This window comes from Alligator mississippiensis, chromosome 7 (assembly GCF_030867095.1).
Source record: "Alligator mississippiensis isolate rAllMis1 chromosome 7, rAllMis1, whole genome shotgun sequence".
Lineage (NCBI taxonomy): Eukaryota > Metazoa > Chordata > Crocodylia > Alligatoridae > Alligator > Alligator mississippiensis.
Genome location: NC_081830.1, coordinates 79705944 through 79778032, shown reverse-complemented (window position 1 = coordinate 79778032; position 72089 = coordinate 79705944).

Here is a 72089-nt window from a genome sequence, read left to right as displayed (position 1 = left end):
AAGGACAACAGGGACTAATTAGCCAAAATCATTAACCTCGATCATTAACCCTTAATCATTACATTACTTTGCTTAAGCCTATCCCTTTATCACCGTGGCACTGATGATGAAGCAGCAGCTAATATTCAAAGAGTGTACGCATGGAGTTTTGCAAGATGACATTATATCAAGGCTCCTTAGAATTTAAAAGGATCTTGATAGATTGGAGAACTGGGCACTAGATGACAGATTGAAATTCAATAAAGATAAATGTAAGGCGCTACACCTAGATCAAAAAACCTGCACAGAATTGGGTCATAAATGGCTAGGCAGTAGCATTACTGAGAAGGGTCTTGAGAGGTTTTTGTGAACTGCAGGTTGAACGTGAGTCAGTAAAGCGGTTGCAAAAACAAATTATTTTTGGGCTCTATTAATAGAAGTGATGAATGTAAAACATGGGAAGCAATAGTACCATTTTACTCAGCCTGGTCAGGCCTCAGATGGACTCTTGTGTGCAGTTCTGGACACTACATTTTAAAAAACGCTATACAGACAGAGACAACCCGGAGCCGAGAAAGAAAAATGATGATGAGGTTGGAGTGCAGGTCATCCAAGGAAAGGCTGAGAGACAGCTAGGTATATTTAGCTTGGAGAAAGGAGACAAAAGAGACAAAGAGGTGTAGCATGCGGAAAATGTGCTACACCTTCCCTTCCCCTTCCACTCTTTTTTAAGAGGCAGTGTCATGGAGTGCAAGGCATTCTGGAAATCATCATTCTCTAGGATGGCAGTGGACTTTGCCGTCTGCCAGGGGGAAAACTTCATCCCCCCCACCCCACTTTGTTTTAAATCCAAAAGCCCATGTCCAGAGGACAAAAAATGGGTGTAGGGGTAAGGGGTGGAGGGGAATCAGTTCTCTTCCTTGAAACAGCCAACTCCACTGCTGCTCTTGCAAAACTTTGGTCCCTAGAACTCATGTACTCGATGACACCTGTTGCCTGAGCTTGGGTTGCTGTGTCTGGGAGTGCTGGTCTAGCAAAGCAGGGCAGCAGCAGTGAGGTAGGCTGCAGTGGGCAGCCCTGGGGTGAGGCAACCCCCACCTTCTCCTTCTAGTGCCTCTTCCCTTAGGCAGCACCTAGGGCACATGCTCCACTTTCCCACCTCGTGTTATGCTACTTGGGATATATGTATGATAGCATTTCTCAAATATTTGAAAGGCTGACGTTAAAAAAAAAGAAGTAGGGAAAAAGAGTTGTTGCCCATGGTCGCAAATATCAGTGCAGGACGCAATGGGTTTAAACTGCAGCAAAGCAGATTTAGATTAAACCTTATGAAAAAACCCCAATACAAAACAAGGACAAAAACGGAACAAAATGACCTATGCAGTTATAAGACCAGTAGGACAATGGGACAAGCTGCCCAGCAAAGCTGTGGAATTTCATTGGAAGTTTGCAAGAAGTTGGATAAGTCTTTGTCTGGTGTGGTTTAGAAATAGCAAGGCTGCATTTGTGCCCGGGGTTGGACTAGATAACCTGCGTGGTCTCTCCTAGCTCTATGATTCCTAGACAGATCTTCCAGGCATAGCCTGGATCTGTCTGCTGCTCCTATGGTGAGAGGGCACAAATACCACAAGCAGGTAACCAGTTTGGTAATCCTGATTCTGTCTAATTAAATTAATTTAACTATGTTCATTTTCTTTCTGATGACTAGTTTTTAACCGTTCTGTCAAGGAGCCCCTTGCCTCCCCTGGGATCCATGCACTCTTCTGTTCAGTGCTGTGAACCATCAGGAAGTGCCCTGAGGACCACCGATTCATAGATTCATAGATGTTAGGGTCGGAAGGGACCTCAGTAGATCATCGAGTCCGACCCCCTGCATAGGCAGGAAAGAGTGCTGGGTCTAGGTGACCCCAGCTAGATTCCTATCTAACCTCCTCTTGAAGACCCCCAGGGAAGGGGAGAGCACCACCTCCCTTGGGAGCCCGTTCCAGACCTTGGCCACTCGAACTGTGAAGTTCTTCCTAATGTCCAGTCTAAGGACTGATGGAGACAGCTAGGTCTCCAGTATTTTTCTTCACTCCTGTCCTGAACTGTTGTGCAGCCTGGTGCCCACTTGAGACCTCAAATCCAACAAACAACTGAATTTGATGAGAAGACCTCTTCTTAACAGTGAGTATGGCTCAGGGCTTTAAGGAGTTGTACGTAGCATCCCAGAGCAACCGCATTTCGATGTGGTAAAAGAAATTCCAACATAATCATTAAATAAAAGCTTTGAGATCCAAATTACTGCCTTGTGTTTCCTCACTCCAATTTCCCCTATTGTTTGCTACTCTTACTGAGTGTGCCTTGATCAGTCTCTGTTCATCTAGTGTCCCTCAGCACCACAGTAACTAAGCATCATGAGCAAAATGGGACTGTAAACTCCCCTAGGCAGCACCTAGCACACCATTATAGAAATGGTGATCTGGCTCAGAGAAAGGCACTGTATAAATATAAGGTTATTATCATTGTCACTTCTATAGTACAGAGCCCAATAAAATGTCTAAATACAGTTTAACAAGTCCCTTATCATAGAGCTTTAGAACAATTCTTTGCCAGCTTGTATCCACTTCCCTTCCTTATGCATTTATCTCCTGGTCTTTTTGACCACAATCATACATTATGCTGTCAGGTTTATGGTTCTTTTCTACTATCACTCATAAGAAGTGTTATGCTTAGTCATAAAACAGCAGCTAAGAAAAAAAATTAGTACATCTAACATTATTGGGAAGCCTTTATAATGTCAACACCTATTTGATCAGCATTTCCTTTTGATTTCTCACATGTGACATATGAGAGCCTAAGTTACTGTGCAAAGATCATTCTAGCACAGTAGATTTTCATACGCGGTTTATGCACTTGTTACCTGCGTATTTTCTTGCTACAAATCACGAGTGATGCTTTGAGGCAGAAGCATCAAGGGAAAGATCATACAATCAATAGAGGCCTGGGCTATAGCTCAGAAGACATTACTTCAATTCCCAGCTGTGCTAAGAATAATTTTTTTTTTAATTAATCTGGGAGAAGACAGAGGAGGTAGGGGTGAGTATGGTATGAAATAAGCCAGCAAGCTATGACAAGGCTGCCATTAGGATATCTGTCTGATAGAGGGGAGTCGGAAAGGACAGTGTTTTCTAGAAATATAGGGCTGTTACTGTACCCTAACTGGGCTCAGATTATATCACCTGGAGTGGTTCTTTGGTTTAAATTTGATTCATTTTTTTTCTTAACAAGTCTTACTGATTTTAAATGAGATCAAGTCTTAGATTGTGCCAATGTCCAGTTATTAGGCTAGGGACAGAAGTTATACATAAACTGGTATAAGTGATCAGAAACTGGTTCAAATATGTAATACAATAGAAGTTCAGTGCACATAAACTGCTTTCAAAATGGCTAAAACCAGATTAAGATAAACCTAGATGGATGTAGTATCAGACTTAATTGATTTCGGCTAAATCAGTTTATTGAACTTCTGTCCCAGATCCCTTAACTCAGTCCCCCAGCATCCCAGGATGCTTTGAATCTCCCCTGCAACAAGCCCCCCCCCCGCCCAGAGTGGATGGGTGTTGACAGTAGGCGTTATAGGGCTAGTGTCCTTTCTGAGATGATGTCTTTTCTTCTGCTACAATGTGCAAGGGGTCTTATATCACCCTTAACCCTTCCCTATGGATACAAAATTAAAAAAAACCCAAAAACCTAAACTTTCCAGCCACAACTTTGATGGTAAGTATTCTGGTTCTCATTTATTACAGAGTTGTGTACACACTTTCCCTGATGGGAGGATGTTCCCCACAGCACAGGGCATAAGATTTTTACTGACATGAAAAATACTCGATGGGAAAAGTGGGGTTCCACCACCCCCGCACCCCAGCGTCATGCCACCTGACACCTAGGATTCCTTTCAGGGTGTTAATGAAAAACAAAACAGTCCAAAAATACTAAGCAGACAAAATGAAGTCCAGTTTTAATCACTGCCCTTGGCTCTTCTTATGTTTAAACCTATATTGCTATTTTTTTCTCTGTGTCCCAATCATCTCCACCAGGCTGCCACTCCCTCTGGCTGGCCTCCAGTGTGTCTTTTACCCAGCCATGGGGTTCCTCTTGGCTGCTAGCATCAATTGTTGCCCACAAGCTCATCCCTCCTTCATCCCCCTGCTCCCTGGGACTCTTCCATAGCCTGCTTCCTGGCTATTCTTCATGCTCCTCCCTTCCAGGGTGTGTCCGCTCCCTCTTCTCTCTCCTGGGCTCTAGCATCTGTCTGTTGTTTTTTTCTGCCCACCCCCTGGGTGTTCCCTCTCTCGCTGCTCTTTCCAGTGTCTCTCCCCAGCTCGGGGCTGCTGGCATTGCTCCCCAGCATGGGGCTTCTTCCTGCATCGCTCCTCTGCTCAGGACTGCTTTAAGCCAAGCTCTGCCAGCTCATCCGAAGTTGGCATTCACTCCAAGACAGACCCTGCCTTTCCCACCTTCTGGCATTTCCACACAAGCCCAGGGGTGGCTGGTTTCCCTGCAGGGAAAATAGTCTTCTTCCCCGTCTCTCTTCCACAATGGGCTAGCCTACTCCAACTTAGCAGGGAGGCCTACTCTGGCACCTTCTGTCTTCTGGCCTGGCCCAGTGCAGACAAGTAGCTGCATTTCTAGAATTAAAAGTGAATGTCTGTTCACTTGCTTATTAGCTCAGTCTATGCAGTTTGGATTGACCTGTGAATATTGAATCTATTCTGCCTTGGGTTTTTTAACTGTCTATACTTAGCCTATGATGTGGAAGGATGCCATGATAAGCAGAGATGGTTAAAAATGTTCTGATGGACATTTTTTCATTTGCAGATATGACTGTCAACATCAACATTTTTCTGCAGGAACACGTCAATTTTGACACTTTTGTTTAGAAAAAATTATCTTGAAAAAACATGTTGATTATGTCAAAGCACTCCACTTCAACATTCTCCGAGCAGGACTGCTTTAATTGTGCAGTTCAAAAAAAAAAATCAATCACCCTCGGCTTTGAAATGTATTTTTCTTTTCTATTATAAAAACTACAAATATTTAAAATAAAAATTAAATCAAACCCAAAAAGCTCATTTCACAGGAAAATTTGAAAAATCTACGGGTTTGTTTCCCATTTTGAAGTGATATCACATAAAAGTGGAGTGTCCAACAGAGTAGAAAAGTCACTAAAACAATATTTAGCCTATTTGAAAATGTTGAAGACAATGGGACTTGAGTTAGTCAGTAACAATGCCAGGAAAACTGAATGAATAAAGATGCATTAGATCTTGTTTTAGATGAACATAAGACCTAAAGAAGAATGTCTTGAGTTCGAAAGCTTGTCTAACTCTATCCCAACTACGTAGTTTTTCCAATAAAGATATGCTAGGAAATCCTTCCCTCTTGCATAAACCTCCACAAATTTAAAGGAAAATCTGACGAACAGGCAAAATACCAGCAACAAAAAGTAGAAAATGCATGAAGAATGCATGGAACCAAGTTCTGTGCTAGAAATCCCAATGCCACACCACCTGAATCCTTGAAAATGTTGCTGTTGGTTTCAATAATGGTGGAGTCTGGCCGGTGAAAAATGAAGGTGAAATAGATACAAGCACAAGTATTAAATGCAGGGCCCTGCTTCCTCCATGCTCTTAGGATTGCACAGTAAGTACATGAATTTTCAAAACGCGAGTTGTAGCTGAATGGCACATTTGTAATAATGGGGCCTACCTGGCCTATATCTATTTTGAGTTCAACTGTGGGAAAGTATCCAGAAGTTAATAAAATGTCCCAATCACCTATAAATGTTGATGGGAAAGATACTAAAGGGAGAACAAAAAACTGAAGAAAAAAAAAAAAAAGACGCTTAGCAAAAAAGTCTTTGAGAGAGGCCAGCAGCTATACTGGGGGCAAACAAAACAAATGGGGGACTGGAACCAATGTGTGTGGGGTGGGGGCTAGCACTAACTACTACTAGCACTAAAAGAAACGATGAGCTGTTCTGCCCAGCACCCATGGCGGGCAGGGGAGATAAAGGGAAACTTGGTGGTGGAGATAGAAAGGCTGGGGGGGGAAAAGGGGTAGGGGGAAGGTTGGTTGTCAGGCCTGTGCGTTGCTCCAGGGATCCTGGGCTTTGTTTGCATGTGTCAAGGATCACAGTTTCACCATGACAGTCCAAGCTCAACAGTGGGGATGTGTAATCAATATGGATTGTCTAAATTTATTCTATATAACCACTCCATTTCAATTTGTAATGAGTCTATGGCTGTTTTGATTCTGTTGCTTTGTGTTATTTTGGTCAAAACATTTCCAGATTTTGGCATGTCTTTTCTACTGTGTTTGCTATGAGAATCAAGGCTGAAACCTCCATACTCAAAAACCCCAAACTGGTTTAATTGTTTAATATCATACAGTGATAGGATCATGTCTTTGGGCCTATTTATTCCATCAATTTAACACATTAGGCAAGAACATGTATTTAAAGACAAGTATATTCTGACAGATATAATCCAGCAGCACTTAAAATGAAGGGAAAGGACTCTGACATTAATCTAATGTGATATAAGAGACCATTTCAATAAGTGGGAGGAGGGGCCCATGAATGAGGATAGATGTTAAGCTTAAGGAGAGAAATGACATCTGCCAACTAACTTCAGCAGAGAGTTTTGATGGAAGATGTGAAGTGGTATGGAGAACAAATAAGAGAAAAAAAAATCTTATTAAAGCAGGAAACAGATTTTTAAATAAACATTTATGCATATCAGAGAGGCCCGTAATCAGGTCAGAGTCACAGACATGTCAATTATCTCAACACAGGTGGATTCACACACAAAGAAGGACTAAAATGGTTTATACTTCTTCAGAAAGCAAAATTTTTCCAGCTATTTTAGTTCATCTAATAAAAGATACCAGATTTACACAAAGAACCTTATCGTACTTCTAATAGAATTCCACAAGTTGGGGAGGAGGGTTATATTTGCAGCTGTTCTGATAACTAAATTTGAGTGTAGTTTTAGGCAAAATGAATCATAAATAGAAGAATCTTTCTCCAGACTGGAGTCTCCGATTACCAACCTTGAAGGAAGAGGAAGAAAGGTAAAAATATGAGAGAGAGAGAGAGAGAGAATATACTATAGCTACCCCAACCTGGAGCAGTATTATAGCAAATAAATTAAGTAGGGCTATTTAGCAAAAAGGTGGTAGACAAAGACTACTACCAACTGCTGCCTACTAATTTCCAAGCTATCTATAAAAGGGATAGTTCGACCTTTGACAATTGAGAGGAATTTTGGGGGTTGTCTCCCAGTGTTTGTGCTGAGAGGTAATACAGGAAGGCAACAGGGAAAGTGAAGCATATTATTTCTGCAAAATACTCTCTGTCAGAATATTAGACTGTTGCTTCTGTCTGTACATTGGAAACGCACCTTGCTTTGACCCACTGCTGTTACCAATTCACCTTCTTAGACTATGCCCCTTCTGCTTAGCCCTACCTGTGACTTGCTCTCAACTTGTTGTCCACATGTATCAGAAGAGCTTGGTTTATAAAAATGATTTTTGTCTACCACAAGCAAGTCTCTTTGTAGCAGGATCTCTCTTGTGGGATTTTAAATCCTAAGGTTATAAATAGGAGAGGCATCCAGGAGGCAAATAAATAAAATAAAATAACCTTTCCCCTGGTGGTCAAATGACAGGGACAAGATTCTTTCCCTTGCCAGGAAGGCAGTTATAATCAGGAGTGCAAACCCCCTGTCACAGGCAGAGGGGTGAACTTGTATCCTTTCAGAGACAACTCTTTTAGATCCACATGTAAAAATGGAGACACCATCCCGAAGCCATGTAAACATAAAAGGAATGCAAAGAGGAGAATTATACTTCAGCAGGGCAGGGTTAGGTTAAAGATCAGAAAACCCCTTCAAATTCAGAACAGCAGGACAGTGGAGCAAGCAGCCCAGGCATGCAATGGCATCTTCTTCACTGGAGACATCCAGCTAGATTGGGTTAGGATTCTTGCATCTGTGCAGGAGTTAGACTAGAAGGGACTTGGGTCATCTGGTGCAGTGACTCTAATGATCTCCTTCAGGAGAGAAGACTTGCTGAGAGGTGACCAAATGAGGAAAACCTGCGAAGTCTGATCCCCAACTGTAATATGGCCCTATGAAGGCTTACTGGCTTTATATTTGTAATAGGGGCTCTCAGGGCCAGTCTGCCATTGGCCTGCCCACCTGTTTCTGGGCCAACTGCCCACCTCCTCATCTGCCATGCCTTGATGAGATATATTTATGGTGTTAATTAGGCGGGAGGCTGCCCATTCTTGCCCCGATGCCAGGGGGCACCATCTGTGGCTCCATTCCTCCCCAACACTGCAGCCCAAGCCTTGCAGATAGCATTCAGATGACACAGTGCTCCCGGCCTACAGCCAGACCAAGCTTAGCCCTTGTTATCAGGCCTCAGACACATGCATTCATACCACCCTCCGCTCACAGGTTCTCTTTCACGCATTGACAACTTGTACCGTCTTGCTCCCTCTCAGAGCGGGCCTCTTTGGGCAGTGGCTTTATCTAGTGCACACCTGGGGTGGCAAACATACCATCTTTTAGGCCTCTCCTGTACCCTCACTAGGGTAGTGGCAAGCTAGTTACCCAACTGGGGCCAAGCTTGCCCTGGCCCCTCCCATAGCAACTCTATACACACGCACACACATACATACACCCCGGATGGGCTCCATCCAAGGGTGCTGAAGGCACTGGCCGACGTCATTGCAGAGCCACTGGCGGGAATATTCGAATGCTCGTGGCGTACGGGCCAAGTCCCGGAGGACTGGAAAAGGGCTAACGTGGTCCCCATTTTCAAAAAGGGGAGGAAGGAGGACCCGGGCAACTATAGGCCGGTCAGTCTCACCTCCATCCTTGGTAAAGTATTTGAAAAAATTATCAAGGCTCACATTTGTGAGAGCCCGGCAGGGCAAATTATGCTGAGGGGAAACCAGCATGGGTTTGTGGCGGGCAGATCGTGCCTGACCAACCTAGTCTCTTTCTATGACCAGGTTACGAAACGCCTGGACACAGGAGGAGGGGTGGATGTCGTATACCTGGACTTCAGGAAGGCCTTCGATACGGTATCCCACCCCATACTGGTGAACAAGTTAAGAGGCTGTGATGTGGATGACTGCACAGTTCGGTGGGTGGCGAATTGGCTAGAGGGTCGCACCCAAAGAGTCGTGGTAGATGGGTCGGTCTCGACCTGGAAGGGTGTGGGTAGTGGGGTCCCGCAGGGTTCGGTCCTTGGACCGATACTCTTTAATGTCTTCATCAGCGACTTGGACGTGGGAGTCAAATGTACTCTGTCCAAGTTTGCAGATGACACAAAGCTATGGGGAGAAGTGGACACGCCGGAGGGCAGGGAACAGCTGCAGGCAGACCTGGATAGGCTGGACAAGTGGGCAGAAAACAACAGGATGCAGTTCAACAAGGAGAAATGCAAAGTGCTGCACCTAGGGAGGAAAAATGTCCAGCACACCTACAGCCTAGGGAATGACCTGCTGGGTGGCACAGAGGTGGAAAGGGATCTTGGAGTCCTAGTGGACTCCAAGTTGAACATGAGCCGGCAGTGTGACGAAGCCATCAGAAAAGCCAATGGCACTTTATCGTGCATCAGCAGATGCATGACAAATAGGTCCAGGGAGGTGATACTTCCCCTCTATAGGGCGTTGGTCAGACCGCAGTTGGAGTACTGCGTGCAATTCTGGGCGCCGCACTTCAAGAAGGATGCGGATAACCTGGAGAGGGTACAGCGAAGGGCAACTCGTATGGTCAAGGGCCTGCAGACCAAGCCCTACGAGGAGAGACTAGTGAAACTGGACCTTTTCAGCCTCCGCAAGAGAAGGTTGAGAGGCGACCTAGTGGCTGCCTATAAGTTCATCACGGGGGCACAGAAGGGAATTGGTGAGGATTTATTCACCAAGGCGCCCCCGGGGGTTACAAGAAACAATGGCCACAAGCTAGCAGAGAGCAGATTTAGACTGGACATTAGGAAGAACTTCTTCACAGTTCGAGTGGCCAAGGTCTGGAACGGGCTCCCAAGGGAGGTGGTGCTCTCCCCTACCCTGGGGGTCTTCAAGAGGAGGTTAGACGAGTATCTAGCTGGGGTCATTTAGACCCAGCACTCTTTCCTGCTTATGCAGGGGGTCGGACTTGATGATCTATTGAGGTCCCTTCCAACCCTAACATCTATGAATCTATACCAGGCTCCTAGCACTCTAGCTCTCATCACTGGGGCCATGGGGCTTCCCTCCTCATTGGGAGCTCAGGTGGCCATAGCCATGCCTGGTTCCCTTGTACCCACATTATTGTGGAGGCTAGGGGTTAAGGCACCCCAACCCATCTTTCACCAGGGTGGTAACTGGCCTGGCATTTCCTGGGGGCTCCCGTACACTGGGAGCCCCACCAGGCCACCCACCTCTGGCAGGATGCAGTTTTAGGTATGCCCAGGACAAGGAGCCTCCAAAGCATCCCCTTAAGCTCCTACCCTTGCCTCCAAGATGTTTTGTACAGCTCTTCAGACAGGCAATGTTCCTGTCTAGCCTGCCAGCAGTGAACTGCTCTGTTTATATAGGCGGCTAGAGTTCTAAAATGGCCGCCACAATCAAGCACCTGCTGGCTGCTTGTCTCAGCCCTTAAAGTGGCAGGCACCAACAGTGCCCTGACACAGTATTAGCCATTTATGAAGCCCAATTAGAGCTAACTTTTAATGTTGTATGCTAAGCTTGTGCATTTTATTTTAACAGTATCCATAAACAAATTATAATTTTTAAGCTAGTAGGCATACAACTGCTTTGCCTGGTTAGCGTTATTAGTTGGTGGGGTGGTTTAATTTATTCCAGAAGATGTCACTCCAACTGGGTACTTTTTAAAATGTATTATAGATAAAAAGATGATAATCACAAATGTAGTTCTACGAGCTCAGCTTCTTTAACAGGAGAATGCACTGAAAAGTCTAAAATGACTTGAATTATTCTTTCTGAACAAGTAATGTGGCAAGTTTATCATTTCTTTTTTCCAGTTAAGCTGATCTGGATTCTGCAAGTTCTCCCCTCCGCAACACTTGCATTTTCCAAATTCTGTATCTGAAAAAAAAAAAAACCAAAAACTTGTCAGCCTCTTTGCTGCTTTGTTATTCTTTATTCAGGGTATGCAATTGGCTGCTTAAGTCACATAGTACTGGGTTTGGATATTATCCTCTTGTTTCTAATGACTTCTGTCATCCCAACAGCAGACAAGAAGCTGCTGTCAGAGTTCAAGGGATAAGTGCACCACCACCACGACCTCTTCTCCTGGTCCGTTTGCGTGTCCCCTTTCAAGTTTTCTTGCTCCAAGTTATCACCTCTCTCTTGGAGTGACACACAATTCCCATACTCTCAAATAAGGCTGCAGTTTCTGTGTGCCAACTGGGATTACCTCAACTGATCCAACTTATACCTAGTACCTATAGTTCTGTTCCCTGCAGGATCAATAATCAAATGTTTAATACAGCAACCAAACACCCGTCTTAAAGCAAAATATTATTTATATAGAACAAAAAGCATCAGAGAAAATAAAATTCAGGAACTAAAAGCTTTATCCATAGCTTGAACAACAGGTTTCAATAACAGCCTGCTTAGATACAAAACAGTTGCATATCAGATCTCCCACAGATGCTTTAACACACACATTTACCAGTTTCCTGTTCTGTGACTGATGTTTGGATGCTTGCATGAGTCATCTCTATGACCTGTCAGGGACTGTTATTTTGGGAGGCAGAAGAGGAAACCCTGGCTTCCTGTTTACATTTATTCTTCTACCTTTTTAAACGTGCAAGCCCAGCACAAATGTCCCTGTACTTCCTGATCTTTAGCTCATTTTATTTAGTGCCTGCTTTTGTTTCCTTCACTGCTGGTCTTCCCTTAGATGTCCAAAAAGACTTTAGCTAGCTGGTATCTTGTCAAATCAGCAGACTGATATATTGTGTATTTTCACAGATTGATCCTACCCTCTCTTGGGGCTTTAGCTCCAGACAATGATGTGGCTTAGAGAAAGAATTAAGTGAGCAAATACTGCTCTGTGAGAGGGCTGAAACTGGCTTCTGAACCATTAATAGTTGGTGATACTTAGATGGATGAACATATTTACTAATCTGTGACTAATAGCTTTATTATAAAACTACTTTTTTTTTTTCCCCAAGCCTGCATTACTAGCAGAAGGTAAATTAAATAGGCATGAGGCTAAGACTATGGTTTGCTGAAGGTCATTTTTGCAGACTCAAAATAAAAACTTTTAAAACTTATTTAGGGAAGTACTGGACTAGCAAAACTTCTTTACTGTAGACAAGGAGGAAAAAAATGTAAGGACAGCTCCCTAGGCAAAACCTCTCCACCAGAGAAAAATATGCTACCACCCTTCCAGAGAACAATTATTTCTACCAAAATCTCTAAACTATCTATCTATCTTGCAGAGCTCTCGAACTGAGGCTTTTATAATTGCAGACAGAGCCTTAACAGCGTACAGGTGAATGAAGCCCGCTCATTACCTCACTCCAATCAGGTTCAGCAAAGGCCTTTAAAACTGGATCCAGCTGTTGTGGTGTGGCTTTTTTTCTTTGAATTTATGTGATTATTCTGCTTTTGACTTCAAGGATGAGACGCAGGAGAAAGAAGTGTATTAGCAAGTATAATTTAATAGACTGGTAGTGCTGATAGGGAATCTTCAACTCCAGGGCTGCTCTATGTTGCAGTCTAATGAAAAGAAAATGTGTAGGTTATTTTATAAAACTGAAGCCTTTCTTAAATTAAAAGACTAAAGAAGATAACTAGAAATAAAAGTATAGCCTTTTCATTAATAGGGTAGAGATTTATTGGTTTTTGTTGGGGGGTTTTTGGGCGTTTTTTGAAGCATACTCCTAAAGTCAGTAGCTGACAACAGAAAGTGAGATGAAGTACATAGTCAGGACTAGGATCACAGGCTGAGACCAAACTCCTCCATCCTGACTGGGAAGAAACACTGTGGAGTGTCCTTGCACACACTGTAGTTCCCTTAAAATGTCAACTTTTGTTTTTGTATCTACAGTCTCTCTCATGGATTGGGGAAATCATAACTTTCAATTATTTTATAGTTCATTATAGCTTTCCTTGGCTCTTGAGAAATGGATATGCTGATTATACTAAACTTGCTTTAAGTACCCTGCAGCCCTAGCAATTCTATAGCATAGAAATGTGAGGTTTTGCAGGTGGTGCAGAGAAAACAATAACTGTTCAGACTATAACTTTACCTCTAAACTTGCAAACGCTCCTGCTCATATGTGAAGTTCTGAGATCCCATTACCATCACGCAGGGGCTTACAAGACTATGTAAAATAATGACATAAAAAAATAAAAAATAAAAAAACCAAACATAAGAAAAAGAAATAAACTGAATAACAGATCTTGGTAGTCTGTCTGAAACTATCTCTAAGTCCCAGATGAGAGCTCTTCTCTGTGCTCATCTTTAAAAAACATGAGACCTATTTTTCAGTGTGTCATCCTCAATAATAGAGGCCAGAGCAGATGGAGCTCCCCATGAAATGCTATTGTCTTCATATTTTTCTCTCTGCTGAGTTTGTTTGGCCATGCTCTAGCTGCATCCTGTACAGTTAATTAATGTGATAAATTAGTAGCTTCCCAAATAGAAAGCCATCTTTTAGCCAGAGTCCATAGTAGAAACACCGAGGTCCACATTCTGATGCTGATTCCCCTGAAATAACTGGGGAATGATTTGGCAGAGGGCAATGTACTGATAAAAATACTGCACATGAAATCAGAACCAGGCCCAGAAAACCCTGTAAAATCTGTAAAACCCACTATTGCTGTCACAAAAAATTTGACTGAAAAAAGAAAGAACCATCCAATTATAAAGTGTCCTAAAAAGGAATAGGATGGTAAAGCCCATGGCATTACTAGTGATGAAAAGCCTGCTCACAGAGCTTCTTTTAACTTCAGTATTTTTGGAGATCTGTGGGAGCTCTAGCTATGGGACACCTCCAGGAGTGAGTAGGCAACCCCAAAAATCTGCCCAGTAAAAGGAGGTATTTGCATGTGTTTGTGGGTGACTGACCTTTAACCTGAATGCTATTCTTAAAAGTCACAATGCTATAGTTGTCACACTTGACATATTTTCCTAGACGGGACCTAAAAATGGTACTCTTTGCATATACCTCACTAGCTAATTGATCTGCATAGGTACTTGTTAATGTATTTACATAAGCAAGCAAGCAAGCAAACACACTGGCATATTTTCAACCCTCTCCTCTTGAGCATGATTATGGTGTAGTTTTGATGATGGTTTTTTTTTCTCTCTGTGCTGCTTCCTACTCTGAACATGGGAAAACACTTGTGTCATTCTGCTATCTGATGTCACCAGCCTTGTCAGGTTGCTGAGAGCGCCTGATTGGGCTTAATCTGATATATTTTCGTAATATGTAACATTCAAGTTTTAGTTCAGTTACAGAAACTGACTCCAACAAGACCTTCACTGTTATCCATTATCAGTGCAATCTTGTTCTCATTTTGACTGTGGGAAATAAAGCCTTATGCTGTACAGTGGCACAAGTAATTATGTGGAATACCGCACAGATCATCCCCTCTTTACTTTTAAAGGCCGACTACCTGGGGCAGGGGGTGGTTGGAGTTTTTCTGAGTGTTTTTTTATGCACAGCATTTAAAAAAATTAATATAAAAATATGGACTCACCATAGTTACCTCTCAGAGCTATTTACTCTAGGTTGTTAAATGTGACAAATTATGTAGAGGACCACAGAGCTCAGCTGTTTTATGAAAGCAGAATTATCATACCAAAAGAAGGAGCTGTGCTTGTTGCACATAAATATTAGTGTTCCCTTTAAAATCATATGAAAATGCAACCCTAATTGCAAATCCACCCACTATTAGTAGCCCATAAACATACAAGAATTGTGGATAAGCAATCCTTTGAGACACATGCTTAAGTACTGTACTTAACCCAATTGCTCGTAACAAAACAGATTTATTCAGACCAAATGTGAAGGTTGGACTCAAATGCAGTATGTTTTTCTGATGATTTCTATGCGAGGTCACTTTGAACTATATTAATATATTTGAAGCTGAAGGTGCACTCAGCTGAGATCGCCCTTTGTCTTTTAAGAATAATATTAATATGCTTAAATCCTGATCCTATAATTGCATCTCCATGGGAGGGTAAAATACCATTGATTTCAATGGGGTATGTGTGGGTATTAGATTTTCTTCTATGTATTTGTTTTTTTTCCCCCTTTCTTTACAATTAAATCCTTGGAATATATAATAATTCTTCAGCACAAAAAGCTCAATACACCTTCACATGCTTCTTACTTTCTCCTATTCCTTGTCACCTTGCAAATCCTCATTTTTTCAATGTTTTAATTCTGCTGCTCTTATGATGTTAAACTTCTGGTAATTTTAAATTTGGGGTTGCCATAGAATAACACCAAAGCAAGGATGTCTTGGAGACCATGATACTTTCCAGGCACAGAGTTGAGGGCACGAGACAGAACATCAGGAAGCTCTTACTGCAAGAAAGCACACAATTAGTGTGACAGCTTTTTGCCTATAACTCATATCATTATTTGCAATTGACTTTGCTGTGATTTTAAGCACTTCTGTTCCACTTCCTATTGTCATCATTTTTCCTTTTATGCTTCTATGAGGCCAGCTGGCAAAAAAAATCCTTTCTCTATTGCATCTCTCTCTGGAAAATGGCTTGTTGATGCATTGATTTGAAGGTGCAGATTCATAGAATCATTAAAAAAAAATAGTGTCAGGAAGTCCCTCAGGAAGTCATCTAATTCAACCCCCTGCTCAAGTCAGGCCCATCCCCAATTAGATCATCCCAGGCAAGGAGGGGCTGGATGTGTATAAATCAGCAGGTCTGGATGTTATTCATCCAAGGGTACTGAGGGAATTGGTGGAGGTCATAGCAGGGCCCCAGGCATGGCTGTATGAGCACTTGTGGTGCTCTGGCCAGGTCCCAGGGGACTGGAAAAGGGCCAGTATGGTCCCCATTTACAAGAAGGGGAGAAAGGAGGACCCGGGTTGCTATAAGCCAATTGGTCTCACCTCAGTCCTCAGGAAGACCTTTGAGAAAATTTATCAAGGAACACATCTGAGGGGGCCCAGCATGGGAGGTAATGCTCAAGGGTGATCAACACGGGTTCATTGCGGGCAGATCCTGCCTGACTAACCTTGTTTCCTTTTACGACCAGGTCACAAAGTTCCTGGATGAGGGTGTTGAGGTGGATGTCATCTACCTGGACTTCAAGAAAGCCTTTGACACTGTTTCTCACCCCATTCTCATAAAAAAATTAGGCGGCTGTGGCATTGATGCCTACACAGTCAGATGGGTGGCATAGTCTCGATGGTCGCACGCAGAGAGTGGTGGTGGATGGGTCATTTTTGACCTGGAGGGATGTGGGCAGTGGAATTCCCCAAGGCTTGGTCCTCAGGCCTGTGCTATTCAACATCTTTATCAGCGACTTGGAGGTGGGTGTGGAAAGCACGCTGTCCAAATTCACTGATGAAAGAAAGATGAGAGGAGAAGTGGGCACACTGGAGGGGAGGGTCAGAATCCAACTAGATCTAGACAGGTTACAGAGGTGGGCAGATGAGAATAGGATGGAGTTCAATGCAAACAAGGGCAAGGTGCTGCATCTAAGGAGAAGGAACCAGCAACACAGCTGTAGGCTGGGGAACACCCTTCTCAACAACACAGTGGCTGAATGGGATCTTGGAGTTGTTGTTGACTCCAGGATGGACATGAGCTGCCAATGCGAGGAAGTGGTCAGTAAGGCTAGTCGCACCTTGTGCATCCACAGATGTATCTCAAGCAGGTCCAGGGAGGTGATCCTTCCCCTCTATGCAGCATTGGTCAGGCCACAATTGGAGTACTGCATCCAGTTCTGGGCGCCACACTTCAAGAGGGATGTGGCTAACCTTAAAAGGGCCACTCGCATGGCCAGGGAGCAGCAGACCAGGCCCTACAAAGATAGACTAAAGGGCCTGAATCTATTTAGCATCCGCAAGACTCAGAGAAGACTGAGAAGGGATCTGGTGGCCATCTATAAACTCACCGGGGGGGACCAGCGGAAAATAGGTGAGGCTCTGTTCCCCCCCTGGCAGCACCTGGGAAAGCAAGGAATAATGGCCACAGATTGATTGAGAGCAGGTTCAGGCTTGATATCAGGAGGTATTACTTTATGGTTAGGGCTGCCAGGCTCTGGAATGATTTCCCAAGGGAGGTGGTGTTCTCTCCTGCCTTGGGGGTCTTCAGGAAGAGGTTGGATAGATATCAGGCTGGGGTATTATGATCCCAGCACTTGTTCCTGCCCAGGGCAGGGGGGCCGACCTGATGATCTGTTCAGGTCCCTTTTTGATCCTAGAAAGTATGAAACTATAAGGCTTTGTCTAGCTGGGTCATGAAAACTTCAATATTCAATATTTGCTTTGCATGACTGTTCCCCAGGATTCCTTGAAACTTGATTGAATTCCCCAGGGATTATGCAAGAAAACTTGGGGGGGGGGGGTTGTTTTGGGGTTTGTTTTTTTTTTTTAAAGAATATTTGTAGAAAGTAAACATGGAAGACAAGGACTCAAGAGAACTCTGCTCAGTCACATGATCTACCACCAGCTGCCTGTTTAAACTTGGAATGTTTCTTAATCTCGTGCTTTGCTCTCTGTATATGTCCTTTTTCCCACTCTGGATTTGTTTTTGCATTTTAGATTGGAATCACTTTGGGGCAAGACCCGTTTCTGACTGCCTGCATATACAAGGCCTAATGCACACATTGGATTCCTGTTTTCCACTGGGGCTCCCTGTTGTTACTCTTTTATAAATAATAAATAAAAATATAGATCTTCAATATTAACCCAGATCTATTGCCTTTACCATGACACATGCACATTGTGTGTGTGTGTGTGTGTGTGCGTGCGTGCGTGCGTGCGCGCGCGCGCTACATTCTGCAGATAACATTATGGTGTTTCAAATAAACGTGGGGACTTGGAGAAACTGAGTCAAAGTTCCATAAAGCTTGCTTTACCTGTGCTACTACAAAAGCCTCTCAAATAGCCTTAGTTGTAGTTATGTTAGACTATGCATTGATAGACTGGAGATGGGGAAATCTATTGGTTCAGGCAGGGCCATCCCTGGGGTGGGGGAAGGGGGTGAATTGGGGCGACCACCCCAGATCCCACACTTTGGTGGGCTTTGTGGAGCTGGGTGGAGCAGCCGTGGTGACTCCATGTTACTGCCGCTGGCTTTGTGTCCAGCCGCTTGCTACCTCCCCCACCCCGCCACTGCCACCGCTGATGGTGGCAGCAGCTTCTTCGGGTCCTGGGTGCATAGGATTGGAGCAGGGGTGGGGCCCCGCATGGGCTGATTTGCCCCAGGCCCCGCACCCTGCTTGGGTCGACTCTGGGTTCAGGGTACCACGGGAGGGTGTAGGTTACTGGACTTTCAGTAGTGGAGAACTGCAATAATTCATTAAGTGTTAAAAGTATTGAGGTCAGATGAGCCATTATCAAACCTCTTCCTCTTTGGGCCGCTAAATGGTACAATTTTGGTTTACTGCCTTGAAACTGGGCAACTTAATATGTCTTCACTGCCTGCTTCAACATTTATTTTAAACCTGACTTCATGGGTGTTTGGAAAGGGGGGCCCCAACCCTTTTTCACTGTAGAGAAGGGCACTACAGCCTTACTGGTTACTAACAAAATATTTCCATACTGGATTGTACAGCTCTGATGCTTGCATATTTTGATAGGTGAGCACAGGTGTTTGGGGAAACAAGTTTGTTTTTCTGCAAAAAAACCCCCCAAAAACCAGTTTTTGTTTAATAAAAGTTTTCAGTTCGCAAAAACTGAGACACTTGCAGTAAACATGTTTCTTATGAAAATTCCCTTTTTCCTAAGAATAGTCATTTTCTCTTGAGAAACATTTTCTTTGCTTCTGTTGCTAAAACCAACTCGATAATTGCCATTGTCACTCACATATAATATTGTTTCTACATGAAGCAGCAGGTAGCAGAAATATGGACTTGTACTTTTGAAGTACTGTTTCAGATGTATTATTGCTTCAGAGTAAATACACTTGAGGTGGGTTTAAATTTTTTAAATAGTAAGCCATTATTTTCTATAAAATAGGATACTTCTTATGTATTTTGCGGGGAAAGTACTTCAGGGCTGAAGTAGCATAATGGGAGACGTTGAGGCCTATCTTTACTTCTACTCCTGACTCTAACTTGCAACTCATTATCACTTAATATTAGTGGGTTTTCCAATAACCTTTTGGATTTATATATACCAAGTAATTTTGGGAGGCTTGTTTAATTAATGTTTGTAAGACACTTTGGGACCTTTATCATTTTAGTCCTTAGGAAGCATATATAATATAAGCATCATGAAAACATAAAATACCTCATTTATATACTAGTTTAGCCAGTCTTTATAGAATCTATAATTTACGATCTGCTGAGCATTGCTCAGGCTTTACCTCTTCTCTTTAGAGCATAAGCAATTCACCTCTTTTATGATCTCAGCCCTACACTGACCCTGGGGGAAGAAAAAGTCTATACATCACATCCCATTCTGGGTATTGCACCTATCAAGCTACTTTTAGTACTAATTACCATAGCGGTTAATTTGTCTGTCAGGTTTTTGACAGGCAAGGAGATAGTAGCTATAAATGTCCATTTCCTCCACCAACAGAGTGTAGAGTTAAGAGAAGGATTATAAAAGGATAAAAAGCAATTTCAAAAGCATTTCCTGCAGTGCCTGCTGTGAGATCACAAGATTTTGTGAGTGTTCAAATACTAGACGAGGTATCAGTTCCTATATATCAAATATCCCTGTGGGGAAAAGCAACCTGTAAACTGGAGGTCTTGCTGCAGTTGTGATGGGTTATTTTTCAGAGATGCTGCTTCAAAAACACCGCACAGTAATGTACAGTGAATATGTGGTAACTACAAACAACTCCCTTGAAAACGGGAGTAACTGCATGGTTATCTTGTGGCAATGGTACTGCTTTATCTTGTCATAATGTGATGAATTGCTTAAGCTGCTGCTGCATTTGGTGAAATTAAGTCCAGAACTATCCTGGTGCTAAACTCTGCTATCTGAGCTTGATACATCCTCCTCTTTTGGAGGATGCTTAGCAGAATTGTGAAGTAGCCACTTGGATATCCATATATTTAGCAGTATTTCACCTACACCGCCACTGAAAAAAGCATGCTATTTTGCTGTCCCTATAATCTCCACCACTGTGTGCAAAGCACCTTTTCCTTAAAGTGGCTTCCCTCTCCACTGCCAACGTCTTATTCTACAGTTACCTCTGGGAGGGTAAATAGAACAATCATGTTCATACGCACTAGCGTTTCTTGCTGGATATGGGTAGAAATACTCTCAAATGCATGTCAAAGGCCGTATGTTGGTGAGGGGGAAATGAGTCTCCTTTAGGTCAAATAATAGAGGGACCTATGAAGAATGACAGCTATCTTTTCTCCCAATACCATGCATTTGAAAGTGGCAAGGTATATAGTTTAGAGATAGCTATGGATCTGTTACAATAATGTGTCCAAGACACTTGATATGTCAGCTCAATTCAGCTAAAACACCAGCATGATAATAATGGTTCACACCAGTATTACTGGAGTTTTTCCTTTGTCTGATATTCATGAAAATTAAGGGTCTGAGCACTTATTTTGCCAAGAAGACAAGAGGCCATCTGCCTCTATGGCAAGGTGTTGAAAATACAAGGGCAGTACCCAGCTACATAGGAAGCTAGTAGACATTGGGTCTGACATTGCTTTGTGTGTGCTCTAGAAAGCCCATAGACGTCTCATTGCTTATCTGTATCTGAAAGTTAAGTGCCCTGATACCCAACTATATGTCAAAAGCATAATTTATGGGTATAGTTGTTAAGACATTGCCCCTGCACACACAGTTGTGTTATCAAATTGTTTCTGGTTTGTTTGGGTTTTTTAATTACCTCTTCTTTTTCTTTCTTTCCATTTTTTTTTTTTTTTTTTTAATACTGGCCCTCAAACATGCCAGTCTTTGAAATTAAAATCTTCTCAGACACTTTGACTGCTGTAGAGCTCATCAGAAAATATAGAAGGAGGGTGCAGGTTAAAGGGCAGTGCTGATTTACTTGGTGAAAATTAAAAAGCCTCTGAAAAGCTTAAGTGGACCTTCCTTTAAACATCTTCAAACACCTTAAAAATTTCAAGTATTTCTTTCAGGCAGAAGAAGCAGCAATCAGATGGTTCAGGTTTCAAAACTGTATTCAAGCCATTAACATGAGGCTGAATCAATCCAATCTTTGTGGGTTAGTCTAAATTGCAGAGATTGAACCAATAAGCAAATGAACAGGCATTTGCTTTCGGCTCTGGAAATGCAGCCACATGTCTGCAGTGGCCCAGGCCAGAAGCTGGTAGGGGGAGGAGAGGGTATGTTAGAACACACTTCCCTGTTGGGCTGGAGCAGACAGCTTGGGCCAAGGATAGCCTATCTTCCCTGCAAGGCAGGGAGGGTTACGGGGGAGTTGCAAAGCATCCTGGGATACTGGGGGACTGGAAATTAACTTGAATCTGCAAGAAATCTGGGACAGAAGTTCTATAAACTCATTTCATCTATCTCCGTTAAGTCTGGTACTACATCCACCTAGATTTTACTTTAAACCAGTTTGGGCCATTTTGAAAGCAGTTTATGTGCACTGAACTTCTGTTGTGTTACAGGTTTGAACTGGCTTCTGATCACTTATACCGGTTTATGTGTGATTTCTGTTCCTAGCCTAGCTGGAGAGTTTGGAATGTTGCAGAATCTTCTTGCAACTTATTTTCAGAATATTTTTGTGTGTGTGTTGATAGCTAAATAGAATTTGTCTATGCCGCACATTAACTAATATTTGAGAAATGAAAGCAAATGCATCTATGTCAACGTGCATAGCAATGGGAGACTTAAAGGAGGACATCTCCAAGGGGCTAATAAAGCTGGTGATTTTTTTAAAAATATTTTTTTAATGAAACATTCTTTTAATGAAAAATTCTTTTTGGACTGAGATGAAAAAGTCCATGGGGAAAAAAGGTTTCAAGTTTTGGTAAGCGGAGTTGTTATTACAAAACAATGGATTTTGGCTTTCAAAACTAAATAGCATGGGTATCTAGTACCTCGAGTCAGCGACTGGGGGTGGGGGGGTCCCCTGGTGGCCGATCTCACTGACGGGGGGGCAGTCCCCTGTGGGTGATCTCCCTCACCATAAAAGCAGCTGCACTGCTTCCAGAACTCCCACGGCCACTTCCAGAAGCGGCACAGCTGCTTTTGCTGGCAGCCCTGCTCCCTAGTTGGCACTGGTGCTTCCGCCTGCCCCCCTGCCCACCGGCTAAATAGGAAGCATGGCCTGACAGGGGGTGCACCGGCACTCTCAGGGGTGCACATGCACCCCCTATGTGTCACCCCTGCTAAATTGCATAGCACAGAACACTTTTTTCCTTTAATGTTTTTCAGAAATTTCTTGGCTTTCAGTTTCATTTTGGACATTTTCATGCACTGCCTTTGTTACAAGGCTGTGTGATCCAGTAGAAATCATGATACCTCTCTGTGCTTGTCTTTTTCCATGCTTTGTGTGTCTGCTGTTTTCACAGTAAAGGACTATCTCTTGCTAAGTGCTTGCACAGAGATGGGCAATATGGGACTAAGGAATCACTGAGGGAAGCTCCAGTTCAATAGCCGCCCCCCCCCCCCAACACACATAGATTCATAGATGTTAGGGTCGGAAGGGACCTCAGTAGATCATCGAGTCCGACCCCCTGCATAAGCAGGAAAGAGTGCTGGGTCTAGATGACCCCAGCTAGATGCTTATCTAACCTCCTCTTGAAGACCTCCAGGGTAGGGGAGAGCACCACCTCCCTTGGGAGCCCGTTCCAGACCTTGGCCACTCGAACTGTGAAGAAGTTCTTCCTAATGTCCAATCTAAATCTGCTCTCTGCTAGCTTGTGGCCATTGTTTCTTGTAACCCCCGGGGGCACCTTGGTGAATAAATACTCACCAATTCCCTTCTGTGTCCCCGTGATGAACTTAAAGGCAGCCACAAGGTCGCCTCTCAACCTTCTCTTGCGGAGGCTGAAAAGGTCCAGTTTCTCTAGTCTCTCCTCATAGGTCTTGGTCTGCAGGCCCTTGACCATATGAGTTGCCCTTCTCTGGACCCTCTCCAGGTTACCCGCATCCTTCTTGAAGTGTGGCGCCCAGAATTGCACGCAGTACTCCAACTGCGGTCTGACCAGCGCCCGATAGAGGGGAAGTATCACCTCCCTGGACCTATTCGTCATGCATCTGCTGATGCACGATAAAGTGCCATTGGCTTTTCTGATGGCTTCATCACACTGCCGGCTCATGTTCATCTTGGAGTCCACTAGGACTCCAAGATCCCTTTCCACCTCTGTGCCACCCAGCAGGTCATTCCCTAGGCTGTAGGTGTGCTGGACATTTTTCCTCCCTAGGTGCAGCACTTTGCATTTCTCCTTGTTGAACTGCATCCTGTTGTTTTCTGCCCACTTGTCCAACCTATCCAGGTCTGTCTGCAGCTGTTCCCTGCCCTCCGGCGTGTCCACTTCTCCCTATAGCTTTGTGTCATCTGCAAACTTGGACAGAGTACATTTGACTCCCTCGTCCAAGTCGCTGATGAAGACATTAAAGAGTATCAGTCCAAGGACCGAGCCCTGCGGGACCCCACTGCCCACACCCTTCCAGGTCGAGACCGACCCATCCACCACGACTCTTTGGGTGCGACCCTCTAGCCAATTCGCCACCCACCGGACTGTGCTGTCATCCACATCACAGCCTCTTAGCTTGTTCACCAGTATGGGGTGGGATACTGTATTGAAGGCCTTCCTGAAGTCTAAGTATATGACATCCACCCCTCCTCCTGTGTCCAGGCGTTTCGTAACCTGGTCATAGAAAGAGACTAGATTGGTCAGGCACGATCTGCCCGCCACAAACCCGTGCTGGTTTCCCCTCAGCATAATTTGCCCTGAACTTGTCCAGACAAAAGCTTACCCAGCCTTTTCTTGAAAAAAATTCCAATGAAGGAGATCCCACAACTTTCCTAGATGCGTTGTTCCATTGCCTGCCTTCTTGCTGCTAGAAAGTTTTTTTTTTTTTCCCTGAGATTTAATCTAATTTGGTGTTGTAGGTTCATCGTCTCTGAAATATCATTTGCAATATATGTTAACACTACGCAGCGTCTACTCTGTTCAGTTCAGACAGTTCGGTCCCTGGTATCATGCCTTGATCTACGTTAGGTCCTTTTAAGTCACACTGTAATAGAAATGATAATTTATAGTTTTGTTTTAAAACACTGTGACATTTCTTGTGCTTTCTCCTGAAGATGAGAAGAAAAGCGTGGTTTTCGGCGGTTTTCTACTTTTGAGCTTTTGCATTCGTCTGAATATCAGTCTAAGGGCAAAACGCAAGAGACCTGAATTCCAAACCATAGTGATGTATGCGGGACAGCTCTCACAAAACACTTTGAATCAAAACTACTCTTTGGCTAGGTAGACACATTTAAAAAACCTGAGGCAGAAGTGATCTAGGTTATGCAGTCTTCTGCAAGCGGCATAGTTTAGATCAGTAGTGAACAGGACACACACTTGCCCTTTGCAGGGGGCAAATCTTAGACCGGGTTTCACCATTTTTAAATCAATCGATGTGTGCCAAACTTCTGTTCTGTTTTTGTGACGGACTTCTGTTCTATTGCAGTTATAAACTGGTTTCCGATCACTTATACTGGTAAATGTGTAATGTCTGTACCAGGCCAATGAGTACACTTTCTGTGCAGCAGAGAAATCCTACATTCATGCTGCCTGGGGACACATCTGAATGTTGTTACAGCTTATCTTTGTGAAACCAATAGTGATGTTTTTCGGTTATTTGGTGAAATATTCCATGCCACTTCTGATAAATAGAATAACTCTGCTGGCTGATGTTGTCTCCAATGTTATACGAGCACTTCACATATAACATAAACTAGGTACTGTATATACCTGCATGCTCATATTTGATCTGCTTGTCATATTCTGGCTGTTCCTGACTGCATGTTTTAACAAGGCAGATGAGGAAACAAATTAATGACACATACATAAAATTTGCTCAGCTACCAATAGACTTAAATAACTGTATGAGACAGGAGCTCTGAGAATGCGAGGAGTATCTTTTATCTGTGTTGATTTAAATGGAGGCGGTGGCAGGGCTGGTCCTAGTTAAAAGTCATCAGAGGTCTTGCTAGTTAGCTTCCCTTTCATGTAATAGAAAAAGGGTTGAATGAGTCATGTGAAGCCAGCCATGAGATTAATATAGACAAAGATGTCATATCCTCGTGCATGCAGCTGTGAATGGCATATCTACTTTGCCATCTGCAGATTTAATGGACACAGTGTCTCAGTAGCTGCTGCAGGGCTTGCTATAACTCAGTTATCATCAGGCAGATTTCCTGTTGCCTAATACCCAAATACAATAGTTGTTTAGCATCAGATTTTGGTTTCTGGGATAGTTTCAAAACCCGCCAGCCACAGTATGTAGTTTTATAACAACATCATCGTTAACTAATCACACACTCTCACAAAATTATGAAACCCGAGAGGATCATTTTAGTGCATCATGAGTATTTCTTTGTGAATTTTTCATAGACAGTTTATATTTTAGCTTGATACTTTAAAATGAGAATATTTTCCTGCAGATCTGTTTGCTTTAATTCCTTTCCTCCTGGTAATTTTGCAGTGTCTTTCCTGGCAATTATGAAAGCAACATTCTGTTTAATTACAATATTTAAAGAGATGGCTTTCTTCACATTGAAAGATTTTATTTTGCATATGTCCGTGAGATGTCCATTAACTCCTGTATTTACCAAGTGAAATCTTTAGTACAGTTTAAGCACTGTTCATTTCATGTGCAGGCTGGACACTTTGGCCATTTTTGCATGTAAAGGCCTGCTTCATAAAAACACTTAAACATACACTTACTTTAAAGCCCATGAGTAATCTCAGTCCTTCCAGATCACTTCTGTAGTTCAAGAGGTAACTGATGACCTTTGAGTAAGGTCATTCCTATTTTGTTTCCTCCTTGAATGATCATCACTTGTATATTCAGTCTGTAGCACCAAAACGAAGGGGAAGATACTGAGACTTTGAGGCAGGCATGTAATTCCCATTAACTTTAATGAGTCACCCATGCGCGTGGCGATGAGGATCTTACTTCTTTCAGGTTTTAATGATTTCCATGGGAGCTTGCTTCCTAGAATATTTTATTTTCTTCTTTGTTATGGTAAGGTGATTTTTCTGACATTTCACTGATCACAAAGCAGCTGGCCCCATAAAAAATGAACCGCACGCACGCACGCACGCGCGCGCACACACACACACACACACACACGACTGAATGTCTGGGGAAAATGCTATAGTTCTGCAACTGAAGCTGCAACAGATTGCCATCATTAAAACAAAGCATCAGCAAATGCTGAAATGATGGACATTAAAGAGCTGACTCATTTTCACAGGTTGAAAGCCAAGCGAACTATATATTCTTTTAATTAGACCAGTGGTCACTAAATTCCATTGCTCATTTGTGCTTAAAAAAATATCCCCCCACCTCCCCTTTAATAGTATTAAACATCGGGGGGGCGAGGGAGAGAAGTACTTGTCAGAACTCCTTGGTTTGTTCACACAATTGAAATGATTATTATGCAACTAAATTTACTGTTGCTTTGTGCAGGCTTGTTATGATGAGAGTAGGATGAAATACTCCAAAATTGTTGACCCAAGTTCTCAGGTTTTCTGTTGGGGAAAGATGGTACACTTTTACAATGTTGGAAAATGTCAGCCAGCTTTGCATATCATCTCCCCTTTGTCATTGTAATAGATTTTATATCAGAAAAGAATTACTGCCCTGTAATTCTACTTCTTTGAAATACTGCATGTCTCAGTTTCTACTCCTGGGTCTCATCTTCCACAAGACCGTGCTAGCTGGAGAAATAAGTGAGCTGTCAATTTTTACCCCTTTGGGTTGAACCCCATGTTGCTCGCAGGTATTTGGAGGCCATATTCCAGTGCCGCTTCAGTCTCTTTCCTGTCCTAGTTCCCCTGAGTGAGGAAGAAAGGTCCACAAATTTCAAATGTAATAAATGCTCCAAGAACATTTATATGATAGGAACAGACCATCAGGAAAAAACATCAGCTACTCAATGGCTAGCCTTGAAGTATGTGTATGTATGTGGTGGGGGGTGGGGGGGGAAGGGGCATTAGTTGCTTTCTGAAATATATGCCATTCTCTGCAGTTTGGTAATATTGAATGTAATTCCTTCAGTTTACTTTTACAGCACTTGATCAACAGGGGTAGATTGAAGGTGGATATGGTGACACCCGCTTTGACTGTAGTGCAGGTGCAGTGAGCTCCGCTTGCAAGAGCTCTGGTCCCCGTCGCTGACTTCCTCTTCTAGTCCGCTCCCTCCCCCCATGCCAGTGTGCTCTCCACCTCATCCCCATTTTCAAAATCCTAGATTCACTTGTGTTCATCAACAATCAAAACCATATGCTGCTGCCCAAGCACTGATGACCTGCTTGAATCTCTGTACAATACTACTGGAGATGTCTAGCTCCTGGGCAGGGGCTTGAACTGATTGTCTTGTTATCTCTGGGTTGCTTGTCATGTGCAATTGGTTGAAATCTGTCCATCCACATTTTGGGATTCTCATTTTGATGTCTAATGATAAAGGCCACTGTAGACACTTTTGCCTGCACTTTGCTTTGCATTTTGATTCAGATGTACCAATCTTTGTAAAAACTGCTTTTGAATAGTGGTTTAGCTTTTCCATTTCCTACCCTGGCTGGTATGATTATGTTCGTTGCATCAGAAGCACTGAATGTGTGTTTTGATCGTTAGGTCATTCAACACCAAGTCAGGGCCATATCTGCATTGTCAATCAGAAATGTGGGTGCATAGGATGCGTTTCTGTATCTAGCGAAGAATCATTTATGGCAAGATGTCTGATTGAACACGGTTCCTTGGAACCAGACTGGGAAGACTATCAGAATCATTCTCAGCATTGATAGGTTTTAACATTTTCTGTCAAGACTGGGTCCACCTTTAAAAAAATCATTTAAAACTAATGCAGTGGCCACAGTTATGCAACAGCTGAACAAAGCCATTGTACTGTTTTGCCAGATGGAGGGTACACCTCGAATATGCTTTGAGGTTGTGCTTTGATTTCACTTTACAAGTCACACCACATGCAAGGCCTTAGCTACCCTAAGCACATTGCATTTCACTGATTCTTGTTCTTAAGGTTCTCCTCCAAGGGTATTGCTCTCAAGAAGAGAGAGGCCTTCGGGCAACAGGTGGAGGAACATGTGGGCACTATCAGGGATGCAAGGAACTGTCATCCTTACTGACATTGAAGCCTGTGTGACTAGGGTATGATAAAGGCTCTCCCTAACTTTTCAGCGCAGCCAGTGGCAGTAGCAGACATATGTCTTTCTGGGGAGGGTGAACAGGGATGGTCATCTCCTTCTTTTGACAAAAAAACCCAAGATTAGTTAGATAGGCATGTATTCATGTTTCACTATAACTAAGACTGTTCTGTCTCTGACTAGGAGAGCAATCAGCAAACAAAATTAAATATATCTCCCCACTGAGAATGGAGACTTTTCATGAACGAAGATCTACAATTGAGGTAGGGTTGTAGGATTTCAATATCCGTTTCCTTTGAAAGGTTTCAGGGAAGACACCAAATCTCAGCTGTCTTCAAAACATGGCCTTGCATGAATGAATATTGAAATTTAATTTTTGAAGACAGGCCTCAAAGTGCACATAACAAGAGACAGTACCGTGAAAGTCTCCAGCAGCTATGGGGTCTTCTACTTCAGCCAGATAAACATTCTCTTTGTGGTCAGCTGCATTAGCCTCCTTTCTCTGATCACTCATCTTGAATGAATTTGCAGAAATAAGTTTTGGTTCGAGTTCAATTGACAAAACAAACAAACACCGGCGGTTTCATAGAAATGAGTTCCCTGGGTTTATAGACCTTGTGCTGTTTTCATAGGATGTTTTGCGGCCTCTGGGCATTTGTACACATGATGGGGGTTTAGTTCTTAGGGTTGTGTTCTATGCCCCCTAAATTCAAACCCACCATTTGAATTTAGGGGTTTCCACCACTCTTATAGTAAGGGGCCTGATCCTTTTTCATTTTTTGGTGGAGCCTGTCCTCAGCCAGGGGGTGAGCTGCAGGGACCCCTGGTCCTTCCTCCTTGCTGGTGGTGCCCCCTGAGACCACCTGGGTGGGCTGCTAGTGGGTTGGCTGCTGCCTCAGCTTGGAGGCAGCACCCATCCCAATCCAATTCTTCCTAGACCTTGAGCTGGGACAGCACCGAGCCCACTAGCAACCCATCTGGGCAGCCCCAGAAGGAAGGACCAGGCCCCCCTGCAGCTCAGGGGCCACTCAGCCCCCTGGCAGCTTTGCCCCCTGGCTGCAGGAGAGGTGGGCAGGCTCTAACGGGAAGGAGGGGATCGGGCCCCTCACTGCTTCTGCTTTCAGCAGGCACCTGCTAAAGGCAGAAACAGTGAGGGGCTCGTTTCTTTTTATTTCTGTGGAGTCTGTCTGCCTTTCCTGTGGCCCGGGCGGTGAGCTGACTAATAGTTGTAATGCGCCATTGCAAACTAATCTACAACATGATGTAGTGTTGCAAACTCAATTACAAACTCATTTAAAACCCCCAAAACTCCTGCTCGTGTAGTGTGACACCATTAAGCCACACCAGGTTACATTTTTGTCACGTGTACATGGTAATGACGTCACATGTACAAGCGCCCGGTGCTCAAAGGGGTTGAAGTGGATTATCTTATAGACTCTTTGGACAAATAGTTTCCTGCAAACATGGAGGGCTAGATCTGGCAAACACTTCCAAATCCTGTGTTCAATTTGGATGCATCTCAGTTTCTTGAACAATATATCAGCTGCAGATGCTCTTGCATTCTGTAACCTCTGGCTTTTGCCACTGTCTGTATACTGAATGTAGCAATTTCTAAGCCACATAACTGATACTGTCATCCTGAATGAAAGATAGACTTGATTCTGTAAATGCCCTTTTTGGGTCTGACATCTAACAATTTCTTTCTTGGGGCTATTGTCTCCTTTTATATAGAATCCTTGTTTACCTGCTTCACATACATCTTCTTTACTTAATTCTTGGTCATAATGCAGAAACTATAGGAAATGAGCATGGATCCCATAAGACTTGCTTTTGATTCTGTAGTTCATCTACTAGTATAGCCAACCTGAGTGTCATAAATCACCCCTTCAGCTAACAGTCTTTGCCCTACTGGTTAAAAAAAAATAAAACCATCACTTCTGTGTTAATTCTTATCTAATTAGGAAGCAGACAGTGCTTTAAAATGCATACAAAGCATGGAAGAAAATAAAAATGATTTCATACATTACAGAAAAAAATAATTTCTGTACTATGGTTAACCTTTCTAATTCTACAAAATATGAATGACTAAATGCTCTAAAAAGTTCAACCTAAGGGTGGAACAGGTTATAAAAACAGGGTGGGTGTATGTTCATTTCTGTTCTGAATAGACTAAAAAGGAATTAGGCCACAAAGTTATATTTAGGTGATAAGTTCATATACGTACTTGTGTATCACATACTTCTGGTGAATTTGGGGGCAGCTGGAGGGTCTAAATGACAAAACCCAGCTTGGTAATAACCAGTTTAAAACAGCAAGTGATGTCAGAAAAGCTGTTACAGACCTTCAACAAAAAAAGTTTCCAGGTCCCTTATTGAAGTTTGAGTCTGAGATTTTCTTCTACAGTACCAAGGATTTCCAAGTTTTGTTTTTTTCCGCAAAACCATTTCCACAGAAAGGTCTGCCATATACAGTGAAAAAGGCTTTGCTTTGCTTTTCTTTTTCTTTTCAAATGAGAGGTGTAACAAAGCAGCTGGACTCCCAGGACAGCAAGACACACCAAGGGACCAGCAACTTCTGGCTGCTGTCATGCTACCAGTGTGATTGTATAGCTGTGATGGGAGCTGGTATTTTTCCTCCCCCCTCCAAGTTGGCACCTCAGGTGGCTGCCCCGGTTTCCACCCCCTAGTTGTGCTACTGTTTTTACCCTTTTTTCCTTTTCTTTGTGCATTTTTGTTTGTTTGTTGGTCTTCCATTCTCCCTATCACCAGAAGAAAAGAAATGAAAAGTATTTATGCATTGGATAAAATATTTAGACATTTAATACCAATAGCTCACAAAATACATAAACCACTATTTATTTCTGTTTATGCCACTTTTGCTGGAAGTATCCTTCTAATCTACCTAATATATGTAAGAAAATGCAGACATACCCAGATTTTTTATTATGACTATCAATCTTCACTACAATATTATGAGGCATCAAGGAATGGGCTTTCATAGGATCTAAATATCCTATTTATTAATTTTGGTGCCTCATTTTATCTGTCAGAGCCCTATACTCAGCACTGAGACACCTTTTGGAGAAACTCATGTGCCTGATACAATTCTGTTGCAGGGTCTAGAGCATTATTGCTCACCTCTTCAAATTTGCGTTGGAGCTCTTCATGTTTCCTTGGGTGTATTTCTTTTCATCCCTTAGCTTTGTGTAGAAGTTAAACACACCCGAATTAAAACACACAAAATCTGAACCTTTGTTATGTATTTCAAGTTTCTCAACTCGGTTTGATTCTCCAGAAATAAAGAAAACAATTGCTCTCTTTTTAGAAGTGGTGAATGGAAAGGAACTAGGAATACTTGTTCAGTGGGGGACCTGCTTTACTTGTTTGCTAGCATTATTTCATTTAGCTGACACATTTAGGATATTGTTTTGTCTTATATATAAAGCAATGTGGGAGGCAGGCTATCTACTTGGCAATCCAATTTCTGGAGGTTGTATCCAGTAGGATATAATGTAGCTTAAAGCTCCTGGAAGACCTAGGAAGAATGCATACTTTTTCAGAGTATCACATGGTTTCTGAATGCCAGACATAACCAGGACCTTTATTTGCCACCAATCCAGGTCCAATTTTTTATGTCTAGTATAAAAATACCATGGCTTTGTCTTCTATCATGCTTTAATGTGATATGGATCTTGTGGTCACCAACAAGGAGTAGCCTTTCTGCTTCTCTGTGTGTAGATAATAGCCCATATGCAGGGCAGAATTTGAAAAAAAAAAAAAATTGTATTGGCCTCACTTCTTCCATTACCTTCAGTGAGATCAAGGTTAAGTTAATGTTGACAATCCTTCATGACCAGGATCCTATATCATTGCATATGCAATGGCCAGGCACAACTGTATATTTTTACTATTATTTATTATTATCACTAATAGCAATGTCATCCTGTTTGAGATGAAGGAAAGCCATCAAAGGCTAATCTAAATGATCTCTGGATGTTTGGGACTGCACATTTTAAATGCATATGAAAAGCATGTTAAGTAATACCTTCTACTGAGCTAACTTTTATAGCTGGAGAGACAAGCTCTCAGGCAAAAAATACCCTTCCTCACAGTGGCAATGCATAGCACCCCCGTGCACCCCCTGAGAGTGCTGGTGCACCCCCTGACAGGCTGGGCTCCCTGCTTAGGCGATGGATGGGTGGGGGGGAGGCAGACAGGAGCACCAGTACCTCGCCTGCAAGCACCAGTCAGGGAGTGGGAGCACTGGATGAAGTGCTGTGGCCACTGCCGGGAGTGCCATGGCTGCTTCCCAGTCAGCAAGATTGGCCGCAGGGCTGCTCTGTCACTTGTGGGGGGGAGGGGGAAACTTGCCCCCCCCCCCCAAGATGGCACCAGTTACCCATGATTCCTCAGGTCATGTTCATAAGTTTCATATGCTGCCATACAAATACAGTGGAGGTCAGAAATGTGTAAACTTGGGACCATATGGCACATCATTTGTCATGGGCTATGGAACGATTCACCTATAGTCTGCTGGTTTTATTCCTGCCCACAGCAGAAGAGACAGAAAATCATTATTGTCTGAAGGGGGTGGCCTTTATGAAATGGAGTGTTGGCTTTACATTAATTCCTATTGGATGGATCGGCAACATCCATACAGAAGCCAAGTATCTGAATGGGCCTGGGGGCTGAATTACTCATTCCTCTGGGAGTGATACTACTACATATATTTCTTTTCATTCTATAACTTTGCGTAGAAGTGCCGTAGCTCTGTCTTCTATCATGCTTTAATACGATGTGATCCTGAAAGTGCTGTTAAGGCTAAAACATGTGTCAAAGCTTGCATTAATACCACATGCTGTTCTTGTCCTGATATTGGCTCCAGTGCTGTCAATATGGTACCATTTGGGAAAACTAAATCCACTTTGCATTTATAAATTGCGTTTTTTTTCTCATTTGGTGCAGAACATTGTCTGGCTTAATGTGAAAGCTGTCTTCACATTATCATTGCATATAGCCAGGAAATTATCACATTGTTCTAGAGACATGGATCAGTAGTTTACTGATCCTGGGATGGCTGACAACCCAGAACTCCCCATGAAACCAAAATGACTTGTAGGAACTCTACACCATAGAAGCTCACAGATGGGGTAGGACTAGGGAACTGGACCCTGAACTTTTTGAGTAAAGGTCTATTGTGCTAATCCCTAGACTACATGGAATAAATCTGAAGCACAGCTAGGAATGGAAATGTGAGTAGGCTCCAACGTCTGGAAAGTGGACGATAAAATCATTTTGTTTTTGACCAAGTCTGCTTCAGACTTTAAATAATAGCTTATTTATCAGATAGCTGAATCTTCACCATCAGGGTGCATAATTTAAATAGTTTGTTAATAAATTTAATTTAACTTGGCGCTCAGTGCCCTGGGTCAGACTCACTCATGGCTATGCACCTAGCATAAATTGTAATATTTATGAGTGTGTAATAGCTACAAGAATGTCCACTCCATTCATTTAAATTAATGTAATACAATGAATGAAGAAATAATTCATGATTGACAGGGTTTGATTTATACTAGCTTACCTCCAGTGTCTTCAAGGGATTTATTTTCTGCCTTGCAACAGTGGGCACAGACAGAAGTGCAGCTCCCCGCTGTAACTAAAAACGCTTCCTGACATTTTCTGAGCTATGATGATGCCCCGGACCAAACAGAAGTTCACTGTTAGTTTTTTTGGGGTGGGAGGGGAATCTAGCTGCTGGCTGCCAGCTTGTACTGGTTTCCCTTAGCAACAGCTCTTTCCCAGCCTGCCCCTATTTCATAATGGGAGCGGGGAAATGGGAGGAGAGAGAGCTCGTTCTATGGGTTTCCCAGCTGGTGTTGGAGAGTGGGGTGGGTGAATTGGAGTCCCCTCCCCCCCACCACAGGGGCCACCCCACCCTCCATTGGGGGCTGAAAAAGCCCCCAGACCAAACTCCCTCCAATCCCTTTTCCCCCTTCCATTCTGAAAATAACAACAGACTGGGAGGCAGCGCAGACACAAGTTACACAAGATGCTCTGTTTTAAAATATCTTCATCTAACCCCTCATGCAATGAGGGTTGAGATTTTCACCCAATTGGCCATTTTTTTTTTTAAGCAGTCCGCAGCCGTGTTCTTGTATTTGGTCACACACAACAGTCATAGACCGCTTTCTGTGGCCAGGTCAGGTGCAAATTGTCACTTTTATCCGTGCCCAGTGTTAGTTGGAGGAAAATCAGGCCAAGGAAGTGTGTATACTAAAAGCAAGTGAAACTTTTACTATTCCTTGACAAGGTACATATGCTGTTTACATTAGTGGTAAATGTGCTCCCTGCGATTTACTCACCTGAAATACATGCAGTGCCTAAGAACAGCAGAAGCAATGATCATTGCTATATGCAGCCTTAATAACAAACGATGTGCTAATGTGAACATAAGTATAGACCAAAATATTAAAGTCATATTTATGGTGTTTTAAAGCAAAGCTTGGGCATTGAAACTAATTTCAACCCTCCTGACACTGAGGTATTTGAAGGCAGAGAACACTAAAGCAATGGATAGGTTGTGTAACTTGCTGGAGTCATTTTTTCCCTTCTAAAATGCCTCCCTATTGCAGTGAAAAATTAATGGACCTATTTTCTTTTACTTTTTTGATAAGAAGGAAGTACTTCCATTAACGATGCTAAGAATAGGATTTACTGTAACTTGGCCTCAGATGGTATTTGTGGTTCCCACACATCCTGTAACAATATGCTTTCTAAACTTGAACGGATATTGCCACATTGACTGTTATAGAAAAGCAGAAGGAAGATGATGAAGTGGCTCCGGTAAGCTAATGTTTTTTTCTCCGAGGCAAATTTATTGGCCTCATGTTCAACACCTTAAAAAAAACACGGCCCAAGTAAGGCACGTTTTGAATATATTTTACCAGTGTACCTGCAGAGAGGTTGTTTGTGGGGATTAATTATAAAGCCAAGAGGCATAGTAAAAAGCAGTTTTTCATGACCGGCTTTTCATTCTGGCATGAAACTTTATGAAGTGGGTAGAAAGACTGCATCTAGGTCTCTATTCCCTCCCTGCCCCGCCATCTAATCTATCATGTATAGGCTGCCCAACAGTATATTAAGTGGGTTTACAGGTACTTATTTTGGACAAACACACCATGCTAATTGATATCTGTCTTGGATAGTTGACTTGCCCGGCAGCCATCTCTGATTCTTGACCCCTCTGCTGAGATTACTAAGAAGACTGACAGTCATGACAATGCTTTTGTGGTAACATCAACCAACACCTCCCCCTGCCCAAGTCAGCACCTGGGTCACTTGCCCTTATTGCCCCTCCCCCTAGTTAGGTCATTGACATTCATTCATTTAGGCAACCAAGGAACTGTATTTGTGTGACCTTTTTTGTACCTTGCCACCTGGAATGACACTTCAACCTGTGTTCTAGAAACTAAGGCTTAGTTATTCAGTTCTAACCCTTTGAGTAAGCCAATTCCACATAATGCAGACAAACACCGATTGTTCATCATCCCCATATGGCTAGGACTGTAACTTCATGAGCTGCGTGTGTGGGAGGGAACTGTGAGATGCTGCTGCATCAGTGTGTGGGCTGTAAAAGAGACAAAGAGGTGATTTCAAATTTATACTGGAAATAGAAGAGAGTGTGAGTAATGATGTTTCCACCACAGAACTTTCTGTAAAAGAGATGTGCAAAGAAGGAGCTGAATATCAGATGTAAGCACCTAGCAAAAACGAAGCCGGAAAGCAGAGGTGTGAGCGTGCATGCATATGTGATAGGGTAGAGGACATTTGCACAGAAGAGTGAAACAGAACAGTATGCGTGGGGTCAAGAAGGAGCCTTGTATAACCAATCAGGAAATAGAAAGCTTTTGTGCACCTGCTGATGTTTTCCAATTTTTTTTCATTCTGTGGCATTTTAATGGAACAAGGAGAGAGAACTAGATGGAGAGATTGGTCCAAGGTGCCTTCAAATTTGGGTGAAATTCAGTAGCTAACCTGAAACCTATAGTTTGGATAATACCTAGGATAAATGCAGTCCAGCACATCATAACCTCAAAGCAAGTAGGGAACTGATTTGTGGTTGGACTATATGGGTGCGTCCACACATGCAGGCATGTGCTCTTGCAGCAGCTCAAATAGGAGCGGCACAAATTTGAGCCGGGGATTTTTGCCTCAGCACATGGGCCTGAACACTTTGGTGTGTGGCAAATTGTGCCACTTGGGGCAAAATAACCCTGCCCAGCTCCCCCTTTGTAGCCAGGGGGAGCTAGAGCCTGGGGCCAGCACCGTTGCTTGCCCCAGCAGTATAAAAATATGCTCTGTGCTGGCCCCAGCAGTATAAAAACTTGCCCTGGTGAGCAGCTCAGGCCTACTTTCCCTCAGGAGCTTCTGAGGCTTGGCCCGTGGTATCTGGGGATACTACCCGTTGTGCCAGCTGGACTGCTGAAGCAGACCTAACCTGGAGTGGTCCCTACACACTCTACCCACTGCAGCAGTCTGGCAGTGAGGGCTGCTGCCACCTGCAACAGCATCCATCCCCTTAGACCTGCGGCCCTAAGGCTGTGCCACTGCCAGACCCGTATGGTGTACCCCTACTCTGTCTTTTGGGCAGCTATTGCCCAAAAGACGTGCTTCTTGCAGTGGCTCACTTTGAACTATAAAAGCATGTCCTGTTGGCCACCTCATCTGCCTTCCAGCTGGGTCCCCAGTGCTGGCCCTGGACAAGATCCTCTGCAGTGGTCTCACCACTTGTCTCACTAGCAGAGATCCTGGTGTTCTCTGTTTATGAACTGCAATTTCTCTGATAAGAAACCCAAATTCTCTCATTAAAATACCCAAAATAGCATTCTTCTGCTATTAAAACCACTATATATAGAGGACAGTCCTTTATTGATATATTTACAAGTGTAAAGCAATTTGGAGGGGTGCTTGGGGGAGTTTGTGGGTGGCGGTAGGATTTATGGGGTGAGGTTTGGAGGGGTAGGGGGCTTTGTGGGGGTTTGGGGTTTGTGGAGGTGGCTAGGGGATGTGGGTGGATTGTGGGGGGACTGTGGGTGTGGAGGGGGTACTCAGGAGGGGTGGGTCCCCTGCCCCCCCCCACGGTACAGTCTCCCAACACTGCACATGGCCCCCCTGCATGGCACTCATGTGCTCCCTGCAGGGCCCACAACTCATCCCACAGCAGCAGCGGCTGTCGGGTGCTCAGGGCTCACTGTGGCTAGAGCCCCCAGAGGCGCAGTGCAGGCCCAATCACTTCAGAGCCAGTGCCACTTGTGTTGTCTGAAGCTGCATGGCACTGCATCAAATGGTTTGATGCAGTGCCATGCAGCTTCAGGCAGCATTTGGGCTGTCACCCAGGGACCATTGCCACTTGTGGGGACCTATGTGTCATGCCATGCCAGGTCCTGCCTCCACAGACCCTGCGCGCCATCGGGCTGGGCTGGTTCCATGGAGGCAGGACCCAACACGACACATGGTCCCCATGACTGGTGCCAGACTCCAGGTGACAGCCCAAGCAGCTCCATTGCTGCCTGAAGCCACATAGGCCCATGTGGCACCAGGCCGGTCCCACGACAGGTGGCACAAGTGGTGCCAGCTCTGAGGCAGTTGGGGCCATTCCGTGCCACTGGGGGTTCTGGTCGCAGCAGGTCCTGAGTGCCCTATGGCTGCTGCTACTGCGGGGAAATCCAGGTATCAAATTTTGAGCCTGCACTGCATAACATTTTTTTGTTCTCAATGTGTCACTTGTGGCATCTCAAACTGGTTTGAGATGCCACAAGAGGCATACGCGCGCTTGTCTGGATGTGTCCTATGAGGCAACTGAATATGAAGCAGGATACCACATCAGACCCTTGCCAAGGATCTCCCATCCCCATGTTTCCAGATTCCTTTTCATGAGTTGGTAAAGCCCACAGTTGTTGTCTTTCTAATATTATGTCCTGCTGGGCTGATGCGTGTCTATGGTTCTTTGCCCTACTCTAGTTCATTTGATCTATTTGCCAGTACCATTTTGGAATGTCTGGCATGATTATGACCCTGGCCTGTCCCAATCATTCACTCTTCTGAAATCTTATTGCAAGGCTACAGCAAACCTGGCTCTGTCTTGTGGATTATTTTGTGTGGACCTTTCCAGTGGGCCAGTAATGTGTTGTCTGAATTGGGCAGTAACATCAGCACCTGTTTACAAAATGGAGAACTCCATACCTGAGCAACCTTTTTGTCTGAATGCTCCTGCCAAGTTTGAGTGGTGTAGAGATTGTTGAAGGAAGTCTTGGGCCATCCTACATTCATTCCCCCATGCTACATCATATTCTGTGGGATGCTAGTCACCCAGTTATCTTAGTCTTCTAGTCCTTTCCTAAGAAGATCAAGCACTCTCTAAAGGTTGCTGCCTGTATGGGAACCCAAAACAAAATAATATAGTTGATGCCTAGGGAGTCTCCCTCACCACAAATAAAAATTGGGGAAAAAGTTTATTCCAATGACTGATGTTCTTTCTTCTAAAACTTCTTATATCTTTGGTCTTGTTGAAAAAACGTAAGTTTTGTCCAAGGGCAGCCCTTTCAAAAGTGTTTCTACTGTAGGATTGGATCTGAGATACTGATGTCCCTAACTGACACTCTGGGCAGGACTCCTGTCTGTCTAGATGCACTGTAGAAGAAACCGGGTAGCAACCTTTGTCTGATGGTCCTGCTGTGGGAGTATCTCATTTAGTTTTAGGAGTTTTCCTCAAAAGGGTTTTGGGAAAAACCATTTGGGTTAACAATCCCTTTCAGTGCTCACCATGGAGCAGTTGTTCTCCCAAGAAAAAAAAAGACCTCAGTATTCACTCTAGCTTTGCTGAAGAAAAGGGTGGCACCTTGACAACTAACTCCATTTTGCTGCTTTTGAATATCCAGTGGAGTGAGCTCCACCTTATTAGAGTACATGAGTTTTAGGAGAAAGAGTGCTGAGGGAATTGGCAGAGGTCATTGCGGGACCCCTGGCACGGCTTTATGAGCACTCGTGGTGCTCTGGTGTGGTGCCAGAGGACTGGAAAAGGGCCAATGTGGTTCCCATTTTCAAAAAAGGGAGGAAGGAGGACCCAGGAAACTATTGGCCAGTTAGTCTTACCTCAATCCTGGGTAAGCTTTTTGAGAGAATTATCCTGGTGCATGTCCATGAGGGGCCAGCAGGGGAGGTTATGCTTAGGGGCAACCAACATGGGTTCATTAGAGGCAGGTCCTGTCAGACCAACCTGGTGGCTTTCTACGACCAGGTCACATAATCCTTAGACACAGGGGTAGCAGTGGACGTAGTCTTTCTGGACTTCAGGAAGGCCTTTGACACTGTCTCTCACCCTATTCTCATTAAAAAACTAGGGGACTGTGGCATCGACACCTACACAGTCAAATGGGTCGCTAACTGGCTGGAGGGCCGCACCCAGAGAGCGGTGGTGGATGGGTCATTTTTGACCTGGAGGGATGTGGGCAGTGGGGTCCTGCAGGGCTTGGTCCTTGGACCCACGCTGTTCAACATCTTCATCAGTGACTTGGACGAGGGGGTAAAAAGCACCCTATTCAAATTTGCTGATGACACTAAGATGTGGGGGGATGTGAGCATGCTAGAAGGGATGAATAGGCTACAATTGGACCTAGACTGGTTACAGAGGTGGGCAGATGAGAACAGGATAGGGTTCAACACTGACAAGTGCAAAGTGCTGCACCTGGGGAGGAAGAACCAGCGGCATACCTACACACCTTGTCATGCATGCACAGATGCATCTCGAGCAGGTCCAAGGAGGTGATACTACCCCTCTATGCGACGCTGGTCAGGCCGCAGTTGGAGTACTGCATCCAGTTCTGGGCGCCGCACTTCAGGAGGGGTGTGGACAACATGGAGAGGGTCCAGAGGAGGGCCCCTCGCATGATCAGGGGGCAGCAGGGCAGGCCCTATGAGGAGAGGCTAAGGGACCTGAACCTGTTCAGCCTCCACAAGAGAAGGCTGAGGGGGGATCTAGTGGCCTGTTACAAACTAGTCATAGGGGACCAGCAGGCATTGGGGGAGTCCCTGTTCCCCCGAGCACTACCAGGAGTGACTAGAAATAACAGTCACAAGCTGGCAGAGGGCAGATTCAGACTAGACATCAGGAGGCGCTACTTCACTGTCAGGGCGGCTAGGATCTGGAACCAACTTCCAAGAGAAGTGGTGCTGGCTCCTACCCTGGGGGTCTTTAAGAGGAGGATGGATGAACACCTTGCTGAGGTAGTTTGACCCCAGTACTTTTTTCTGCCATGGCAGGGGGTTGGACTTGATGATCTGCTCAGGTCCCTTCTAACCCTAGCATCTATGAAACTATGATCCTCTCAAAATCTGCAGGGCCCTTTGGCTCTCAGAGGATCTTCCCCTATGTTCATGGCCAGGCCCTTGTTCTGTATTGCTCTGTGTCATCTTTGAAGAACCGTTTCCTTAGGAGACCCTTTACCACGATGCCACATTGTTATCAGCCTTACTTCTCTGCCAGCTATTGTTATTATCCTGCCTTTTAGACCTCCACTTTGGCTGAAAACTGGCCCTTGATCTTGAAGGGGAAGAGGGTCTGTGCCGTCTCTTGCTGTGCTCCAACAGACTCTGTATCCTGAAAATCCATTCCAGTTACTTCTAGGGCTGGGAAAAGCAACCTATTAGGTGTACCCTCATTCTGAAAGTCTTCTAAAAGCCAGTAAATACAGTAGTGCACATGGGTATCCAGTATGCTTCCATACAGATAGGCAAGCATCTCTAGATGCAACTCTGGCTTGAGAAGATTCCTATGACTTATGTAAGCCTAGGCACAGACAGATCTACCATGTATCCACTCTTACTTCATTCAGGCATACTATGGTGATTAGTCATGCTTAAGTCAAGTGTATCTTTGACCTGTAGTTTCACTCCACGTGGGTACAGTCTTTGAATACGTGTCACTCCTCCACGCTGAAACCAATCCGTGTCTTCACTCCAGGCGTGGGTGAGGGGTGCACTCTACTTTTTGTCTAAGTCTCAGTTAGCTCCTGAAGTGCCTCTGGAGGGGAGTTGGAGAAACTTCTCTTTCTTTGAGGACAGGGCTTGTCTTTGATCAACCTTCTGTTGTTTCCACATTGGGATCTGTGTAATTCCTGTGGCGTCCCAGTTTTGCTGGTGCTCCGGTTAAAACCAAAGCTTTGCCCTGTGGGGCTTATAGATTCTGCCACGAGTTTCTCAAACTTAGAGGTAATTTTAAAACAGGATCCAGATCCCAACATCACAGCATGGGCTTTAGTAGAGAGATTTAACATATTCATGGGAGATGCATTCACAAAACGTAAAAGAAAACCACAAAAATGTAGTGCACTGTACTTCAGTATACAAAACTATCCACTGTTTGTTTAGTGCGGATTCCTGGATTCACCCACACAGTATTGCTTTATTGTCAGACATTCATCACTCAGAGTGTAGCAGGCTTTTTTAGTACTAAGGAATTTCCCAATAAAATCCTGTGTGTATGCAGATAATCTGGAGGGAACTTTTTTTTGACAATCACAGTTTGCAGTGGGTGGGAATATAATCCTGCTTCTTTCATCGGTTTCCATCCCACCTTTAGCTTCAGATCCTCACAGCTACAAAGTCAGTTTGGTGAAGAAATACCTTTTCCCCCTCTTCCCTGTAGTTTCCTAAGCAAATATCTATTTTGAAAGGCAGAATGCTGAGAGCTGTCTTGCAACGAATATCTAAAATTCCTAAGGGACAAAGCATTGTTTCAAAACAGCTATTTCAGGCACTTCTATCCTTGTGTATACAAAGCCGTTCATCTGAGAGGCTTTTTTTCCCAGCACAAATATTCTTGTTCTGGAGTTCTTATCTTTTTTTTTTTTTAAGAAGAGAGAGAAAGGAAAAGAAAAGTGTTTGGGAAGATCGGTTTCATATTGTTACAGTTTAAAACAAAACAAATAAAAATAGATTCTGGAAAAGTTCAAACCAGGTGATTTAGTTAGGTGCCTGTTTCTAGTCAAAACCTACATAATCCCCCTGGAATGCTGTTTATGCGACCTGTTAAATATTAAAAAACTTTCACTAGCCCATGAGGCTTCTGTGGTTCAGGCGTGCTCACTTCTGTAGCTAGCTGCTGAAAGACAGTGGGTGCATCTATATGTAAAATAAATGTGATGTAATAAACTCGGGAGGAGTTCGAGCTGGAGTCAACTGTTCCTGGGCATAGCCTCTACACGTGTGCTAGGGACAGCAGGACTTTGAGCCAGGGTGGAACATCTCCAAGCTGGCAGCAGGCTTGGGGAGTCGGGTCCAGAGCTCCAGATGGTGGCAGAGGGGCTGGCTGGGGCACCAGAGTGCTGAAGTGCAGAGCTGTCCAGCAGGGAGCTCCCACACTTTAGCACCCTCATGCCCCAGCCAGCCCCTGTCACCATCTACAAGTCTTTCAGCACACTTAATTACTCTGCCATAAGATAGTACTGTCAGCAACCCTACTGTCTTACAGCAAAGTTAATTTACAGTGCCCTAATACCAGCACATGTGTAGACAGTGACGCTTTACTGCAAAGCTAATTAGTCAACTCTGCAGTAATGCACACATGTAGGTGCACCCAGCTTGTGGCTAGTATCATGCCCAGCCAAAATGACTAAGTATGTTAGGTTTACTGCGGACAGCCTTTGGCAAGACTTCAGAGCTCGTGCTTCTTGATAGTCTTAACTTGAGGAGAAATATTGGACTTTGTTTTATTCCCTTTCAGTTCTAATACAGAGCTTAAACCATAGGAATAGATCCTAGGTGCTGAATGTTCTCAACAATCACTGGTTTGAGTGTGTATATATATATATATATATATATATATATACACTTGGGTTTGTCCCTACTAGATGGGAATGGTGGAAAAGCTATTCACAATATGTCATTATTCTTAATATTCATGTAGCCAGAAACTCATCTGGTCTAAATAAGAGTATCATCACGGGACCCAACAGAATTGTGCCTTTTACACCAACTGAGGAAGATTTTACCCCAACTCAAATTCTGGTTTATAGATTTTTTTTTTTTTTTATAAGCTTCAATTCACAAAATTAGATAGTTTTAATCTGGATGTTCTGAACTGTAGAGAAGTTTAAGCATTTTTTCAAATGAAATATTATCTGGGATGTGGATAGGTTTTGGCCAAGTGGGGAGCTTTACTTTCTCAGTTTTATGCTCTTTCCACATGCATGAAAGCATTGCAGTCTTGTCAAGGGAAAAGGTTGTTAACACTGCTGGAATAAAAGAGAATGAGCTTGAAAGTTTAGATAGAGCAATGATTATAGTCTAATCTTCTTAAGTTATTTTCCCCAAAACCATGGCCTCAGACTATTAGCAACACCTCTATGCTTGGTATCAACCCTGCTGTTCTTAGTGAAATTAGAGATAAAAAGCTATTTCATTAGCCATTGCATTTTGAGTGCATTCCAAGACATTGTTTTTATTATTGTGATGGGTGATAGCTTTTAGCCATGCCAGTGCAGCAGGCAACACCACTGCTCTCAAACACGATGCATGTTGTTCAGGCAGTAGACTTTTAGATGTCCCATGGGTAAAAGACATTTTAAAAGGTCCTTCTTCATTAAATATGGATGGAACGGTGGGGCGAATTGTGTATCTTAGCAGCACTTCAGAATGAACTGATTTGCAATGTCACCAAAAATCTAGCATACAATGTTTGCATGTGGTGCTAAGCCATCTTTTTGATGAGTATCATTAAACAAAATCAAGAAAAGAGAGAACAGTTGCCATTGTATGAAGCTTTTACTTAGCAATACTGCTGTTTGAAAGCCATTAGTTGGTGCAATTAAAATATGGCAGAGGTTTTGTTCTGTCAAAGAAGATAAACGTTTTTATGTTGACAGTAAAACAAATAATTTTTTCCACTCTGCTGAGGTTTTGTAATGGCGCGCTGTATCTGGCAGAGTTATGGAATGCTAATGACAGATTAACAGCTGCAGGAAAGCAGATCTTTTTGAAAGCTGTTCTTGAATGCATGAAGCTGGAGGCCCATGAGAAGGAGGTGGACTGAAAACAAAGTGTGCGGAGAATACATGCAGGGCTTCACATCAGTAACGTGGCAAACATATCCAGAAGGGTGCATTTGGACCTGGAAAAAAAAGTAGGCAATATGGAACAATGCAAAATTCTAGGTTTGGAAGTGCTTGCAGACTCAGACGTAGTCTTTTGGAAGAAACGAATAAAAATTAGACCAAGGATAATTCTATGGGATTAAATATGAGTTTAACAGTCAAGAAGGGGGTACAGCCTTACCTCATTTGACAACAGGTTAAGATATGGATTATTTTTCTGCCAGATGGAGTAAATTTGGCATTCTCTCTCTTTCTCTCCCATTTTTAAAGAAGTAGAGGAATCTACAGGGTTCAGCTGTAGCCACTAGTCACAGTTCTGTGATCTGAGTTTGTCTAAGTGAAGCTCCATAGAAGTGCCCACTGGCTAAGTACCTTGCTAAGTGCAGTATGCTTTCCTTGCACATTCAGCCTGCTCCACTAGATACTGCAGAGAAGACAGGTGGGGCTGTATTCCCTTTCTACTGCCTTAAAGCCATCTTCACCCCAGAAGAAAGGAGATGTCCATTAGAACGGCTGATCCATCCACCAGAAGCATGGACCTGTCATCCACTCAGAGAGGTGATTGCAGAAGGCAGTGGCTTTAAATTGAGTCCTTCAGATACAGAACCAAGCCTTGGGGGTTAATGTCTGACTGGAAGCAGACAAAATACATGGGTAGATGCCTGATCACTCCCTTCATCTTCAGTGTGCGATGACTGGACTCTGATTCCTTGGTGACTATCATTTAGAGGGAAAGGTTATGTCTGCACTGGTGATTACAGGCCTCATTGAACAGTCCCAAGGATGTTACGCACTTAATTGTCTTGGAACGGGCTCAGAATGGCTTGGGTGTAGGGCTTACACTTGCTGATCCCCAGAGGGTCTCCAAGACACTGTGGGTGATGCAGACTGCAAATCAAGCAGCTGAACTGTGAGGTGCAAAACCTGAAGAGAAACCTGCAAACAGCGTAGGAGAAAATCAGAGCTGATGTGAAAACTGTATCCATCTGGGCTCTTTTTCACACTGGAACATGTTACCAGAATGATGACCTTTGGGTTGCACATTGGTCCAGTAGGCCGAAGAACGTAGCACCCTGAGCTCACACCCTACCCAACCCTGAGCATTGACCAATGCAAGGGTTAGAACTTGCTTGCTTGGGTCTGGGAGTGTTGTGAACTGTCAGTCAATTTTAGAGACCGTTCATTAACCTGTGTTTCTAGGCATAAGGGACTTGGTAAATTGTACTGTTAGGTGTGCATAAATGTGTGACTTTCTAGAAGCCGCCCCTCCCCTCCCCCCAACCCCACCATTAATTCCTGATAATAACTGGAGATTTCTCTCTTCTCACATAGGTGGTGTTTATTACTAGGAGGCACATTTGTTCTTGGGGTTACCTCTTTCAGCTGTTGTGGGTGGGAGCCAAGGAGGTTCAGGCCTAACCAGAGACAAGTTTGGATTCCTCTTGGGCACCTGGTTTGGGATGTGGAGCCCTTGAAGCAATCCTGGGATTGTTCCCCTAGCCTATGTGTATGCATTTGCAACCACAGTTGTTATACATACCTACCTCTTCTTATCAGCCTAAGATATTTTATACCTTAGTGCACTCTATCCCTAGTAACATCTGGAGATGATGTCCCTGGTAGTAATTCCAGAAGCCTTGGAGAACCATGGGCTTTTGGTAGAGCTGCCAAGTGGAAACTCAGTTGTGTAATCTTCAAAAAGCCACAGCGGAGAGAGCAGCAGCTGCATGATCTGGCAGGCCTTCATTTCTCAAAGGCAAGGTCAGGGTAGGAACTAAAATGACAGGCTTGTCAAACTAGTATTTAGCTGGTCATTATCAGAGCCATAAGAATCATTTCAAGGTGTTTTTAATGACTTTTAGTATGTTCACTCAAAATAAATGTCCCAGGAACCTGGCTGGAATTAGATACTTCTAAAGGGGTTTTTTTTTGACAAAGTTCATCACATACAAGGAAGGTCATCCTGGAGGAATTCTTATCATCTCACCATATGAAACAAGAAGACTCAATTCCTCACTTGTGATAAATGAGGCTCAGAGCTCAACTTTTCCAACGGTCTGATACTTATTGAAAGGAGGAGCTCTGGTACAGTGGTTACTACTGTTATGTACAACTGCTATGTGGGCTTATTCTGTTTTTATTAGAAGTTCTGTATTAGGCACAAGCCTTTGGAAAGCTATTTCCCTGAAGCAAATGCCAAGTGGACAATAACTCTAAAGACCACGTCCTACTAATATTACTAGTAGTGATATCACTAGTGCCATTTTAGTTTGTGATTCTGCTAAAATAATACTTGATCTGAAGTTCTCCAAGGCTTTTAGCAAGAAGTAGGTAGGGGGTTAAACATCTGCATTTTATAAATTAGTAAACTGGGCTAGAAAGAGGGCAAAATACCATCACCATTTGCTCAGGGTATTAAACAAGAGGGTGGGCACACTTAGTCCCTTGTGCATCTTATTAAGGATAGTGGTAATCTAAACCTTCCTGACCATAAGCAGAGGGGTATCTGCAACGTGGCAGGGACTATTGGCCTTATGCTCCTCATTGTGAGCTAATGAGGGGACACAGTCAGTGGTGACAAGTAGGGGTGGCACAGGGGTGTACGTGCACCCCCTGAGAACGCTGGTGCACCCCCTGACCAGCCATGCTCTCCAATTAAGTAATGGTCAGGCGGGGGCAGGTGGGAGCGCCAGTGCCCACCCTGTAAGTGCCAGCCAGGGAGTGGGAGCGCCAGATGTAACACCGCAGCAATTTCCCAGTCAGTGAGTTTTGCCTTCCCCACTGGTTGCTGACTGGTTGGTGGGGGGGCACATGCCCCTCTGACTAAAGTGGCACCAGTCGCCCATGGACATAGTGCTACAGAGAATGGGAGAAGCTCTAGCTTCTTCCCTAGAAAAGCTGGCCTGGGTGCACAGTGAAGACTATTCTGCTCCATGAAAAGGTATGAAATAAGTAACTCCTTCCACAGAGTAAGGGGAAAGATAGGAAAGGCATTTTGGTACTTTGAGGTACAGTTAATTTTCTGGTCTGCTTCTTACACAAATTATACCTAAGGTTACAATCTAGTCCAAAGAAAACCAATAACAGCCTTGGGAATAGGACTCCAGTTCCCTTGGAATCCAAGCCAATCTCTGTTCATGTAGAAAGACACTAACCATTTCAATATTCAAAGCTGTGAAAAATCTGAGTCTTTTGGTAGTCTCCAAAGTCCCTACCTGAAATTGTCTGCATTCACTTGAATATATTTGAACATTTAATTAAACTAGTTATTTCTGGGAACAAAAGCAGGACACTTTAAAAAGAACAGCTAAGAGGAGTCTCTGCTTTCCCCAGTATTGTGACATCTGAATAATTTAGAAAGGATTTGAAAACTATGCTTTATTTTAATTAGTTTCTGAATCAATTTCTGTTTTGTTTGTTCTTTCCCTCCTCCCCCAGACTTCTTTGTACTGTTTATTTTTGATGATATCTGCAATCCTAAAAAAGGAAAAGGAAGCAAATTAACTTGGCTCGGACCACATCAGCTTATCCCTTGGAAGATCACAGTATCCAGCTATAAAAAAATGTGCTTATGTTGAAAGAAAGTGAGGAGCTCAGAGGACCAAAAACATTCTCATCTGTTTATTAAATATGGCTCTCTTTTATTATTTTATATGGCACCAGAAAATGTGCTCAGTGGCTCACATTCTGCTTTTTGACACCACTGAAAATCTGGATTCACTTTATTAAAGTAGCTCTGGATTTTCACCTGTGAGACTTAAAGCCAAATTCAGCCCCAAACTCCATCTTTGGGAAGGTTGTAGTCTACACAGACACAACAACACAATAAAAGGGTGTGAAAGGAAAGCTGGCTCGATGGAGTCAGTGCTCACTGAGCCATTGTATTTGACAAACATCACATCAGCTCCCTTCTTCCCCAAAAACATCGAAGCTATTCCTCCCTTTGCCAGTGAGCCCAGAACCTAAATAATACCTGAGTCCTATGCATCTCCCTGTCCCAAATGTATACTTGAGTGTGACATGTAGGGCTAGAGCCTCTGGTAGCATAAATAGGCTCAGTTCCATTGATACCAGTAGGAATGTGTCTATTTGCAGCAGTTGAAGATTTAAACCAAGACAACTGAAAGAGGACATGGCTACAGAGATGAGCTCCACAAAAATCCTGAGTTCCAAAGTTGTTGGAAAGCCCTGAAAAAGGGGAATGTCTTGTAAACATTGGGCCACTAATAAGGACCTGACTCCTACACATTATATCACATGAGTAGGGCCTTCAGGTGGGATCAGGCAGCTAAGCCACATGTTGGGTATGGTGTAGACTCTCCCATCCCTGAAAATACACTAGAGTTGTTTTCTCTGCTTTGGATTGTAATGGAAGGTGGGAGGGGCACCTAGCCTGGCGGCAGAAACATGGCAGAAATAGGTATTCCAATGGGGGGATACATATATATACATATACACCCATAGGGGGGCTATATATATGTTCTCAAACCCATGTTCTTGGTGTATATATACATACGGGGGTGTGTGTGTGTGTGTGTGTGTGTATAATATATATATATATATATACACACACACACCAATAAAATGGTTTTGCTATATACCAATATATACACCAAGAAAATGGGTTTGAGTACATATAGATACCCCCACTTTGGGTATACCCATTTTGACCATACATGTAGAGACAGCAATGCCCCAGCATTGTCAGTCTCTGGTCTCCAATGCTGGCTAATTCTGGTTTTTTCATGGAAAAAATACACAGTGAAAAGAATATAGCAGAAGGAGAAATGTTTCTCTTCCCCCTGATTAGAGTTGGAAATTTCTTAGAGTAAAACCCACAGAATTGTTTTGGCTTTAACATACTGCAGTTTCATTTCATGTTTCACAAAATGAACTACTTACCAAAAAAAAAAAAAATCAATCTTAACTGGTTGAAATATTTTGTTCTCATAGTTTTAAAACAAACATTTCAAGTTTTTGAATTCAAAGCAAAAAGCTCCTTTTTAAAAAAAGTAACAAAAGTCAAATGATGGAAAACATTTCATGTCAGCCCAAATAATACATTTTATTTGAAATGCTGCCCCCGCCCCCTTTCTACCTCCCTGCCCTGCCACCAAGAAAATGGGTTTTCCAATTTGTGGGGGTTCTTAGCAGACCAAAAAATCACGTTACTTGTGCAACTATACCCTAGATGTATTTACTGAACATACAGTGACATTTAAAGTGTTTTGAGCCCCAATTTACGAGTGATGATCTAGCTTTGTAAACTGTGTGCGTGTGTAAGGTAGATGATAGAGCTAATTCTGTTATCACGTCTTTCTGTCTTGCCAAGTCTCTCCTAAGCATTATCAACTAATGTGTGACAGTTATAAAGTGGATTACAGGCTAGTCTGTCTGATGTGACTGAGGTAAATCCATCAAACATATATCACTTAGAATCTCAAATTGGATTTGAACCTTGGTCTCTGAAGTAGCAGATAAGTAATATATCACATTTTACTAACACATTTTCTCCATTTCGTACCTCCCTTCTGGTCCCATACTGCTGTTTAGTTTTCTCGTTTTAGTGATATTTTCCCGACTAATGCAAAATTACTAGGAATTATGAAAAGGTCAGAGTATTTGAATCAGAGTTAGGAGGAGGAATAAAGTCACTCTTAAAAATGCATCATCTGTCATTGTGTCTTATAAGTCACATGAAACAAATCTTGAAAGGCAACTTGCTAGGCTGAGTGTACACTGGAAATATGTCCCTGATAGGCCATATCTGTAATGATGACACTTATCTTATTGATATTCTGATCATGCCTCTGTTGGCATGATATGGTGCCATTTTGATTATTGTAAGAAGATGAACTGAAACCTTTATTTAACATGTTACGTCCACTTAGAGATTGTGGAGAACAGTTATCTAGAAGCTATATGCCATTTGTTCAGAGCAGTGTCACAGGAATGGGAAGGACTTGTACGCAACGAATCAATTATTTGGAAACAAACTCCACGTTGAGGGTTTTTGCAAGACTAAAAAGGTCCAAAATATTGTCAATATGAAATAAATACATGTAACAAAACTATTTTAATGTTTTAAATGTTTGTCTAAAGTTTGCATTATACCACAAACCAGTAGTTTTTAACATAAAAAAAAAATTTTTTTTTCATTTCATTTTTTTCACTCCTAAAAATTTTGAATGGAGGTGCAGAGCCCCTTGAATTGTAAGCATGGGTATTCACATACTTTTGATTGATCATAGTCATCTTTTGTGGACCCCTTAGACATGCGCTGTGGATCCAGAGGTTGAAAACCACTGCCATCTAATACAATAAAATAATTTCATCTCTAGCACAGGCCAGTATACTGTTATCCGGCATAGCCAAAGATTTTTTATGAAGTGTTTTGCCTTCCTCTGGACATGTGTAGTGATGGGAGAGAGTGGAAGGGTTAGCATCATTCCAACAATGCTTGGCTTGTGGTATTATACTCTGTCAAAATTTTTTTGAAATTCAGAATCTTGAGATTTCATTCTTACTCTCATTTGACCCAGTTCTGTATATGCTATTGTTTCTATCAGTCTTCAGTAAAGTATCTATCCTATGTGACTTGAGCATCAGTTTCTCCATCTGTCCCTTTTCCCAGCATTTGTAGTATCTGAGTACTATGAAGCAGGATGCATTTAAGTTCCAAAAAAACCATTGACTAATTTCTGTTGTTCTTCTATGGAATTATTCTAGGTTTGTGGTGGTGTAATACAGTTCAGCTTGGTATAAAAGGACTGTCTGTGTGAACAAGGATTATGAGTGAGCCCAAAATAACCATTTTGTAGGTATTTGTGCCTGCAATATTAAACTGCTCAACTCATTCCTATAGTTTTGAAAAGCTAATATATTACTTTAGGCATTTTGAAAACATCCCTTGAAAAAGAACAGATACACTCTGTCATGTAAGGCCTTATCCAGTCTGAAATAGATGTGGTGGATGGAAGCACACTGAGAAATAGCCAAAATTAAAAAATTATTATCTTATTAATTTGGCAGAATGGAGAGGTATGTTGGGAGTGGGAGGGAATGTTGAAATGTTGGTGCTTTCTTAAAAGTTGACTTTCTATCACAATCCATATGCTAGAACATAAAGCAGAAGATCTGCAAACCTCCCTATGAATTTATCCATTCCCACTACCTATAAAAAGAGTGAATGGGAGTATTGGGTCAGATCCTCAGCTGATGTTAAATCATTTTAATTCTTTTGAACTCAATACAACTATCAGTATCAGTGCATCTGGCACATTATATTTTGGAAGAGGAAACTGTATTCCTTCCATTAAAGAAACTGTCTAGCTCCATACTAAACAAACTGAACTGGTTCCCAGTTGCAGCCTCCCTTCATTTTGGCACTATTCACAGCATTCTGCAAATCAGCAAAGAGCTTTTGGAGAAATCTAGGTTCATTAAAGAAGGGGAGGATTGATTCTTACCTAGGATAAACTACACAGCTCCATTGGAAAATTGGAGCTATGTTGCTTGACACCAACTGGCTATCTGGCCTTGTTTATCTTTCATAAGCAGAGCCAAATTTGTGATGAAATAGTTGGGAATGGGCGTTCAGGGAATTGATGTGGTCACCTGTGATCAGTCATTCATCCCAGCTGGTCTAATATAATAGTCATCTTGTGCAGAGCTGCTGCTGCTATTGCCTACGTGGATTCCTAGACTATACTTTGGTGCTTCCCCCAGCCTTCCTCCCCTGTGCCACAGACTGAGAGAGAATGCCAAGTGTTGTGAAATGAATGACATTGCTGTTGCCAGCTGGCTGCAGATTTTTCCCATGTTATCTAATAAGGTCCTGGGAAGAGGAAGAAACATATTGCAATTCACACACATTAATTAGTGCATGAAGGCCGGATGTTAAAGTAAAAGTCCAATGGCTGTTCTGACTGCGTCTGATTTTGTTACGTGTTCTAAAAAGTTGCACCATCTATTAGACTAGAGGTGAGAGGGTTTCTAGTTCCACTGTCTCTGCTGTGGTTATGTCAGGAAGTTGCTCTTATGTTATATGTAGGAAAAGAGACCAAGATAATACATGCCTGTTGGTGTAACCCAACTGATATCAGTGTAACTCTGCTGATTTAGACCAACTAAAGATCTAGCCATACATGTTAAAGGGAAAAAAATACTCAAGTCCACATTATCAGAAGGGACCATATTTTTGTTGTTTGTTTGTTTGTTTGTACAGCATCTAGCAAACAGGAGGCCCTGGTCCATGATTGGTGCTTTGATGCAATACAGATGATGACTAGAAGAACTGTAATTTACTGTGGCACTTGTTCGAGCATTTAGACCTCTCAAACTAGTCAGGCACTCCTGTCCCCTTGTGAGTCGACAGCTTGCCTGCCAGTGTGAGTCCTTAAGGTATCCAAGGAGGCTCGTCTGCCATGACTTTGTTGGAATACATATTAATGGGAGGAAGTTCTTAAATCCTGTCTCCCTTGGTTCCCTCTTGGTTCTCACAAGCCGGCCTGGGTCCCAGGGCTCCACCTCCCCTGCACCCTGCCTAGCACCAACCAATAAGATGTTAAGTCTTGGCCGAGTCTGTCTTTCGGCTAGCAACCACAGATGGGGCAATGGCTCTTGTTTATCAGCAGACAAATTTAGAGTCCGTATACAGTCTCTTTCAAGGAGTCTTTATTCCACCTTAGGGCCTCAAAGTTTGCCTGACTCGTGTCCTCTTAAACCCTGGGGGTATACCTTACCTCAGGTACACTTGGTTGTAAGGATAAGGACCAATGAGTCATTCTAGCATTATCATTTTTCATCTTGTTCAACCATTTGTAGTAGCGCATGGTCTTGTTACCAGCCTAAATTCTCAGCTGATTAAATAATACCAAAAATAGGTCACCGCTAACTTCATCGCTAAACATTTTCTCTCAATGGTGGAGTACCTTCTTTCTCCTGCATTCCGTTTCTTACTAGCAAAGGCTATGGGTCTTTGCCTGCTTTCTTGCTCCTGGCACAACACCGCCCCAGCTGCTGTATCTGATGCATCAGCCTGAAGAACAAAACATTTAGAAAAGTTGGGGGTTATGATCAAAACATTGCTGCATAGGGCTTTCTTAATGTTTTTAAAGGCCTCTTCCATTTGAGATGTCCATTGTATGGATCCTCAAACTCTACCTCTTATTGCATCAATTAAAGGAGCTGCTTTCTCCACAAAGTTTGGAATGAATTGGCCAACCCTAGGAATGACTGCATGTGGTTTTTTTTTTTTTGTTTTGTCTGTGGTGGCTTATAATTTTCTATTATTGCTATTTTACTGGCCAAAGGCCTTATAACACCTTGCCTAATCCTAAGCCCTAGATAGTTGGTCTCCCACATGCCTCATGAACATTGCTTAGGACTGGCTGTCATCCCTATATGATGGAGTTCTTGTAATATGAACTTTACGTGTTGCATATGTTGGGCCCATGATTGAGAGTAAATGATGATATCGTTGATGTAGGTGGCCATGTTCATTATATGGGGCATAAGGATATGATCCATTAAGTGCTAGAACATGGCCGCTGCCCCACTGAGGCTGAAGGGCATCCACGTGAATTCAAACAGCCCCCATGGTGTTCCAAAAGCTGTCTTAGGCTGGTCTTTTTCCTCCATGTGGATCTGTCGGTACCCTTTCAACAGGTCTATGGTGGAGATATAGATATCCTTTCCAAAAGCTCCTCCACATGCGGCATAAGGAAAACATCAAAACGGGTAATTTCGTTATTTCTTCTAAAATCTATGCAGATTTGCAACGATCCATCAGCCTCGGGCACTACAACCATGGGACTACACTATGGGCTTCAGGATGGTATTATGACTCTGAGATAAAAAAAAAAAGTTATCTCCTTATACACATTATCTTGCAGGTGAGGGGGAACTGGCCTCCACCTTACCCGTACTATTGTCCCTGTAACAGAAGGGATGGCAGGGTCGCCGTGCTAGCCCTTGCTGCCTCCTCTACTGTGCCAAGCTTCAGACTTGCACCCTCCTATTCTTGCCCACCACGACTTTGATGATATGTGTTTTTATAGGGAGGCTACTTCTCCTTCACTTGGCCACAGTTCTCCTGCTCCGGGTTTCCTGCGTATCTAAGCCTTGCGGGCCTTCTCTGTACGCCACCCTTCTCACTAAGGCCTTCTCCGTACTGCTGCCCTTCTCACTGGGCTCTCTGCGCCCACACTGGGGCTTCTCCGTAATGCTGCCCCTCTCCTGGGGCTCTCTGTGCCCACACTGGGGCCTTCTCTGTAGTGCTGCCCTCTCACTGGGCTCTTCCCTCTGCAGGGCCGACCTCTCTCAGGGCTCTGCTCTGGAGCTGGGGTCTGTACCCCCGAACTCCGTGCCCTCACTGGGGCTGGGGTCCTCACTCTACCGTGAGTCCCCTATGAGGCCTCCTCCATCCCCTTATAGCCTCACCCAAACCACCGGTGTTAAACAAATTGCAACATAAACACAAGCCCCTGGGGTACAAAGCAAACATAAGCCTCCTGGCTGTAACGACATTGCTCGGACATCTTGGAGCTGCTACCCTTTACTCTGTAAACAGTACCTACAGTCAGGCTTCTCCTCGCATCATGGCTCTAAGAGCTCCTCTCTCTCTGGCTGCTGGCAGGGAGCTCCTTCTGTCTTAGATGCCGGTCAGAAACTGCCTCTGGCCTCAGCTCCCCCCTCATAAGAGCCAGGCTTTGCCCCTTATAGCCAGCTGACCGCTGGCAGGTGTGGGTCGTTTGCTGCCTCCCGTTGCCCTGGCAACCAGCACCTGAGGAGTCTTCCGGGGTGTCTCAGTATCAGGCACCTTAGTGTCCTGCTACAGTCCCCTTTGGGGTATTTATTTCATGTCTCGCTCTCCTAGCTCTCCCAGGTCTTTCATTAAACACATCCCTGAAACTATTTACAAAGGCACTCAACTGATCATCCTGATCCAGGCTTAATGCAGGTCATCCCTGCTTTACATGCCCTCTTGACTCTCCCTCTCTTGGGTCTTTCTTGACTCCTGGACCCAATTCCTCAGGCTGATCCTCTGGACTGAGTAACCAACCTTCTGCTCCTGCCAGGCCTTCAATAAATTAACATGATATATCTGCCGTTTGTGTCAGTGGCCCGGCTGGTAAACTTCATAATTGACCAGACCAGCCTGCCTGATGATCTCAAAGGGGCCTTATCACTTTGTCAACAGCTAATCGGCAGTGCTGGGAAGCAACACTAGGACTTTATCACTGACATGAAACTCCCTTTCATGGTCCCTCTTGTCATACTCAGTTTTTTGTCGTTGCTGGGCATTCTCTAAATTTTCCTTTGCTAACTTTTGCTTGTCAAGCCTCTCAATCATATTTTACCAATACTGCTGTGTTCCAATTTCTCTCCACCCTGTACCTCCCATTCTTCCCTCACACCTTGTAGTAAGCCCCTAGGCTTATGACCAAATATTAAGTTGAATGGTGAAAATTATTTGATGCCTGGGGTGTATCCCTCAAGGCAAATAATAGCGGTAACAATAAGTCCCACTTTCGGGGCTCGTTTTGGGCACAGCAGCGCAGGAGTCATTTGATAGTCACATTTAGACACTCCACTAGACCATTGGTCTAGGGATGATAAATAGAGGTTTGTAACTGTCTAATCCCAAATACATGACATGTTGCTTTTATAACTCCAAACATGAAATTCGTGCCTTGGTCTGTAATGATTTCCCTAGGCATGCTCACCCTAGATAACCATTTTTAATAGTTCCACAATCTCTGGAGTGCTTTCCAACCTTAGGGGCATGACCTCTGGGTAGTGGGTAGTGTGCCTACCTGGCCTCGAACATCTTGTCCCACGCAGCTTTGGTCTGGGTGCACACCAGTATCTGCCCCGCCGTTGCAGGTGGTCCTTCGAGGAGGTATTTACTCATGACTCAGTCCACCCCTTTCTTGCCTGCCATGACTTTGAATCTTCTTCAGTGGAGGGGCTTGGTACTGCTCAGGCTCCCTCGCTGGCCACTTGTTCCTCCGGAGGTCTTCTGTGAGGCTCCACCTCCCCTCTACCTCGCCGTACACCCAGCCTGGCGGGCCACTGTTGGTCCTGTGGCCACTCTCCCGCATGATGGATGTCTCCCAATCTTTAGGTGAACCTCTCCTCCTGGTTTGCCTCTCTTCCCTCTACACTCAACCCCTCCTGACTTGGGGAAACACAAAATACTTTACAAAAAAAACCTCCACCAGCACCGTGTGTTCCTACCTCGCCCGAGGTATACCTCAGTACTCATATCCGGCCTCCAGGGCCCAATCCTGTCCTCCCAGCACCCGCTTCCCACTTAGGAGCTATCTAAAGCTCCCCCCCATGGTCACGAGACCACAGAGTCATCCCTGGTCTCTCTCATCTTGGCCCCCTTTGGCCCTGCGTAACGTTGTCCTCTCTCTCTCTAGGCCTCCTCGTTAATGTTGCCCCCTCTCTGGGCCTTCTCAGTATCGTTGCCCTTTCTCTGGGCCTTCTCAGTATCGTCTCTCTCCCTGGGGTGTACCCTTGGGTCCCCCAGGTCCCTCCACCATTCCACCTGTTTGGAAGCTGGAGGGAGGACCAGTGCCTCCCCCTTCTCTGCAGAGGCTGCCAGGCTCAGGGTCTCTCCAGCCTCTGTCTTCCTTCCCCTCCTTTCTCCACGCCGGAGCTCCTGCCCTGAGTGCAGGTTTACCTTCACTGCCATCAGCAGCTCTGCCCTCACCAAATGAGGCATTGGATCCTTTTCTGTTGGGGATCACTGTTTCTCGCTCCGCTCTGGGCCTCTGGCAGACCCCTCCGGCTGGGGTTTCTCCCAGCGTCTGTTCCCCCGCCTCTTTGGGGGCTGTCCTCTTTATTCCCGCTGACTGGTAATTGCCGCTGACATCACTGGCTGGCCGCAGCTGTATGAAAGTGTGGCTGATGGCTCGCGCGGGTTCCTCCCAGTGCTCCTGCTTTGCCGCGGGTTTTGCTGCAGGTGAGTACTCTTTCTTAATTTTACTTTTTTCCCCTCAGTTCATCCCCCAACCTCTGCTCCCAGGGCTCCCCCTTTGACCTTTTGGGTCCCCCCATTTGTCTCTCCCTGCGACAGGTAGCGTAGTCTACTATCACTATGATATTGATAGCCCGCACTACTTTTTGTCAGTGGGCCTACAATATCTAATGTATTCCAATCAAATGGTGTATCAATGAGGGGCATCACCATCTGCAAGGGTGCTCTAGGTGGGCACCATTCTTGTACTCTTTGACATTCACCCCATGCCTCACAATGCTGGGTTATCTCCTCACTCATCCCTGGCCAGAAAAACCACTGGTCAGTTTTGGTGAGGGTCTTGTTCCACCCCCTAAAATGTCCACCCACAGGTGTGGCGTGGGCCAAGTCCCATATTCACTTATGAAAAGGGTGCGGCACCATCTGCCAGGTCCAATCACAATTTCCCAGGCATTCTTTTACTCTATACAATAACCTCTTCCAAATTTCAAAAGACTTAATCTGGGCTGTATCACCTGGCTTTCTATGCTGGCCACTTCCTTCTCAAATTCTTCTTCCTTTTCCTGGGCTGTTTTAAACTGGGGCCCCCATTGTCCCCATTCCCAGGTTTATGGGAAGTTCCTTATCAGAGGATATCATCTCCTCCTCAGCAATCCATCCTTCTATGTTGGGCCATCCTTTCTTTTCTAATTCTGCCATTCTAACTTCTCCTAGCACATCATACGGGGTGGGGGAGAGGGAAGGGAGTGGGGGCAGTCCCTTTCTATGATCATTTCCCCATCTAGGTCAGGAACAAATCCTACCTTCATTCTCCCTTTCCTGTTAGCTATTCACACATCAATATAACCCCTCTCACACTGTTCAGCCCTGCCGTGGATGCAATGCATCCTAACCAGCTTGCATCATTCTATTACTGCATCTGGTATTAACCCAGATTTTAGTAGTGTCTTGGAGGAGCCTGTGTCAAGTGTGGCTTGACTACCTGCCCCACCACACAGGCCATCATCATTTGTCTGTCCCGCACTAGTACCTCCTCACTGTGCCGGAAACTGCAGTCCATTTTTTTCGACTGTTTCACTAGCCCCTTGCTTTTCCCTAATTCTAGGGGTCTCACTGCCCTGTTTCCAAAGCTCTTGAGCCCCAAGTATACATTTATGAGCTAAGTGGCCTGATCAGCCACATTTGTAACACATTATACCTTTCCCTGTATATCTCAGTGCCCCGCAATGCTGTTCCTCTTCCTTTCGAGACCCAACCCCCACATTATTTCCCCACTCCCTAGTTGGTTCTACCTCAGATGCTGTAAAGGCTTCAGTGACCCATAGAGATTCCTTAGCTGTTCTGACCCATAGAGCTTCCTCATCTTTGAATTAGGTTGCTCATGTGAAAATTTGCAGAGCACAGAATTGGTTTTCATGAGTATTCAGGCTTCCCAGCTTCAAGTGTCTGAGCTCCATTGGTGCACTAGAGTCTAGTGTGTCCATGTCTGTGCAGAATCTGGATGATGGAGGCTTTGGAGAGGTGCAGATATCATAGAATCATAGAAGTAGGGTCAGAAGGGACCTTGTAGATCTTCAGGTCTGACCCCCTGCCTGGGCAGGAAGAAAACTGGGCTCAAGTGACCCCAGCCAGGTAGGCATCAAGCCAATTCTTAAAGACCTCCAGGGTAGGAGCCAGCACCACTTCCTTTGGAAGCCAGTTCCAGATCCTAGCCACCCTGACTGTGAAGTAGTTCCTATGGATGTCTAATCTAAACCTACTCTCCAACAACTTGTGGCCATTATTCCTTGTTATCCTGGGGGGCACTAGGGGAAACAAGGTCTCCCCCAACCCCTTCTGGTCCCCCCTAGTGAGTTTATAAGGCTGGGCACCTCCCTTGACAGGCAATGGTGAGTAAACCTGGAACTGCTAGTCCTAAACTGTTACCAGATTTGCCCATTACTTTGGGGTGTGCTCATTTATTAGGGATAGTTTCTAGGGTCTTGGTGATTCTGTCAATGTGCTGCTTGTGTTACTATACGGAGCTGTATCTCTCCCTTCTGCAAGCCCTCACCCTCAAAGGAGCTATCTTGCAGGACTCGGTTTCAATGGGACTGGGTTCCTCCAGTCACCAAATCAGTCATACACACAAACACACATACATTAACGGGACACGCCTGACCCAGCCGGGTTGATCAGCATGGACAGGCTGACACCCTCATATGCCAAGAATCAGTTCATCAGAGCAACAATAAACTGCAGTCAGACACAAGCACACAGGTAAACAGAATCCCTCTGAATCCAGCTGGGTGTCCAGCTGACACCCTCATGGGCCAGCATTCAGTTCATAAGGGCACGTCTGAGTCAAACTGGGTCAATCAGCCTGTGCAAGCTGATCCCTTTATGTGTTTCAAACTCAGCACATCCCAATCTTTGGCCTCTTGATGAGCAGACCCCACAATATTTTTGGGCTTCACAGGGATCTTTAGCTTAGGTAAAAGAAGTGTTGCTGCAGAGCACGGGAGGAAAGGGAAGCAGAGAAGGAAAAATATACCCAGTTACTACCAGTTTGACTATAAAAGTTATTTATTGCTAAGCATATGAAATATATAATGGTACTAACAGTAATAGATATGCAAAAGAAAAACAAACACAACCAATTACAGTACTACCCTGGTTTCACTAAGTATTTGGGGAAACTTAGCTCAAGCTTAACTAATACAGTTCAGGTTCAGAAGTTTATGCCTAGAGAGAAAAGAAAGAGAGAGCGCTGGGATCTCACCAGTCCAAGGTACTCAGGTTGCAAAGCTGACAGGCACAGTCCATAGCACAATTCTTGAAGAGAGAGATGATCTCTTCTTCCAGCGTCCCAAGAACAACAGGGGATGGTGTCAGAACAGGAATTTCTTCTTCTTTCTTCTTTCTTTATTCTTCTTTCTGAAGCACCTCTCTCTTCTTCTTGAAGCACACACACTTTTTACAGATTTTTATACCCTCAGTTCAGCTGCTTCAAAGCATCCTTAATTGTGTAAATCATTGTCTTTTCTATTGACAAGGGGTTATCTGGTTTGGAACATCTCAAGAAACTGATTGATAATCAGGAAACACTTAAGATTAGGGAGTAACCAAATACTTGGGAGCCAGCTTGAAATTCCTATGGATGGCAGATATACTGATGGGATATCTCATGGTTTCTTCAGAAACAATAGATAGCTTGCAGCATCAGGATTTTGGATTTTTACTTGTTGTGCACAAGCCTCAGCTTAGCATGACTTTTCCAGATCTTACTATAGTCTTTTAACAGACTTAAGACAATTATTGGGGTGTTCATAACCTTTTGTGGAGAGGACTCCCACCAGTCGTCTCGGGAAAAGTATGACAACACCTGTGATTAGGGCTCCAATGGGCTGGACGTTGTGATGAACCCTGAACCATTGTTCAAATGTTGCCCATACCCCCTCTGACTCGGTCTGTTGCCTCAGCATTCCCTAACCCAGCAACCGAGTTTTAGTCAATCAAGTTTAAATAGGCCTCCCATAATGGGACTGGGGAATGTACAGCCCGAGATGCCTATTAAACTTAGAGGTGTGTGTGTGTCGGGTGGGGAGGGGAAGTCCTTAGTAAATCCAGATTAGAACTGGTCTGATAAATGCTGAGCTGGGTGTGTGTGAACATGGGTTGATTAACATTTGGAGCACAGATTCCCCATCATGCAGTGCTCCCCTGCTTCTCTGGTCCCAGAATTCACTACTGTCTCTGCTTCAGGCTTTCTGTTCTCCATCTCTCATGTAAAGGAATGGTCATCTGGTTCCATCTCGGATGCAAATAAGACCTAGGGCAGTTGTTTCACTCTTGTCACCCTTATTTGGAGGGTCTTAGGTGCGTCTCTCACTGCATCTTAATCAGTTTCATTTAGGTAGAGGAGGGGAGGGAGAGGGGGTGAGTCCTTTGTGAGTCAGACAGACTGCATCCTGTGCCAGGGTTCCCAAGAACACACAGCTGAGATGTAACAAGACTCATAGATCTCTATTGTTTGAGCTAAAAGTGAAGGTTATGGCAAACTCATCAACCCCCTACTGGAGCCAAAAGTGAAACACAATGAATGGAGTTCAAGAGAATGCACTTGGTGGAGTGGTTAAGATGAGATATTGTGGATAAGGTGTCTGAGGATGAGCCTTTATTTGGATGTGTGCTGAAAGTTGGTCCTCATTTGACCCAATGATATGTGGGTACCTTGGAATCAGGCTGAGGAATCAAAAGCAGCCAGATGTAATGCTGGCCATATTTTTATGTGTGCCCTTGGCTACAGATACTAGCCTGATAAGCTCAGCCTCCACTAGACCATGAGTGATGGATAGAGGGTGTGCTGAGTGGGATGTGCTTTCACTAACATCCTGCTCTAGTACGTGTGAGCATTTATACATGTGCGCCATGAAGTGGGAGGTAGGGGGGTGCTTTAATGAGAGCGGCTTCGAGAGCAACTCTCATTAAAGCAACTGGAGCGTCATGTATATCAGCACCCCTGTACTGAAAAATAGCAGTGGAGTGGATTCAACTAAAGCTTGTTGAATGAGCTTTAGTTAAAGCACCCCGGCTGCCATTTTTCAGCATTGGGATGCTGATCTATGTGACACGAGTCTGCTAGAGCATGGCAATTATCATGCTCCAGCAGCCTCAATGCATGCGTATAGGCACCCTTTGAAAGTTGCAATTACAGTTTTCACGCTACTGGGCAGAGGCTGTTATTAGAAAGCCCTGCAGTAATGTAATGGTGTAAAACAGGTGTGATCAACCTCCCTCCTGCAGGCCAAATGGAGACTGCAGAACCATCACATCCAGCCTGTGGGGTTCTTCATGGGTCAGGAAATTTGGTGGTGGGGAGCAGTGGCTATTAATATGGCCAGCCTGCCTCCTGCCAAATTTTAGACCCGGCCCGTGGGTGGACTGGGCACTGCCCATCCAGTCCACCTGGGAAAAAGGTTGAGTATCACTGATGTAAAGCACTATAGTTTATAGGAATAAAACTGTCACTATAAGCTTGCAAACTAAACAAGGAGAAGGTGCAGGCTTGGCTTCAGATGCTGTAAAGCTGGAGGTCACAAGAAGGAAGCAGCACCTACCAGCAACAGGAATGGAAACTAAACGTGAAGCCAGATTTGTCTGTAGTTTGATTATTTTTTTCAAAATGATCCCTTCAATACACCAGCTTAGTAGAAAATAAAACAACAGTTGCCTTTCCTAAATTGACACAAGGGTCTTTAAGTTAAGAACCCTTGTTTATCTGTAGAGCTATCAGCAATAGTATTAACTCTTAATCTCCTGAGGTTTTATATTAAACTGTTTCAATAACGATTCTGCTCTACACCTGCTTCAGTCTATGATCCTGCGCTAACAAATGCGTATAAACTGATCATAACATCCATGGTAGAAGGAGGTTTCTTACCATCAGAGTAGCGAGGTGATGGAACAGCCTCCTTGTGGGGAACGTGTGGAAAAAACCTAATTAATTTTAAAATGGAGCTTGTCAATTAATAAAACGGATTATGTGATGTGGCTGCCTTTAATACCAGGAGAATAGATTTTGATAATCTGGGCACCTTCCAGCCCTGGTTTCTTATGTTAGTTATGATATTCTAATAATCCATTTCCAACCTGATTATGTCTAAACGAGTTATATTAGATAATAGGGATACAGAATTGTTACTGTTAATCTAGGTAATTGCAAATCCAAGCAAAGCTCTTTTCTTATATAAAATATTACGGGTGGGGTTTAGAATTTGATGTCAGATTTTATTTGCCGAATATCTATTTTGGCAAGTTTTATATTGTAAGCACTACCCAAAATTCAATTACAAGGGCTTTCTTTTTACTTAATTAGCTGTGATAATGGTTGCTATACAATATATGCTGGTGGAGCGGGGTGGAGGGGATCCTGTGTTGAGGATTGGATCCTGCATTGAATTTAACCAAACCTTAAACATCCACTGTAAAAATGTAAACACAAGGCAGTTAGGATTCCAGCTGAAAAGACATTAATTGCTGAGCAATTCTCTAATATCTTCCATTTGTGGATCTCATCATGCTTACAATTCCTTGCCCTGATCAAAGTACAGTGAATATAATCATTTTACAAACGGGGAAAACAAAGGCAGGAAAGTCAAAATTGGAAGAGAATCTTAGGGTGAAATCCCTGTTCTCTTGATGTCATTGGCAAAACTCCCACTTACTTCAGTGCAGCCAGGATATGCCTCTGATCTTTCAAATCCTAGTACTGTGCCTTAGTTAAAAGAATGTAAATTATGTGTTGCTGCTATGTCTTGAACTCCACAGTAGACAGACATTTTGGACTACAATGCAGACGGCATTACTTGCCTGCCTTCTCTGTGGTTCTGTGCATTTTAAGTTAGATCTAATCATGTGAGTGTAACTTTATTCTAGTTTTTAACTTTACTTGGGCTGGGTTAGGTACTGTCTGAAGTACTTTGAGTTTTCAGTATTTCAATCACTTAAAAAGAATAAGAAGAGATTTCCCTGGGCAGTCTATGGGTTAGAGCTGTTAAAAGGACTCGGGTTGTTGACCAGCAAGGGTCAGCGCTGCTGCTGCTGCAGAAAAGGATGGTTCAATTACAGAGGCAGAATGACCACAGGCTTCCCAGAGTGCCAGGGTTTTCTAACAGACCATGGCCCAGGACCGAGGGCCTTACCATTCTAATCACAAGCACCTATTTCTCAGTGTGCATGTCTCTGAGGAAAGGAAATAGTTTCTTACCACGCAGTAAGAATCAGATCCTGCCTGCCCATGTGTGTTGTGGCAAGGGGCTCCCTCCTACCCTGGCATGGGCAGGTGCATCTGCTGCAGAGATGCTGTGTGGCAACTTCCCTGCTCCCCACAAAGGAAGGATGGGACTATGGTTTCATTGTCCTGTGTATCATTGCCTTCCTCTAGACTCTCTCCAACTTGTCCACATCCTTTCTATAGCCGGGGCCCAAAACAGTTGTGGGGCTGGTGCTAAGAGATCCTTATCTCCCAGCACTAGCTCCGACGTCACAGAGCTGGCACTGGGAAAAAAGGGAAAAAAGGATCTCCCAGCGCCAGCCTTATAATTGTGGAACTGGCACTGGGAGATACGGATCTCCCAGTCCTACGATCGCAGAGCGGGAGCTGCAAGCTCCCTGCTGCCAGGGCAGGGGAACATTATCCCCACTAATCCTGCACCAGGCAGCTCCCAGGGGCAGGAAGCAATGTCCTAGCCCCCATCAGGAGACAGCTCTCTTATGGCCCCTGGGCTATTACCCCAGGGGGAGCCCAGAGCTCCCCCTGGCTGGTGTAGGGGCTGGTCGCAGGGAGTGGGAGCAGTCTGATGCTAGGAGCAATAAATCTGCTCCTGTGTCCCTGCACGTGTAGACATGTGCTTGGGAAAGTTTATTCTCAAGAAGTTTACTCGAGATTAACAGCTCCTGGAGTATTTGCAAGTGTAGACACACCCAGTGTATCAAGTAAACTTGTAATGAATCTTGTTCATCCACCTCCAGTAGCAACTACCCCTATAGGACTGCAAAATCTAATTAAATAGCTACTCTCTCTGCTGGCAGAGTGATCTGTGCCTATATGGGCAGATGACTCAGAATGGCTCTTTTGAATTACATTGGCTGGGCTCTGATTGAGTCAGTGCTGTCTGTGGTGGTGGCATAGCTGCACGATAGCTGCCGTCTCATGGGACTGTGTGAAAAAAACATTTCTAGAACAATTCTAGGAGAAAACGCTTGTGGTCTATTTGAATAAGAATAAAACTTGCACGTACGTTTCCTGATTTTAGACTCGTTGGGAAGGTGTTGGTTTGATATCTCTTGGGAACATCTCCGTCTCTTCTTCCCCTCTTGACTCTTGCACCCTGGGCCCAGGTTAGTGAACCTTGTAGCCTCTTGCGTCTGCTCTACACAGCTGCACAGAGTCTCACAGATTTCCATGTCACAAGGAGACGTTGCAATTTCCTGCACAGACTTCAAACGGGCCAAGATTTCACCGCGCTCTTGAAATGTACCTCAAATAGGCACGCCAAGTGCTCTTCAGAATAACCTCCTTGCTACTCCCCATGCGATTTCCAAGAATAACCAAACTTCTATGGAAGAAACAGTATCACTTTCAGGGCAGCTGGGCAAATGGCAGAATTTCCTGCTTTAGAGCTGTCATGCACATTTTGCTTCCTATTTGTCTCTGCCTGCAACCTTGTTCTGTCCCATGCCCCCCTCCCATTTTGCCCAGTCTGACTGGAAGGAGCTAGGGAAAGGGCTTTAGGAGCATGCTGACAAGGGTTGGCTTGTGTTGCATGGAGGGACAGTGAATGGCTCCTATAGTAGAGTTCAGTCAAGCTCCCCAGACTCATGAGTTGTGGGGGGAGAAGACGTGGCTCGTCGTTCTGAAGCACCAAAGCACTGTAGGTCCGGTGAGAGCAAAACCCATGTTCTTTGCTGATGCTTGGTGGATTTGGCTATTAGGTGTTGCTTGATTTACCAGCTCAGAGAGGCACCGTGATGCCCTCCAAGCAGATCAGAGCAGAAGCAATTGCAAAAATATTTTCAGCAATTGCTGAAATAAAGCCATTTCCAGGCACTCGGCTTAGTAACAGCATCTGACCATTTTCTTTTCTCTTCTAAGGGGCTGGCTTGTTGGCTCATTATGTTACTGGAACATGAAGGCTGCACGGCTGACAAGGAGAGGAAACTCTGGCTCAGCACTTTCCAGCCCCCAGCCCCCACTCGGCTTTTCCCCTCCATCCCCAGCCTTTACTGCAGAACATCGGCTGCTGCCTAGCAACGGCACCGTGGGCGATGTCTGAGTCCTGGTGGTGGTTGTGAAAGTGGAATAAGCACATAAAAAATAATTTAAAACTCCCCACTGAAATTGGAAGGTTGCACGGCACGGATTTATGAAAGCAGGGGCACTTTCCAGATAATTGCTGTGTGCTATTGCAGTGTCACCTCGGGTCACTGGTCAGATGTCCAGGAAAGGGACAGGTCCCAGTTGCAAAGGTGGGACTTGTCTGTGAATTCTCCAAAAGTTTGCAGGTGTTGTCCATGATTAGCTAGAGGCTGTTTTGAGTGATTTTTGAACAGCCTTGTAGACCCCTAGAGATTGAAAATCTGAGGGTGCTTCCCTCGGAGTTATATGGCAATGATCTGTAGCACTACCTTTGAGCACAGCTGCATCCTTTTTGTAAGCTGCTGTGTTTTGACACTTTCCTGTGGAGCGCTGTCATTGCCGAGCATTGCTATTTGTATTGTGATAATGCCCAGGATTCCCAGTCAAGGATCAGGAGTCCATTGTGCTAGGCACTGTACAAACAAAAAGGGCTTATGTTCTTACTAAGCTGTTTCAGATGGGATTTTAGTTTATGGTAAATACTATTAACATATTCTGAGCCAGCTTGCCAAGTCCACTTATCTGGGTGGAGACTTCCTCACATTGCAGCTATATTATTTTGCTAGGTCTCCTGTTTGCAAAGAAGGATTTCCCTGGATGTTTCAGTGAGTCATTTAAAAAAGCTCCACCTTGCGTTTTTGAGAACATGAACTCATACCAAGTGTCACCCCGTGAGAACTGGCCTCACCCCAGAGAGACACCACTCAAAAGTTTCGCAGACAATTGGGTGAAGCCAAGCGTGTGGCCAATCTCCCTATTTTTTGATGCACTTCATGGCGCTTGGTGTTTTTTTCTTTAAAACCCCAGATCTTGGAGTCATGTACACATATAGGGATCTCAGCTTCCATTAAAAAAACCCAAGGTGTCTTTACACATGCTCTGGGGCTGGAGAGGCAGAGGTGCTTTAATTAAAATGGCTCCAGTTAAAGTGCCCACAGCATCATGTGTATTCAGCGTCCCATGCTTCAAAATGGTGGCAGGGACACGTTTTAATTAAAGCTTGTTCAACTTGAAGCAGACTCGATTAGTCACAGACTCTAATTAGCATATGTCAGAGCAAACATCCAACACGTTTATAGGTGCCTATGTCTAGCTCTTATAGCTGACTGAAGCTGTAAGATATGGCCCATAAGGTGTCAAATCCCAAACAGACAAAAACATTTTTTTAAAACACCTTACAGTTTTTTAAACTGGATGCCTGATTTGAGGGGTGGGGAGCTGTCTCATGACTTCAAAATGCTTAAATTTACATTTTAGTGATATTTCCAGTTCGGCTGGGGTAGACTCCTTGGGGTACCTGTCACATTTCGAGTACTTCTGTGAATTCTGGGAGTTTGCACAGTCATTCTGGACAAGTACGAGCTGGGCAGGGAGCTTCTCATTCTATGTATGATTATTATACATTCATAATAAGATTCTGCTGTTTCCCAGACACGGTTCTACCATGAAGCTACTGCCTAGCTTACACAACAATGTTACTATCAAGAATAGGCTGTAGGTCAGGTGAGAACCACACCTGCTGCACTCTTTGTATGGTGAAGCTGTTATGCTTCTTCCTAGAGCAACTCAATACCATAGGGCCCATTCTTGGCTAACAACGTGGTGATAAACGATTGTCATCACTTGCTGGAATTTGGAGGTTTAACGTACTATTGCAAGATCAGCTGGTGCAAATGGGTTCAGGACTCCATGATAATGATAAACAAGTGTTGGTGACGTCGACTGACTCATTGCCATTAAACTCAACCTTTTTTTTTTTCCTGGAGTCTGTACTCATTCTAGCACTCCCAGCAAACAGCTAGAAAAGGAGGTGATGTCAGACCTAATTCTGTGGGTGTATTGAAAGGAATGTGGTTTCTTTAGTGGCAGTCTAATACTAGCTAAGATACAATCTCGCAGCGGGCTGATAAAGGTTAATCCCTTAGTGAAAGGGCTTATTTCCCACTATTCCCTCATGGGGAGAGGATCATACTAGGTTAATTGGACAGGCTAGAAGCCCCAGGGTTTTGAAATAGATGAAAATGTAACCATTTGGTAAATAAAAAGAAAATGAGGGCTAATTATCTTCACCTACGAGAGGCTGTCAGTTCTGGGGAGGCAAATGTGAACTCCCATTGTGTGGGTGAACATGAACTTGTGTCTGCACGTGCATATTGTTTGTTTGTTTGGGGGGTTTTTTGCCTTTTCCAGAGAGCCGGTACAAACCAATGTTTCCTGACGCAGCCATAAACCCTTGGAGAATTACCCCTCTGCCTTTGTTTGGTTCTTTCTCACTTAACCCATAAACTACCAGTCTGGCAAGCTAAAAGCTAACAAAAGAAGGCAGTTTGAACTTGCTTGAGTAAACCCTCCCTCTTCCCCTGAGGCTTTGCTCATTGTTTTGTGGAGGTGGTGTGATGATATTCACCACAACAAGCAAAACTGGGCTGTGCTTCAGCCTTCAGGACTCCCTCCAGGACCCGCTATGTTGCTGCAAGTTCCCTGGGCCAATTTATAACTCCAAAGGCCATTTTGTCTTCTGTTGGCTTTTAGTTTATTGCGTTGCCCCGATGTGGGTGGCAGAATGAAACTGTGTTTTGTGCCACAGCTTTTTTTCCCTTGGCTCTGAGCTTAGGAAGCATCTGGGGTTTTCTGGCAGGAGAGCAAATGTCATCAAGTCGTCTTCCACCGCTGTCATCCCGAACCCCTCCTGAAAAGGCAGATTTTTCACATTAGTGACCTATTTCCACTGTGTATTAAGAGCAAGAGCAGAGAAAAGTGATTTTTCTCCCTCCTGCTGCACGTAAAACTCTCAGGTCTAAAAGTGTTTTGTTTCAGCATTGGGAGCTTACTGCTGCCTGTCTTCACTTCTCTCCTGCTAAATCATTTAAACACCTTCAGCAGTGCCATTACAGAATAAATATATCTACAACAGGCAAAACAATTTCCATTACACAGCTCTAATGCAACGGCCACCATTTTGGCTAATGTCAAGGATCTCTAGTCATCAAGGCATGACTTCATAGATTCCACTAAAAAGTTGGGCTTGATAATTGGGGGCTGGAACATCTCCTATGGACCAGGCACAAAAGGGTTATGTATAATGTGCTCACTAGTGGGTTATAGAACCACTTGAACCAAAGGAGAACTCCTATAGGTAGCAACAGTACTAGGTAGAAATCCTGCCCATGAGCTAAACACTAGAGGTTAATACCACCATAGGGGGCCCAAGAACAGGGTCTATCCACATGCATCTAACTGTAGACATTAATGAAATGTTGTTGTAATTCACAGAAAACTTCCTTGAAGAGCTTTTGTACTTCATCTTCCAAATGACTTTCCTTACTGCAAAAGGAAATTTAAGTCTTGGGAGACAGGCTTGCAGTGTTAGTTTGGACTTCATGAATTTCCAGGGAAAGGGATATGTGTGGGAAGCAAGAAACTGCTCTTTGTCTTGGTCTGTAATTTAGAATCAACTCTGGAGACGGAGTTGGTCCTTTTATATTGGGTATTAGTGTTAGACAATGGTTTCTGAAAGTGTGGATTAGCCAGCTGAATACAAAGAAAGGATGAGCCTGCATAAGAGACATGTAAGAGAAGACTGATTTACTAAGAACTCCAGAAAAGTGTTGTTTCCACAACTGTAAGGATAAACAGTCTTCCTCAGGTATATCTTATGTACCTAGCTATTAAAAATAAAGCCTGTTTTTTTTGAGAGAGGAATTTTTACCAATTTCCCCAGGAATTTAGCCAGATTTTACCTTCCTGTGGGCTACGGACAGACATTCAAAAAGCCCGAGTCTGAACTGATTCAATCTTTGCAGGTTAGTCTAATTTGGCTAGGCTAAATCACTTTGTAACTGTACAGACATCCCAGACATGCAGGCACATGCCTGCAGTGGCTCAGGCTAGAAGCCAAGGGGTGCTAGGGCAGCCCTCCTTTCCCTTGAATAGTGCTGAGCTGGCCAGGCTTCAGCAGGATGCTTTGATTAGAGAGAGGTCTCCTCTGACCAGCCCAGCAGGGAATTGATAACAGTGTTTATCAGCCATAACTCAGTGTTTATCACTCCATTAAGAAAACAACAGAGGAACATTGCCAGTTATCTGTTGATTCTCCCTTTGTCCCATCTGCCACAGCATGGACTGTAGCCAGCATGTGGTCTGTTTGCTAATGCTGGAGGTGTCTGAAAGACAGAGGGGATGGCAAGGGGAGGGTGGAGCAGGGACACCTGCAGTCTGTGCTGAGGTCCAGCCAGGGAGCAGAGGGGAGGGGTCAGCTCTGCTGTGGAGCAGAGATCCCCGCCCAGTCCAGAGAGCATGCTGGGATGCTGGGGATGTCTGATTTAACTTAACCAAGCAAGGGGTCTGGGACAGACATTGCATAAATTGGTTTGACCCAAATCAGTTAAGCCTGATGCTACATTCAACCAGGTTTATCTCAAACCAGTTTCAGCCATTTTCAAACTGCTTTATGTGCACTGAACATCTGTTCTGTTACAGGTTTAAACCAGTTTCTAATCACTTAAACTGGTTTATGTATAATGTCTGTCCCTAGCCATGAAGTTTAAATTATGGGATTTATTGCAAATGTTTTCTCTAGCAAGAACTGTATGCTCAGCTTCCCTCCAGGCTATAATATAAACTCCATTTCTACTTTATTAACAAATTATTCTGGAAGAATAAATTGATGGGGCCAGAGACATTTGTATCTGAGGAATTAGATGATTAAAAGCATCACATGTTAGTGCACTCAAGATGGAACAAAAGTAGCAGTACTACCATATTTAATCAGTCAGAGTGTCTATAATGGAGTTGTGGGGGAAATCATTTCTGTAAGGAAAACTTCATGCTAGAAATGGGTATTTTGGCTGGCACCATGATGCTATACAAGTGTTATGTAGTGTGTCAGCAATTCAATACGATGCTCCATTCTTTGGATCACTTATCCGTTATTACCTCACACAATGAGTATCTGATACAAAATAAAAGTGATGGATGCCAAGTGAACTGGTGAGTGGGGATAAGTTATTGTGGTTCATTGACTAACCAAATTACTTTGGGGTATTTAAATGCATCTCTAGCTCTTTATTCTGCATGGGTTATTGTATGTGAGTTCTGTGAAGATTCAGCCTCTAAAAACTTAACCTATTCTATTCCTTGAAGGATATTAAGAATCAAAGAATCGTTCTAATGTAGCAAGGGGACCTCAAGTCCAATCTTCAGAGCCAACAGGCTTAGGATCTGGGTTCTGAGAGAATTTAGTATTTAGTAGAGAAAATAGTAGTATTACCTTATATTTTCAAAAGAGTTTATCTGAATAAGTGATTCAGTTCAATCTAAAGGTTATTTGGAAATACAGGCTGGGTTTTTTAACTCTCTAAATATTTAGCCAGTTGGCTGCACTACTTTGAGATACAGATTATGGTGTGCAATCTAATAATGTGTTTGTTTGACTTTATTATTACCCCACCCTCCATTTTACTCTTATTTTTCTCTCTACTAATAGAGAAATACTGAAAAAGATTGACATGTTTTCCACTGAGAAA